The 72,089-nt window shown below is 40.5% G+C and overlaps 1 protein-coding gene across 2 annotated transcripts; it reads left to right on the top strand.

Annotated features, from left to right (window-relative positions):
• Positions 1 to 33,749: 33,749 nt before the first annotated feature.
• On the top strand, positions 33,750 to 47,478 carry dkk2 (dickkopf WNT signaling pathway inhibitor 2). Of its 2 annotated transcripts, none has more exons than XM_079694267.1 (4): positions 33,750 to 34,246; positions 42,852 to 43,002; positions 44,084 to 44,215; positions 45,329 to 47,478. In XM_079694267.1, the coding sequence occupies exons 1-4, from the start codon at positions 34,049 to 34,051 to the stop codon at positions 45,577 to 45,579; spliced, it is 732 nt and encodes a 243-aa protein (XP_079550393.1). In that variant the 5' UTR covers positions 33,750 to 34,048; the 3' UTR covers positions 45,580 to 47,478. The 2 variants fall into 2 exon arrangements, with proteins under 2 accessions (XP_079550393.1, XP_079550392.1); XM_079694266.1 differs by having other exon boundaries at positions 42,849 to 43,002.
• Positions 47,479 to 72,089: the final 24,611 nt, after the last annotated feature.

The raw sequence follows: 72,089 nt of genomic DNA, 5'->3' as shown, positions 1-72,089 counted from the left end.
ACCTTGGTTTTCTCAACATTTAAAAGAAGCTTTAGTTCAGAGAGCTGAGTCTGAATAATGTTAAAAACAGCCTGTAATTTAACAACAGCCTCCTGAATGGAGGGACCTGCACAATACATCACGGTATCGTCCGCATAAAAACTTAAAGTTGCTCCATCAACATTTTCACCTAAACTGTTGATATAGATGGAGAATAAAAGTGGACCTAAAACAGAACCTTGGGGAACACCATTTGTAATGTTTAACCACTCAGAAGACAGCCCATCAAAATGAACACATTGAGACCTTTCAGAGAGGTAGTTCACAACCACCCCACTGCATGGCTGGACATGCCTATACTGGCTAGCCTCTGCTTTAAGATGCGATGATCAATGGTGTCAAACGCTTTGGACAGGTCAATAAATAGAGCTGCACAACTCTGCTTATTATCTAAAATACTCGTAATGTCATTCACCACTTTCATTGTCGCAGTGATGGTGCTATGTTGCTTTCTGAAGCCTGACTGATGTTTAGACAGGATATCATTCTTACATAAAAACTCCTTTACCTGCTCACTCACTAGGCGTTCAAGAACCTTAGCCAGATCTGACAATTTAGAGATGGGCCTATAATTATTTAAAATAATTGCCTCCCCTCCTTTTAGTAAAGGCAGGACATAAGCTGACTTCTATACTTTTGGAATTGTGTTTGTGCTGAGGGAGAGGTTAAAAAGAGAAGTCCAGGTGGTGCAATAAAATCTGCAGCTATCTTTAAAAAGAAAGGTTCTACGTTGTCCGGGCCAGCCGGTTTCTTAGGATCTAACTTGGATAAGGCTTCATGAACAACATCAACAGTAAAAGGAGTAAAACTGAAAGGGTTTTCCAAATCACATTGTTCAGAGTCACGGACTGTAGTGATCACAGAAGCAAAGTAACAGAATCAAACAGAGAGCCACAGGACACAAAATGCTCATTAAAAATAATTTAGCATGGTGGCCCTTTCCGATATAGTGCCAGATGCTGTGGTAAGGCATGGAGGTAGCTCATTACGGATCTCACCGGTGGATATCGATTTTATGGCTTTCCAAAATTGTCTAGGATTATTCAGGTTTTTTGTGGTAACTGACAGATAATACTTCGACTTAGCACTTTTTATTTGTGATGTGAAGCTATTCCTTAGCTAGGGGGGTTGGCAGGGACATGGGGTTCAGGGGGAGTGGCTGTACCCGTGGGATAGAAAAGGGGGAAGTGACGTCTGACTCAGAGGTCGCGCGGCTGTGGAGAAGAACGTGTTGCCCACATTCTGTTACTGAGTTTAGGCTAGTTAGCTAGCATGTTTATTGTTTTGGGTGCAGTCACTTTTGCCTCCACTTGCTGTTCAAATAAATGTTGAAAGAAAAAGTAAATCTGTTTACAGTTCTGTTTCATATGGGTGTTGAGAGATGTATCCATAGAGTTAGTCCCTAATTTTGCTCTCAAAGTGCACCAGATTGTTGCATTTTAAAAAAAATCTTCCCGGGGGAACATGCCCCCAGACCCCCCTAGAGGAGGTGAGCTCCACCACCTGCCCACACCCTCTGTTAAATTGTCTCACCCACACTGAGGATGCTTCCTACGCCCATGTTTTATTCCATGCGTCAAGTCAGGCAAATTGGGTCCAAATGTTATTGCATCAATGATCTGTTAACATTAAAATCAATAAATATATGCGGTAACTATTTTGCCCTAGGCAACTCACGGGGTCAGGTAATGTGATTACTATAAGAATAATGGTCCAAAATATCTTTTTTGTAAAGTAACATACTTTCGTCGCCGGCCGGCCGATACAGGCCTCGCATTAAGTGGGCCTGTCTGTCAATTAATCCCCGGGCCACTTTTTCCTCCCAGTCCGTCCCTGTCTGAGCCTGATTTCCTAGCCTTTGCCCAGCCCTTGTTTCTCTCATGTAGGAGACTAGACAGTTCAGCAAAAAAACAAGGATCGTCTCGTCCCTTCACCCTAAATGTACGCAGGGGTGCATGTCTATCAATCATTTCCATAAAACCAAGATAAAAATAAGACCATGCAGTTTCAACATCAGCACACAGATCGATTTTTCCCCAATCCAAACCAAACAGGTCATGTGCAAAACCCTGCTCCACAAAATGTTTTGTGTCTCTCTTTATGACAATGCGAGGTTTACCCTTTTGGACTTTAGTGTCTCTAATTGTGGCTACAACACAGTGGTCACTCACATCGTTAGCAAATACTCCCACAGATGAGTATTTATAGGGAACATTAGTTAGAATGAGATCAAGTAAGGAGGATTTATTTGGGGACTTACTGTTAGGGCGAGTAGGACTGTCAACAATCTGAGTTACATTCAATGAGATACAAAGGTTTTTAAAATCCTCTGATACTGTAGTTAACCAGTCCCAGTTAAAATCACCAAGTAGCACCATTTCCTTGTAGTCTAGTTGAGATAAAAGATTTGCCAACGTAGACAAGGAATAATGTTCAGTAGCTTCCACATTTGAAATCATTGCTTGGGTAGGAGGGCATTTTATTACATTACATGAGTCAGCACTAAACTAATGAGTTTTGGTTTAAGATACATTACATTACATTTATCAAATTGTGCTCAGTCAGCCGACAGCTGGGCTACCACAGCCTTCAGCTCGGTGCTGACCTGGCACTCTGTCACTAACTCTGTATAATGATGTTTGCTCGCTGCTGCTGGCAGGAGCCTCCTTCACCACAGCCTCCACCTGCTTTTGTTTTCCTCAGCTGCATAAACCTGAGACTGTGTTTATGTCTGGATTGACACGCGTGTTGTTTATGATGTTGGATTTATTCCATGTTTGTATCCCGTTTTGTTTAAAAAGAGTGGACACCAGTACAAATATTCCGCCATTCTTTTTAGTAATGACCTAGTAGCCTATAGCAGTTTCATATTTTCTATACTCAAAGACTATATGGCAGCCGGTTTGTATCATCCAGCATCCATTGGCTGTTGACCCGTATTGCTTTCAGTGAATCATAAATCATTTGCTGCAGTTCACTCTGAGTTCATGAGGTCTACTTATACATGAAGACATAATGAGTACCTGTGATTGACTTTGAGCCGCTTTTGCCTGCAAAACAGTGTGGTGTGGTTTCAGCCTCAGCCTGGCACGGCTCACTCAGGCAATCTCAAGTTCCCCCATATCATCAGATGAACTGCTATCCGATGCCACGATTGTATTTGTCTTGGACATTGTTCTAGCTTTGATCACAAATTGCGGTAATTACTCTGGGCCTTATCCTTCCCTCTGGAAACAATGCGTGGAACAGGAGACGCCAGTGCGTACACAAGGAACAACGAACAGGCCTGCAGTATGTGGGAGTGCCGGTGAGAGGATAAATAGCCTGATTAAATGCAGCATTTATGTTTTTCATCCACAATGAAACTTCACAGCTCAGCTACAAGCGTGCAGCCACTTAGCAGCAGATCACTTAAATCCGGATGTGCTAACGAAACAGGCTGTTCTGTAATTGAACCAGATCTCTTTCTGCCTCCTCCGCCTTCCTTTCCCTTTTATCCTTACGTCTATGAGCACAAATAAATAAACGAGCAGAACCTGAGACGTGACTACAGGGAATTGTTCTTTATGGATTCTGGAAAACAGCAGCAATCAGGACTAACAACAGCCTCTGTGAGTCATTTTGGTCCCTGAATAGTACAGGGGCCACACAATTAACCCCCCGCTTGCCACATGGCCTTTCATCTCATTCACACAAAAATGGTGTCTTTCGTAGCCTCCCCTAAAACAGGAAACAAACATGTTTGAATTCTAAGTGCTGCGTGCATACCATGATAACATTTTGTAATTATAATTCCTGTCATACAAGTCTGAGACTTCCTGGAATATCAGGAACTTCGCGGTAAAACCTCAGTGTGGTTATCCAAAAATATGGTTACAGAGATTCCAAAAATTCTCTATTTATACCCATAAAACCGTTAATGATGTGAGATCTGACTTCCTCTGGTGTTATGACATGTTTTTTTGTTTTCATGAAAAGAGGTTGTGCGAGAGCTGATCATCCTTAAAGCGCTCCTGTTTTCCATTTTGGACAAACTGGAGCTGAACATGGGACATTTTGCTGGTCATTTTTGTCTGTACAATATAAAGCATCACTTGAGTTTTGTGAAAAGGTTCTTGCAGTGTGCGAGATGTTCTTCTTTTATTTTTTCAATCTTTAAAATAATGTTTAAGCAAAAGCCTCAAAGCAAAACCATTTACATCCACCTCAATTTGGTTAACGGAGAAGATAGTTAGATAGATAGCCAGAAGATATAGATTAATTTTACAAATGGGGAATTTGCAGATTTGCAGCAACATTTTAAGTACATTACTGGTTCATGATAGTTACTGCTTTGTGTCACCCTTCATTCTCAAGACTAAAACCAATCCAAGTCCGACAAAGGCACAAGTCCAACAAAAAGGACTTCCATATTGACCATCATTCAGACCACAAACATTTTCCCACCCTTTTCCAGTCACTGTTTCCCCCTTAAAAGGCTACAATTTGGCAATGAGTATTGTTTGTGAGGTTGTAGTTGATGTGTGACCAAGTGAATGCATGTGCGTCACTATCGCCACTGAGGAGATAAACTACGTTTTGTAACATGGCTGCATATAAGGAGAAACTGTTCAACTGGTATTAAAACATATGATAATCTGCCTAGTTGACAGTTAACCTTAGAACCTACCCAAAAACAATTGGTCCAAGGACATTGAATTGTGGCCAAGAATTTGGTTTCCTTACATTTATATGACCTGATTTGAACTCTTGGTAAATACACAAAGCCAACACATAACGTTGTGTCAATTGATACCTGTTCTAGATACAAACAGATTGCAGAACCAGTCAAGGAACAGTCGTAAATGTTATGACAATGTGTCTGATAGTGGAAAACATGGGGTGGCCATGTGTGGCATGGAAAAGAAGGGGTTGTTGTGCAAGTCATAGGCCACATGACCTTTTTCTGAAAGCTCTAAATCAGCTACTAAATCTACCTTCAGCTGAGAATGCTTTGTCAACTTGCTGTGATGAAAGTATTTTTGAAGAGGTTGCTTTTCTCCCTTTTCCCTAGGCTCTTTTCCCTCATATTAACAATGTGTAACATCCTGTCATGTCTGCTAAATTATTCATGTCATGTTAATCAGGTTCATGTTATTGTTTCACGTTTAGTTCATAGCCCAGGTTAGATTTATGTTTAGTCAAGTCCTTTTGTTCACCTGTCTAGTCCTGTCATTGCACTTCCTGTTTTATTTTTGTACTTACCTCTCTCATTCCAGGTCCCCTTACTTCCTCCCTTTGTGTGTTTTCCCGCCATCGTCAGTGTCTGCCCCGCCCCTGATTGTTTCCACCTGTTCCCCCTTACCTCATGTATAAATAGTCCTGTCTCCCTTTGTCCTGTGCCAGTTCGTCTTGTGCCTTGTGCCATTTAGAGAGCCAGCTTGTCTCGCCAAGAGATTATTGTACTTTGTGACCATAGTCAAGTTTATTTAGTTTGTAATTTGCTTTGCTACGTTCTGCCTCTCAGGAGTGAATTTTGTTTGAACTTTAACATTTTCCAAAGTAAAGACCTTTTTTGAACAAACTTTCTTTTGAGTCGTGCGTTTGAGTCCAAGTGTCTTTCAAGGTTCCCAACACAATGTTGTTATTGTGTTTGCTTGGTTATTCATTTCTGCACGATGTTTCATGTTTTATGTTATCAACTATTAATCAGGTTGTATAAATAACACAAGCTTGTTTAATATGTTTATCTATATCAATGTTTTAGACTATTAAGGTCTGTTGAAAGGAGTTTACCCTTTTGTGTTTGTATTTTATTTATTTGGGGATTTCTGGGGTGGATCAGATGCTCACTCAGGGACAGTGAAAACAAGTCTGCTTCATTATATCATATAAGCTGGGCACTGTTAAGATGTAGGACGATAGGTAAGATACTGTATTTCTGCCTTAAATTACATTCTGTTGTCATTCGGTTGCTCATTGATAGGATGCATGTGGATGGAGAAATTGTGATTTCAGGAGTAAAATAAAAGTAAAATCAATGTTTAGTAAATTAGTTTTAGTATTTTTTTGCTTGCTTTATGTTTAGATCAACCCATACATACCTGGACAGTTGGTATGTTCCAGTTAGGATAGGCCCTCAGTGCAGTAGCAGCAAGGAAGGAGGGGCTGTCGAGGCTGCAGCATTAGTTAGTTTAGTTTTGGTTTTCCCTGAGTTACAGATTTGCCTCTATTTCAGTTATATTTTTCCCTATAAATGTCAACTACTACTTCCACATCCCTTTTAATGTTCTCTGTTGCCAAGGAACATCATCCGCCCTTTATATTCAAGCATATTTGTCATTCAGATACTTCAAAGCCATAAGTTGAGACATACTCTGAGCTAATGTCCGAAATATGATTGGGATGTGACCATTGGCCCCGGAGCCAGGCCCAGCATGTTGATCTAGGGAATGTCATACTTCCGGGAATTTCTAACCAATTTCCATCTGTTCATTAGTTTCAGATAAAACCCTTTTATTACTATCGGAGCATCTAATGAAGTTTTCGGGAACTCCAAACCCTAACGAAAGGCAGTGCTTCTAAATAAATTTAAGAGACCTTATTTTTTTTTACCAAAAACAAGACTGAATGTGATTTCCAAATCAGCCCCCAGCTTTAGAGTGAATTGTGCAACACTTTGGATCTGCTGTTTTTCATAACCTTTCTTATTGGAAAACATCCCTAGTTCACAGTGAGGGAAATATGCACCCACCATCAGTATCAGATGTGTATCCCGAGGGTGGCCATTACTTTAAGATGTGGTGTGTTCAGGTGCCAACGTGTAATTTACCACCTCAAGACAGTTGGTTCACTGTCATTTACAAATGAACGCTGCTTTTTAATGTGAGCTTCTCCAGGGCCAGGTTTGAATATAAATATTAATTTGACCATTATCTGTTACCACATGAGTGCCGATGACAAAAATCATGTTTCCATTTCAGTGCTGAATACAAAGCAGTGTTTTGTTAAACTTTGAATATTGTTAACTCATCTGTATGCAACCAGATCACACCTTGTTATAACACCAACAGTTAGATCTTTGTCTCTATATATGTCACAATAATGATTTGTCTCTCTGAATCATTGAAACCCCCTACCACAGGCTTGCAGATAGAAATTAGTTGCAAGTTATTGGAACATCAATTTTTAATCTTGTACAATGTTCCTTAACAAGCATGTGAGCATCCAATTTTATAATCCCCTATCGTCAATAAGCGCTCCGGTCCCAGCTTTGTGCATTACTTTTTTCCGATGTGTTTTGAGCTTCTTGCAGCGTTTTGTATATACAGCTGCTTATGTTTAAAGAGATAAGATAAGATAAGATAGTACTTTATTGATCCCAATTTGGGAAATGTTTGTGCTGCAGCAGATGGAACCACTGGTGTTAAAATGATTTCCCCATTCTCCAAAATAACCTGGTCTTCAGTCAGTGGTGCAGTGTTTCCCAGCTAGCGGGGAACGTTCTCACAACTTTGGCTAACGTTACCTATTGGTTCTAACAAGGTTTTAAAGAAACGTTTTAATCTGATGTTCAAAGAACCTTTTTAAGAAGAACGTTTTAACTGCAACATTCAGAGGATGTTATGAGGATGTTATTAAGGCCTGAGTCTTTTTATAAAACGTTCCTTTCATGTGATATGTTAACAAAGGTGGAACGTTTTGCCTGCAACATTCTAAGGACGTGTTTTGGACGTTGTTGGGTAACACATTAAAGATGTTCTTTATACAACGTTCCCTCAATGTTACATGATAACAAATGAAGAACATTTTCAAAGCAACATTCTGAAAATGTTTTCAGGATGTTATTGAGGCCTGAGATGAGAGAAAGGGTTGTATAAAACGTTCCCTCAATGTTACATGATAACAAATGAAGAACATTCTCCAAGAAACATTCTGAAAATGTTTTCAGGATGTTATTCTTTTTTTATAAAACGTTGCTGTTATGGCAAATATTAACACGGTCATGGTCAATGTCAGATTTATTTCTAGAACGCTTTAAAAAACAAACTTGTTGCATTTGTTTGAAAAGGATGTTTTAAAAAAAATCTGATGTCACCATATTTTCCTTTTAAAAAAAACAAACAAGCACGTAATTCATGATAAGCTGTAAGCAGATATTGCATGTTTGCGGTGGCATGTGTGAGTTCCCAGCTAGAAATGTTTGTTACCATTCGTTGTTCTAGGAATGTTTTCAGCGGGACGTTTTATTTTGGTTCCCAGAATGTTCTTCTGAAAGGTAGGATAACGTTCTTTAAAAACATTCTTGAAATATTTGGTGATAACCTTCTTAAGCTGTTTTTGATAACATTATTAGAACATTATGCCCTACTGTTCTTAAAACGTTTTCAGCGGGGCGTTTTATTTTGGTTCCCAGAATGTTCTTCTGAAAGGTAGGATAACGTTCTCTAAAAACATTCTTAACATTTTTGGTGATAACTTTCTTAAGATGTATGAGCGCATACATCTTAATAATAAGTGCCGTTCAAATTCTCTACATGATAGGAAAGGAGGTTTCAAACTTCCTTTATAACCTCCTTTAGCTTAGGAACCACTGAACCTCCCTTACCGAAAGGAGAGGAGAAAATGCTGCCCCACAATCCCTTGCAGCCAAAGTGCTTTGTTTTGAACGTTCATCAGTATTATAATCAAAAAGAGAAATATGAACGTTAGTTTTTACTGAAATGATTAAATAAAGTCAACATTTCACAGTGTTTACTGAGCTGTGTGGGGTTTGTTCAACTTTTAAAATATGTTTGAATGGTGATATACACAGTGATAGATGTTAAAGACTAACGTTTATAATAAATACATCCCAGCTAGCGGGGAACGTATCACAAATTTGGCTAACGTTACCTATAGGTCCTAATAAGGTTTTCAAGAAACGTTTTAATGTGATGTTCAAATAACCTTTTTAGGATGTTTATTATTTCAAATAATGTTCCTATAAGGTTTAAGGTTAACTAAGACATAACGTTTTAACTGCAAACTTTAAAGGATGTTTTGAGGATGTTATTGAGGCCTGAGATGACAGAACGTTTTTTCATAAAATGTTCCTTTCATGTGATATGTTAACAAAGGTGGAACGTTTTGCCTGCAACATTCTAAGGACGTGTTTTGGACGCTCTTGGGGTATCACCTTAAAGATGTTCTTTATAAAACGTTCCCTCAATGTTACATGATAACAAATGAAGAACATTTTCAAAGCAACATTCTGAAAATGTTTTCAGGCTGTTATTGAGGCCTAAGATGACAAAGTGTTTTATAAAATGTTCCTTTAATGTGATAAGTCAACAAAGGTGGAAAGTTTTGCCTCCAACATTCTAAGGATGTGTTTTGGACGTTGTTGGGGTAACACATTAAAGATGTTCTTTTATAGAACATTCCCTCAATGTTACATGTTAACCAAAGAAGAACATTTTGAAAGCAACATTTGGATAATGTTTTCAGGAGGTTATTATTTTTTTATAAAATGTTCCTGTGATGCGAAATATTAACAGGGTCATGGTCAACGTCAGATTTATTTGTAGTGCGCTTTAAAAAACAAAGTTGTTGCATTTGTTTGAAAAGGATGTTTAAAAGAAATCTGATGTCACCACATTTTCCTTTTTAGAAAAAAAAAAGCACGTAATTCATGATATTGCATGTTTGCGTAGGCATGTCTGAGTTCCCAGCTAGACATTGTTGGTTCTAAAAACATTCTGAGAATGTTACCATCCATTGTTCTAGGAATGGTTTGATCGAGAAGTTTTATTTTGGTTCCTAGAATGTACTTCTGAAAGGTAGGATAACGTTCTCTAAAAACATTCTTAAAATGTTTGGTGATAACATTGTTCGAACATTATACCCCAAGTGTTTTTGTTGTTTATGCACATATCTCTATTGTCATATGGATCGAATAACACTTAGAAAACCAAAGACAGACATATAGAAGAACGGACCGACTATCACTGCCCGTCCCTGAAACCCCTGTTAGTGTTTGTATTTGTTTCTTTCTACTGTGTGTCTCTCTCTCTGCCTGCTGGTATGCTCTACACGGCTGGGAGCAATCTCCAATCAACCACACCTGCAACCTGCTCATCAGCCACACTATGAAAGCCTGCAGCCTGCACTCATTCCCTGCCGGATTGTTACTGTGAACGGTTTGTTGCGTGCCGCTCAAGCTTTTTACCAGCATATTCTTTGACAACTTTGCCTGCTTTTGCCTCACACTGATTTTTGTGTCTCTCCCAGGAGGAATCCAAGGCCTTCCACACTCCCAAGACCAGCCAGGCCTCTCCGTCCTGGAACAACTGTTTCCCACTGCCGCCATAAGCAACCTCCACTCCCAGCTCCCCTTTTCTAATAAACAAATGTTACTTTCCCCAGCTGATTCTGTGTCATCCTTTTACATGTGTTAATAGTCAAATTCGAATAGTTAAGTAAACGATCATAATCGTCCTAATGACCACAGTGGTCAGTCCACTTACCCAGGAATTTTGAGTTGAACAATTACAGGAATATTATGTCTTTATGTTCTAATAATGTAAACATGTTTTAGTAAATTGTTACCAGAGAACATTTACATAATGTTTTAAACATAAAGCATGTTATCCTTCTCTAAAATAATAACATTCTGGCAACATAACAAATCTAAATTCCAGCTGGAAATGTTTTAAGAACAGTATGACATAATGTTCTAACAATGTTATCAAAACATTTTAAGAATGTTTTTAGAGAACGTTATCCTACCTTTCAGAAGAACAATGCTGGGAACCAAAATAAAAGCTTCTGGCGAAAACGTTTTAAGAACAGTAGGGCATAATGTTCTAACAATGTTTTCAAAAACATTTTAAGAAGGTTATCACCAAACATTTTAAGAATGTTTTTAGAGAGCGTTATCCTACCTTTCAGAAGAACATTCTGGGAACCAAACAAAAACTTCCCGAACGTTTTAAGAATAGGAGGGCATAATGTTCTAACAATGTTATCACCAAACATTTTAAGAATGTTTTTAGAGAACGTTATCCTACCTTTCAGAAGAACGTTCTGGGAACCAAACAAAAACTTCCCGCTGAAAACCTTCCTAGAACAATGACTGTAACATTCTCAGAATGTTTTTAGAACCAAACATTTCTAGCTGGGTTTCCTGCTTTTTAAAGGGAATTATTCAGATGTAGTACGATTTAAGAAGAGACTAGTGTTTGTAGGGGGCGCCAAGGCTCTTTTGGACAGGCATTGGCTCACAATGTCCCACCGCGACTAAAATAAATGATTGTTAAATTTGTCAATTGGACAGAGGGGTTTGAAGACGTTGCAGATAAAGGGTTAATAGCCTATATCTGTTTCCTGCTGACAAACGCTCACAGAGCAATGTATCTTTTCTTTTCTATATAACAAATAAGATAAGATAAGATAAGATAAGATAGTAATTTATTGATCCCAATTTGAGAAGTGTTTGTGCTGCAGCAGCATAAAAAGACATGGCATTACACAATACAAATTAAAAGATGAGAAATAAACAAGAAAGTAGAAAATATACATGTTGAATTGACAAATTAACAATAAAAAGATATAAAGCAAGGTATTATATTTACATAAGTATGTGACAGATGGAATATTAAACTGAATATATAAATGTAAAATGTTCATTGTGATTTTATTCCAAGAGAAACTATGGAGCAGGCAGTTCTCTTCCAGCCAGATGTGATTTGTTATAGAGTTATTGCAGTGAAGGGCAGGAATGTTTTTCTGTCTCTGTCCTTGTGACTTGTTTTTTGGCACATTTTGGTTTTTATATTTGAAACTTTTTTCGAAACTGCAGCATGTTTCTCCTATGGAAGTGTTTCAGGGCTTTGTAATTGATGGTGGAGTCCAGTTGTATGGAAAAATAATTTCTTGGGAGACAGGATTATTTGGGCCTGAAAAAAAAAACAATTTGTCAAAAAGACAGTGATAAGTGCAGCTTTAAAGATGGTGCCAGATGACAAATATAGTAACCGCAAGGCTGTTATACATCGGACACATCTAAATAATTTTCACTTTTAGTCCATACAAACACATTGCACTTCTTTGAAACTGATCCTCACTCTAAACAGCTCAGTGTTTATCCATATTCTGCGGTTTCTGAAAATAAAACATACTGCACAGAGACAAACTGCCTTCGGATTAATTTCACACATCAAGGTGAAGTTAATGGACAGTTTTGTAATTGTGTTTAGTGTTCCCCGTAAAGTCATCCATTTATCCAGATCTGTGTGGTTGCAGTGTTTTGCCTAAGGCTCAGTTTTCGCTTTCAGTCATCAGTTGTGTCACAGTCTGAACCTCAACATTAAAATATAATCCGGCATTAGCCTTGGGATAAGGACCTCCAGTAGATGAACACCCTGTCTGCTGCTACATAAGCAGTAATATCATACAGTGTAAACAGATGGAAAAAAAGGTTCAAAGTTTGAGATTTTTCCCAGGAACCCAGTTTGTTGGGAACCACTGACTCAAGAAGCTTCTTGTTGTGCTTTCACTGTTGTCACTACACTGCTATTTGGCCCATTATCGGGTAAAGGATGACCGAAGCAGTGTTTGGTCTTGTTTTAGATATAACCTTAGATGACATTTTATCTGGTTAATAAGGGGGTTTAGCTGTAATAGATATTGTTTACGAGACACACCATTCATGACTCATGTTTTGGAGCAACTGAATGAATTTACAGTACAGTAAAACTCTTAAAGCACTTCAAAGTAGTATTTATTTTAGGTTGATTACAAAATAAAAATGTCAATATACATGTAGAATAAAGGGGAACATGTTTTTTACCACTGCTTTTGTACACAACTCCCTTTCAAACCACACATAGATTCTCCTGTTTCCATACTTAATGCTAAACTAAGCTAATCTGTTGCTGTAGCAGGCAAATGATTGTATATCTTATAGAGTCTGTCAATCTTGATCTTAAGCTGTTAAATTGTTTGTTTGTCTTAAAGAAATTATTTAGGGTTGTGGTAAATATAATGTCAACTGAGATATTTAGCAGAAAAGCTCCGTAATTAGCTATAAGTTCACCTTTTGTTAATATTTTTCTGTGAAATAAATATTCTACTATGGATAAAACAGCTGAACTCAATGGCCTTTTCTGGAAGTAAACCATTAAAATCAGGCATAATGTCATTTATTTGTGGTCAAAAAGTAAAGATTTCGAGGTTACTCAGTGAAAATACAAACCCCAAAGTTATTTCATTTGTATTTTAAGAAGGGTGACAAACCATAGGAAATGATTGTGGACATTTTCAATAAATCCTGGGCTCATTCTGAAGAAATTGCATGTACTTACTGATTAACTGATAATGTTTCCAATGTCGTTGACAAGTTAACACACTAGTTTTCCAAAATGTCTGCTCTTTATAAGCTAAGAATAATACATTTATATTCAACTTAGTGACAGTACATCTTAAAGTGTAAGAAGGACTTTTTAAGGACAAAGGCTTAGAGAATTTGTAATACCCACAAATATAAAGCTGTACACTGATGAAAACATGATGAGTTATGAGTTTGTAGCATGACAGCAACATGCAATATCACACACGAAGAAACCAAAAGTCAGCTCTTTTATTATGGCCCAGAGACATGTTTGTGTTTTTGTGTGTGTGTGTGGCAAGCTGTCCCTTCATATTTTGATTCTTCCGCATCGCCTGCATTTGATCAGCACCAAACTGAATTATACTGCTGGGGATGAAAATGACTTAAACTGATTTTATTATGGCTTAACATTCACTTACATGAGGATCAAAGAACAAAATACAATATAGCTTTCTGATCCTATCAGGGTTAAACAGGCAACATGAACCTGGTGTCATTGGTTATACACGTAGACCTAAACAAACCATTTGTTCTAATTAATTCAAAATTCATGTTTAAACAGCAGCAGCTCTGCCAATGTGAATGCAGTCAATCACATAAACAAGCCAGGAAAGAGAACATGCTTGCACTACAGATGTGTGGATAACGACCCTGGATTGAACCATAATAAAATTGCGATGTTATAAATTAAATCTCAGCTTGTTTGGTGGTCCGACTGACTGGAAAATAGTCACACAGCTGGCAATATGAGATTTTAACTGTAACCCCTTAACCTTTAAGGCTTTGTAGAAAAAGTATTTCTGATAACGCAGCCCCTGTTTATAAGTCTTTACTCTGGTGGTGCTGTCACTGGCTCATGAGTTGACCTCTCTGTTACATCCTCGGCACAACACTGGCACATCATTATTCCTTATAATTACCGACCTGGCATCATAAAAGGATATTTATACATCAGTCCTCTAATCTGCTTCTACTGGCAAGCTTTGTAGTTAACATGAACATCTATCTCAATACACAGGACTGTGTGACGCTCAATGGTATTTTAAAATATAAACACTTGCTTTGATTCATTTCAGCTGTGAGAAAAATACACTAATCAGTTCTTAAAAGTGATTCACTTTATGCTGAGACGTTTTTTTCCTGGAGGGTTTAATATAATAGGTGAAGGGTTCACATTTCCCAAAGCATGGAGCTATTACGTTCTAAAATATATTTTTCTGGGAAATGTTTCGAGTGTCGTTTCCATGCAAGGAAAGAGACACTTTGTTCCTCACTGACGCCTGAGGAATGGATCTCTCTTTGAGCCGTGGTTTCCCTCAATGACCACAGACACTTTGTTCACTTTCTCAAGGGCAAAATCCCAACCAACGTCCGTGGCATCTGCACATTGACTGAGGAACAAAACATGCCCAATATGCACCACATCTGCCCCCAACGACTCCCAGGGGAAGTCATCATGCCTCTCAGAAATGTTAAGACTCCTTAAACATTCGAGTGTTGTCAAAACCACCATCACAAATGTGGTTGAACACCGCAATAAGAGCCGAGGGAAATTGTACCAAATATCGCAAAAGACATGCCATCTAAAAATACGGATTTAAATTAACTTTCTTTGACTTGGCTTTGTTTATCCCAATGCCAACCCAACCATTGTCGTTTAATCTGGTTAGACTCAGTGATCTTCAGAGTCTCTACAGTGTTTTTGAGACAGTGTAAATCTGAGTCTTGGTAGCAGACCTCCATGAAGTGTAACATCTGCTATGTCAATATGCTTGCCCAACATGGCTGTCTTCACATCACTCATTATGTGGTGGTGTCCTCTCGTACACAGAGCACGCCACAGAAGCTGCCGGGTATGGTTTTAACCATGGCTTTGCATCATGGCAGCACCAAGACCAGCTTTTAGGTTCATCGAGGTCAACTACCAGGTCTTTACTCTGTATTCTTCCCATAATTGCCGATGGCTGAGTGCCTGGCATCCATTACAGCACCTATTGGATTCACACACACAGACAAAAGGTAAACACACTGAATCACTGCGTTAGTGTTTTCATAGTTGTCATAGCTTCCCTGCCTGCACGTGGATCTTATTTGTAAAGCCCTTTTCATCTTTTATCTTAGGTTTAAACATTTTCATGAGGTCTTTTATTCAGTGACTCATTGTTTGAAACCAGTGGCGTAGCAGGAAGCAACAAGCTCTTTGGTTTTGACTTTCTAAAGGTAAAACAGAAACCTCAATGCCCACAAAGCTGTAACAACCTTAAACAAATATTATTCTGCAATTTTCAACCTTATGCTCATAATTGTAGCCATTCAAAACAGCCTTAAATTCCTTAATCCTTACAAATATACTTCCTCTTAAACATGAAGATTTTAAAACACTTGTCTCAAAATCTGCTTTCATAGCTAACTGCACATGGATATTTGTTGTACATGTCTACCTGTACATATGTATTCCATTATATAGTACAATATTTAATACAAATATTTTCTCCTAAAAACTGTATTTATATGGTTCTGATATGTTTCCAATAAATGTTATTCCCCGGGCAATTTTTTTAAGAAATGTAATGCTTCATTTAAGTACTGAGGACACACAAAAGCACTTGGTTGAGGTCAATGGAAGATTGTGTTCTTGGTTAAATGCTAATAAAGTAAACATGTCATGTCTCGTGCTTCGAGTTATTGTGGAATTTCCTGTATTGAACCAAGACCATGATCTTAAATGGTGCGACATAAACATGCCTAAACATAACCATATAAAAGGTTAATATTGTTGTAGTTGCTACAAGGAGATATTATATTGCATGACTGGATATGTTAGTGGAAAACATATATAAAATGTTGCTAGGAAAAACATTTTGAATCCAATATTTGAAATTGAAAGGTTTCATCTAAAACAAATGTGCTGTTACACATTAGCAGTATTCAATGTAGTTTCTAAGAAAGGTTGCTTTATTATTCATGTCACCGTTGAGCACCAATAAGATGAAATAGAAGAGGAGAGACAACGAATGGAGGGAGAGAAACTATCCCTTTAACTCTGGAATACAAATGATCCACAGCAGACTAAGAAAACTTCCCTAAGACAAATAATTTGGAAGAATGAGCAGTGGTTGTTCCTACAAATATTATTGTTCAATTGGAGATCAAAAAAGGCGAACTAATACTATATAAATTGAGTGTAAACCCTCAAAAGAAGAATAACATGCCCTAATGTTTTTAGAAGCAGCTTCCATCATTCAGGAAAGCCTGTAATTATTATTCAGACCAGCAGTGGAGCATGTACGCAGCTGTGACTATTGTTTGATCAGCGATCGATGTCCTGACGCATGTGGGTGATGTTGCACAATTAAGAAAATATTTCAGGATGTCCATCATGGACACTGTTTCTCGGTTGTTCTCTTTTAAAGTGCTGGTTGTTGAAGCACGAGCAGTGACAGAAGATGCTATGTGTTTAGGATGTACAGTAAACAGCAGCGTTTGTCCGTCCGGCACAAAGGAGCCAGTGATTATATATTGTAAGTGGAGAGATCGTGCACCTCGTCTCATGGTCACAAAGCATCATGTCTGAGTGGTGAGATCATGCGCCGCCAAGATAAGCTCTCAGCAGAAACAAGACTTCTGTCCCTTATTTTCTTGTTGTCCCGGAAATGTCTTGCAGTGCTTAGAGTAATTTGCCGAGGACACATGAAAGGAAGCTTTCCATGAAAGTTGCTCTTTCAAAGGTTGCCAGGTTTGACTTATCACTGTTAGCACGTACAAATTGCTTCAGTTTAACTTTTCTGTAGAGAAATTGAAAACACACCACAGGAATATACCCCGTCTTTGCTCAACCTTTCAAAGGCTTTCTTCTGCGGGACGAAGACAAAACAAGTTGAACTCATTCCAAGTTAACACCTAGAGACATCTGGTCCCTTCACATCAAACCAATAATAACACAGAGGACCAGGACGGATGATAGTAATAAAAAACACCCAGACATTTTGTTCGTGGTCGCTCTGTGATGTATGGAGGTTTGACACGCGGCTGCAGTTTAGAAGACGTCCAGAGTTTGTCCAGGTGGTTAAGACCTGTGCCTCTGGGATATTGATGAAGCTAGCAGGGCGAGAGGTTGTGACAATATAAGAGGCCCGCTGTTTGAGAAAAATTCCAGTAGGATTATTTTATTAAGTGAAGTGGGTGTCCTGAGAGGTACTAGACCTTTAGGGGTCCCATAATTCAGCTATGAGACCCAGGGGCCACATACTTTTCTCCTCCTGTCTCACCTTTTCTGTCACATAAAAGGAGATCAGTAAGAGTGAGCACACTTTTCACATTTCCTTTTTGAGTTAATACACATATTTGACATTTGGAGGAAATCAATCCTGGATTGCTGCGTCACTCTTTCTCTCAATATTTCACTTTTAATTCAAATGTATTGCAACTTCTTATTTTGCCATCTCTTCTTTATTGCTTAAAATTACATTGTACTCACATTTTAAATAGATGACATCTCTTTAAACAGAGATATTGCTAAAAAAAGTGATGCAGGGAAGGTCCCAGAATTATACAGCATTTTAACCAAATTTGCAGGTTAACCATAATTATGTGAAAGAAGAAAAAAAAAACGTAACTTAGCAGGTTGGGTAAAACAAATCGAAGTTGAAAAGTGTTTACAATGTTTATTTTAAGCATGTTGATTGTGAAGTCCAGAGAATTGAAATATACATCATGATAGACACAAACCTATCCAAGGCACCTGATATAAACTTGCCATAATCACCCATTTGCAACACTCTAATAATTTAAAGAAATGCAGTCATAACTCTTTGTGAATTAATTAAGCTCTATTAAAAATAAAACTAAGGCAGGCTCTCTTTGATCCCCAAATTGGACATCATTGGAGGTGTCATAGTGGTAAAATCGATTTCACATTTTACTCATGATTGTCATCTTTTGTCTGGTATTGCCTTAAATTACATCCTGTAAGGGTATTTGGATAAACGTGTACTTCCTTTTAAGCTTCTCTTTGGTGTTGTTGCTTGTTTGCCAATCAGATTTTGTTGTACTGATGTTGCCGTGTTCCTGAAACTCAGAAATGACTGTCAACGTAACAAGTAAGTATCGCCAAAACTAGTTTTCTAGAAAGTCCAACGCTGTAATAAATTGTAATGATCATTTCACAATGTTTAAGAACATGTCTGTGAAACAATTATATATTCCAGCTGCGGTATTTGGGAACAACAAGATGTTCGAGGTCCATAGCATGTCAGCGCTTTAGTAATTTAGGACAAATGCACCTAAAACATGCGTGTGTGTGTGAAAGCAGGATACTGTGGCCAGGATAAATGTTAAAACTATTTTCCTGTGGATGAGTGGTTGTTCGGTTGACTGAATGCTAACAGATGGTTTGTCCATCTCTGACCAACAAGTCTGATGTTCAGAGGTTAGAGATCCCTTCTAATGATGGGAAGGTCGGGGAGTTTGGGATCTAAAATCTTCACACTTTTCCAAACCAGAAATATTCCAACACTGACCAACGCATCTGTGTGTCCTATGACTGAACCGGAAAACATCTGAAATTAAAAAAAGTCACAGATGTCTGTGGTAATGTGGTAAGAGAATATTGGGCACTTGTTCTTTTCTTATGACATTGCTGTTGATTCGAATATAAGAGGCACTTTATCCAGTCAGAGTTGTTGATCAAAGGAATATTGATTTTGGTTATGCGTAAAACATAAATGTTTGTATGACAAGAACATAGGAATAATGCTGCGTTTACGGGATATGGATGGACAGTAGAGATTCCCATGTTAACGACTGAAGATGGTTTATGACACTTGTATAAGTTATGGGTTGATTGTTTGAGAATTCAAATCATTTTGACATTGAGCAACATAACAGAATATCTATAACATTTGAGTTGAACTACATTAGACGATAGACACAACTCAAGCAAAGTCTTTTGATTTAGTTTAAACTTTGCTGAAGTTAATGGAAAATAATGGCAACGAATGTAAAGTAGAATTTGTGTCAGGGTTGGGGAAAAATAGGACCCAAATGCTGATTGAGGAGGAAGCAGGTTTCAAAAGGAAACAAAAGGCGAGCTTTATTTAACGAAAGCTGAACAAAAACTAGAATCCAAGAACAGGTACGAGGTAGCATCCAAGGACTTGAGGACGAAGACCGGACAGCTCCGGAGGCCGGGCAGGACCCGATGTCGGCCGGACAAAAACCGGAGCCGGTGGGAGAGGCTGAGAAGGGATCCTGGACATGACATGGGCTGGTGTCAACGGGACCCCGGATGGAGCAAGGGCTGGCAGGACCCCCGGCAGAGGAGTAGTCGGCGGGACCCCCAACGGGACAGGACATGGAGTTGGCAGGACCCCCAGCGGAACCTCCAACGGCGCAGGACATAGGGTTGGCAGGACCCCCGGCAGAAGAGTAGTCGGCAGGACCCCCAACGGGACAGGACATGGAGTTGGGAGAACCTCCAGCGGAACCTCCAACAGCAAAGGACATAGGGTTGGCAGGACCCCCGGCAGAAGAGTAGTCGGCGGGACCCCCAATGGGACAGGAAATGGAGTTGGTAGGACCCCCAGCAGAACCTCCAACGGCACAGGACATAGGGTTGGCAGGACCCCCGGCAGAAGAGTAGTCGGCGGGACCCCCAATGGGACAGGACATGGAGTTGGCAGGACCCCCAGCAGAACTTCCAACGGACCAGGGCATTGGGTAGGGACTTGAGAGGGGACTCGAGAGGTGACTTGAGAGGGAACTCTAGAGGAGACTCGAGAGGGAACTCGAGAGGCGACTCGAGAGGAGACTCGAGAGGGGACTTGAGAAGGAACTTGAGAGGAGACTTGAGATGGTCGGTTCGCCGACAGAACACGGGGGGCTGGAGTCGGTCGAAATGCCGACAGGACACGGGGAGCTGAAAAAAAAAAAGGGTTATTTCAAAAGGGTTCTCGAAAGAAGCTATGTTGGGAACTGTGGCAGGCAGGGGGTTAGCATGCCTGGGGCTAGCAGGCAGGGAAATGCACGTCTGGAGGAAGTCCATAATCCAGCCAGGTAAGAACTTTACTAACCCTGGTTTCTCTGTTGCCCTCTGGTACCAGGTGCCAGGGCAACCCTCTTTTGCTTCACACTGGTTGTTCCCCTCCATTCACTATAGCTGCAAGCCAGCAAGCAGGTAAAGGAATACAACTCCACTTCAAATGGATCATCTGCTGGGTCCATATGTGGTTGGTTCATTCTGTCAGGGTTTGGGAAAAATAGGACCCAAATGCAGATTGAGGAGGAAGCAGGTTTCAAAAGGAAACAAAAGGCGATTTTTATTTAACAAAAGCTGAACAAAAACAAGAATCCAAGAACAGGTACGAGGTAGCATCCAAACAAAGGTGACTGTGACCAACACGAAGGGGGACATGAACGACAAATAACGAACCAACACTGAACACAGGAAGAGACAAGACTAAATACAGGGAGGGGTAATCACGAGACGAGAAACAGCCGGGCAGGGAAGGAGAAGAGGGCAACAGGTGAACACAATCAGACAATCAGACACACCAGGAAAACTAACGACAGGGAGGAAGACAAGACACAGGGAGAACAGAATTGCAAAATAAAACCATGACAAGCTCCTTAACTTAAGTGGTTAAGGAGCTATTGCAAACACACTGGTATAGAATTTACGTTCGACATATGACAGCAATGACAGCTACACATACAGCAAATGCACACATAGAAATATTTGGCTAGAATAAAAAAATTATACCAAGTTAGAACCAATCTAGTCCCTCCATAAGAATAATATGGTATTAGGTGAATCATGGACTGAGTGATCGCAAATGTGCAGGGACAAAAAGATCTGAGGTGAAATTACTCTGATTGAAGCCTACGCTAGAAATGTACAAAGAGGTCCACCTCCGTGACTTTCCTGGGCTCCGACATCACAGGTTTGGGGACAATGGAGCTTTGTGTGCCAGTCATTTAATCCACGACTACGCAGTAACTCTGATAGCGAGTGATCACAGAAAATGATGTCACCACAGCTGCTGGAACAACAAAGAAGTACCTTTTAGGATGGGCAGATCTGAAGTCAGATTGATGCCAGAAGGGAAGTCAGAGCTTGGAGATCCCCAAATAAATAAGACAACACACACACACACACACACACACACACACACACACACACACACACACACACACACACACACACACACACACACACACACACACACACACACACACACACAGTGATTACATTGGTGACTTTCACAGAAGATGTGACTTGGTCAGGGGTCAAATCTGCTTTTTAAATGTGAAACCTTCCTAATCTCCAATCAAGTTGTACATTGCACTAATTGGATCACTATTTAAAGTTCAGAATAACATTATAACTAAAGTTCAAAGACTATGACCCAACCTTATACCTGCATTCATTAATGTTTAGGCCACCTGAGGGCGGCAGAAACAAGCAGTAAACAAACATCGACAATCTATCACTTTATAAAGTTAATGTAGTGAAATGTATAGCAAACATTTGCTCATTTACACACATAGTATAACATAATCATTTGTTTGGGGACTTGTGTGTTTCGACCTGATGATAATAAGTTTAATATTCACTCTCTAAAAGCCCTTGAGGAAAACAACTTGCTTTTTAGCTGCTAAATGCTACACTATGATGAACAGCCATAGTTATTAAACATAGTTGTTGACGTAGTGTTCAAGGTGTAGTTGGTTTAGCAAAGCTCTGCTGCTTGTTTGGTTGAAAATGAATCAAGACTCAACTAAAACTTGAAAGTTGTAAAAACCAAAACACTGAGCAGAAGACACTAAAAACTCTGGGTTTAAGCTTCATTTTGCTCTGCTTTTGTTCCTGTTGGGCACTGAAGACACATCTTCCAAAAACGTAATATAATAATGATAAGCTTAACATTTAATCTATCTGAAATAAACTTGTGACAGAGAACAAAATGTCATAAGAGTTTGAAAACTGATGTCAGTAAAGTCATATAAAGTATAAGAAATTAAATTGCTCCGATTCTTTAAAACCGATGGCTGCGGCATGTCTGTGAAACTATTCCACCTATTCAGCACATTATATAACTCTTGTAATAAAATGAGTCAACTTGCTGATACAGCTATTGGCTTCAGTACCTAGAAAACCTGAAAACACTGACTGTACACAGACAGGTCTGCGAGTTACAGACCGAAAATTGTACGCTATAGTAATTACTGCAGACATTTTAAAGCAGCACTTTAGGGTAAACTGCCGAGTGTGTGCGTGAGCCAGACATAGCATGTATACCACCGGGCTCACATGCATTTGGCCAGGGCTGGCTTCAATTAAAACACAATTACTGTCAAATCTAATCAACACTCCTCATGGGGATCTCAGCAGGAATAATTAAGCTTACATTTATCTGTGCTGTCCATGCACTGCTGGGCTCTAAGTATGCTATTAAAATGCCACAGATGGTATTATCTAATTCTCTGGTTAACCATATTGATTCAGTGGAATATTTGGAAAATCACAGTTATCATGAGAACATGGTATTTATAGCCTATGTTGGTCAGACACACCATAAATCTCATTTGCAGACCCGGCCACAGGCTGCCAGACTCTGTGCATGCTGCTGGGCTCAACATGTACCTGGTGCCTGTTATTCATGCTTCATGCTGGTCCGAACCACAAGCAGAAACTTTCATTTCAAATATGTCAGCCTCAGCACAGACAACTATATTTAATCCCCCTTCCTGCTATGCCATATAACAGAGGCCTTAAAGGTCACCTATTATGCAAAATCCACTTTTTCATGTCTTTTATACATCAACATGTGTCCCCTCTGTGGAAAGAGATTCGGAAAGTTTCAAGAAAAAAAGATTCACTCTTTTTTTGTCCTGATCCATTTATATAAAAACCTGTCTGAAAATGAGCTGATCAGATTTTGTCCACTTTATGATGTCACAACGATTTTTGGGGTTGTGTTGCCATTAGCCAATCACCAACCAAGATAACCCCCCCCCCCCCCCCCCACACACACACACACCTTATCACCTGCATCTCCTCCTAGTGCACCATTTTGTTCTTTTTAACCAAATATCTCTCAGAGGGGCGTGGGGAGGGGCTCCTTATTTTCATCTAAAGCAGGGGGGTCAAATTCAAATACACAGAGGGACAAAATAAAAAAAATGGGTACTAGTCGAGGGCTGGACTGGTTCAGTGTTTATTGCAAAACTTATTGAAATTAACTTATTGCACATATTAAACCTGGAACTAACAAAGCTTAAATTATTGCCTATAAAAACAACATTAAACATTAAATAATCAGTTGCATTCATTTCTTATGGCTCTATCTGCAGCTTTTCCGGAGTTATTACTTATGATTACATTTTTCCACAGGCCAACAACAGCTTCAAAAAGACTATTTCCCTCAAAGAAAAAACCAAACATGCCCTGTTGTCTCAAGAAACAAAGTGCAGAAGGAAACATCCATGTAAACTCAGTTTGCTGCTCTGTGATGCTAGTTCAGATACTTGGCATCTCATCTCGGGTGCAAGTTCATCAATGTTTGGGCTCAGGCTCTGAGCTGAGGAAAACCTCAGGATTGAGTGAAGGTGTGCGTGGAACATACCGGAGGGCCAGATCTAATAGTAATTAGAAATTATCCTGCGGGCCGAAATTATATCCACCAAGGGCCTGATTTGGCCCCCGGGCCTTGAGTTTGACACATGCGCTCTAAAGTAACAGAAAGAGAATCAGCACTTTTGAAACAGGGCTGAAACAGAGGGGATTATGGGATGCTTCCATGATCTGTTTGGTATTTGGAGCCAAACACTTCAGAGACATGTTTTGTATATATCTCTGGCCTATAATATATTGATGAAAAACAGAATCATAGGGGTCCTTTAAAGAATGAACAAAGGCCTTGCACGTATGCAGGCTATTGTTCTGTGTGATACCTGTGCATGTATGTCTTTTGTTATACGTCTTTGTAATGCTTCACATCTGCCCATGAGACATGAAAGTGGAATGCTAAAGCTGCCTTTTTTCTCTCATATCAGTTGTCTATATTGAAACTTCAGGAGGACACGCAGCCACATCTCTAAAGAAGACTTCAAACAGCAGGGCAGCAGTGACAGTGCGTCTCTGTGTGTCGCCTCTTCCCACAGCCCGAGGCAAAAGGGCATCGTTTGATTTAGAGGCAGGAATGGCCTTTTGCGCCCTTGATTGCCAGAATCCTGTGTGCTTTCATGTGGTCAGCATTCTGCCAGAGAAGGGTCACTGCTATCGATTAAATAATCTGCGTCATTTAAAGGCAGAAACAGGGAGCATTCATGTTCCCGACTGAAGGCCTGACTCTTCGGAAATGGCCTAATCCATCTCCCTGAGAAATGAGAGGATAGGAACGATTATCTGCCAAGCAAAATGTCCTCTTTAAACAGAGCCGTGCTCAGCGCTCCTCCAGTTAATCCTACTGGAATGTGCGGTTGAAAGAGAGTTATGGAAGCAGTGTTGGACGTTTGATTAAAGTGATGCTGTTAACGATGCAGATCAGAGCTGCAGGACATGTAATGTAGAGCGGGGCCTCCAGAGAACAATGCATCATTTGACTTGGGAGGAAGTTATTCAGTGGTTTTAGTTCCAGAAGTCACAGGACTGAACATCTAAAGATATTCTACAGTATTCACTTTTGTCTTACACACAACTTTCATTCATTGACTAATGGACACACACACATGGTAGAGATTATCTAATCAGAATGTATACTCCTCTAATGACAAAATAATTACCTTTGCCAAACAGCCTTTGTTGTTATGAAGCAATTTGAATGTTTTTTTGTGTTTGAGATCACAGAAGTAAGGAAAACATTCATATATTATGTTGATGTATTGTGTATTTCTATTAGATCTACTAATATTCTTTAAAGCACTAAATGATTTGGCTTCCCTGAAAATGTCTGATGTGCTCACCGACTACAATTCAGACAGCTCTCTAATTTGAGTGTCTAGTAACTGTTACTTTTCCAACAGCTCCAATCCTTTTATTAATGGATAGTTTCATTCTTTTTACAAGTCAATGGTTTGCAGACGTTTTCAGACAGAGGGTGAAAAAATGTCACAGTATAAAACATGTCACAGTAGAGGTACAAAATACAGTTATTAAACCTGAAAATGAGCATAGTACATAGAATACACATACAAATAGGAGCAATGGGTTGTCTTTATTAGTTAGTTCATTTCCTAAAAAGGCACTTCAAAGAGGTCACAAACTGTATCCAGTGAAAGGTTTTATTTATTTCGCCAAAACACATGTTTGTCTATGATTAGAGTCAAGTTTGAATCAAACCCTTTGATCCCGTTTTCTTAATTTCTGGTTTCTTCTTTTACATGACACAAAGCTCACACTCTATTATGAACATATGCGCATTGATTTGTTTTAAGTGACTTGGGAAAGAGTTGAGAGAATTTTTGCAAGTGTTGAAAGAAAAATGTTCAGATATGAACTCATCTCTACGATTTTATCAAGGATTTGGGTAGGGGGGGAAATGTGTTGACCATTGGAATAAGCAAACTGCAATCCTGTTCGGAAACAACTCTTAATGAGAAGAGATTTATGGATAATCCATCATAATCAATGTCATCCTGAAGAATTCCAGCAATAAAATGTAGAACAGTCATCTGTTTTTTACAATCAAAACCCCTCCCAACAAATGTGCTTTTCTTATGACGTCCAAATGCTTCATTTTCTGGAACTGGAGCTGTTTCCCCTTGGCCCGCAGCACTAATGGTTAGCCACCTGCTGCAGAGCCCGCGTCACCAGGCAGCCCGCTCACAGGCCACAGAGGTAGAGATCGGCTGAAGGAGGGAGAGACAGTCTCTTGGATCATTTGTTTATCCACTGTGGGTGTAGTCCACATGCATGTTCTGTGTGAGTCACATCAAAGTCGGCAGGACAGCTTTTCCCCTGAACTCCACCGCACTAACAAAGCATGATTTACAGACATGTTGCTGGGTCACAACTGTGGGGAACCCCATATTTTGCACACAGCATACACACACAGATGTATGAACAACCCCTGAATCAAAGGCAGACTCAGGGTGGGCTGAGTGATGTGTTTGATGCGATGCGTGGCTGCGGGTGGTCAACCAGGATGGTGAAACCAGCCCTGGACCGTGTGATCCATTAATAAAAACCAGTCTCGCTGCACCACAGTGAAACTGGTTTACACTGTCTTCAGTTACATGAAAGGATCTACCCACAATCACTTTAACCCCAGACCAAGAATTTCAATCTGACGTAGGGACTACACACAGCATGTAATATGTTGTGCCTACAGGCTACTGCTTTCATCAATGTCACATTATTTAGTTTAAACAGTGTCATAACAATGTAACATGCTTTATTATGCAGTCCCCAATGTTAAGGAAAACCAATGGCAAGGTGCATAAATACGAACATAAACTTAAATCTAACTTTAAGATATAGAGTTGCTACAAACACCGGATTAAGCTTGTATCATCAGTCTTATTTTTTTAAGTGTTCTAATGTGTTTCTTAGTCTTATGGTAGGTGCTTTGTATTGGGCTCTGTGTTGGAAATGTGCTACTAGATGTAAATAAACCTTTGGTGCGTAATCTTGCCTAGTGGCTATACTGACTTCACTCAGATAGCGTGCATTGCATACAAAGTAAAGCTATCCACTTTAAGAGAACAAAAGGATAATGGGACAGACTCAACCTTGGGGAACATCTATTATGAGTATGACTAACATCAGAGGAACAGCAAAGTTTGGGAGAGAATCACTAAAAAGAGTGTCCCCATTGGTTAGCATTTGACCAATTGGGGAAACACAAGACGCTTCAGATACAAATCTGAGACATCATCACTATCACTATCACGAATACTTCACTTTCTACTCATCAAACAGCTACTGAGAAACATTATCAATCAATCAATCAATCAATCAATCAATCAATCAATCAATCAATCAATCAATCAATCAATCAATCAATCAATAAATCAACCAATCAATCATTCAATCAATCAATCAATCAATCAATGTTTATTTATGCCAATATCACAAATGTTACATTTGTCTCAGTGGTCTTCACAGTTTGTGCATAATATCAGTATGACAATATGACACCCTCTGTCCTTAGACCCTCACATCGTACAAGGAAAAACTTCCAGAGAAAACCCACAGTTTAAAGGGGAAAATGGGAGAAACCTCAGGGAGAGCAACAGAGGAGGGATCCCTCTCCCAGGACGGACAGACGTGCAATAGATGCTGTGTGTAAATCGAAGAGATAATACATTTTACGTTTAGTCTTGATGGATAAATATAGTTGAGTATCATCCGCATAACAGTGGATATTTACAGAATGATTCCTTATAATATTGCTTAGCGGAAGCATATATAATGTGAACAAAATAGGTCCAAGCACTGAGCCCTGTGGCACTCCATGGCTAACTTTGGTTTGCATGGAAGATTCATCGTTGACACACACAAACTGAGAGCGTTCAGATAGATAGGACCTAAACCAGCCTAAAGCAGTTCCCTTTATGCCAACTAAGTGCTCTCGTCTTTGCAATAGGATATCATGGTCGATAGTATCAAATGCAGCACTGAGATTGAGCAAAACAAGAATAGAGACAAGTCCTTTGTCTGAGGCTATTAGAATGTCATTTGTGACTTTAACCACAGCTGTCTCTATGCTATGATGTGTTCTAAAGCCAGACTGAAAATCTTCAAATAAATCATTGTTTTTTAAGTAAACACACAACTGTTTTGCTTTCTCAATTATTTTTGAGAGGAACGGAATATTAGAAATAGGTCTATAGTTGGCTAAAACCTCTGGATCGAGGTTGTGCTTTTTAAGAAGAGGTTTTATTACTGCTACTTTAAGTGATTGTGGAACATAGCCTGATGATAAAGACATATTCATCATATTTAATAAAGAAGTGCTATTAGAGTTGTGTTTGTGTCAACCTTGTGAGTGTATTTCCAAACTTTTTCACCTTTTTAGTTTAGTTTAGTTTCTACAAACTCTCTTTATATCTGGCAGGTTGCAAACTTTGTCCATTACTGGTGCTGGGAAGGAAGCATACAATGGGTTTATCAGAGCTTGCAAGGCATTTAAACCAAAACAAAGGATCTGCACGATTCTAAAATGCTTATTAGAAGATTATTGTCTGTGGGTTTGTCATTATTACCACATTTCCACTACTGTACGGCTCTCCTCGACTCAAGCTCTATCTTGTTTTCCATCAACAAAAGTTGTGGATAGCATTTGTAAACTAGTACTTTTTCGTTTGTGATTGATCAGAGAGAATCTTCACCAGTTCAACAGATATATCGCACAAACCGGCAATTTTTTTTACAACCAAGCTACGGTCAATAAAACCCCAATATTTCCCTTAGCAACCTGATTTTGTGAATTTAGTGTGTGAATAGTTGAAGACATAGCAGTTTCATCATGCGTAGCAACACCAATCAACTGATCCCAACTACACTTAGGTGTGCTTTATCCTAACCCTAACCATAAACCCCAACCCATAACCAATTGATCAATTTCTACCATACCAAATACTGATAAGAGCAACTTTTACAAACATTCAAAGTCCATACAGTTTTACTTATTATGCAAACAATTGTTCACTCTCTCTAGTCTAAATACAGTTGAACACCACTTTTGAACTATATTTATTCTTTTAGCACTAAACATTCAGCCATGTCAGCCAAAGATGGAGACTGTGGTGCCTGGCAGATGAAAACCTGCGTCACATGACTATTATTCCAATGGATAATACCTTTTCCAGTTATGATTCACCTGCAAGTAATGCCAGAGTTATCCAGTCAGGTGTCCAGGGAGTCAATCTGCCATGAAATTACTTTAAAGGTCCCCTATTATACTGTTATTCATCAATATATTATAGGTCTCAGATATATACAAAACATGTCTCTGAAGAGTTTTGCTGAAATACCAAACAGATCATTGCAGCATCCCATAATCCCCTCTGTTTCAGCCCTGTTTCAAACGTGCTGATTCTCTGTCTGTCACTTTAGATGAAAATAAGGATCCCCTCCCCACGCCCCTCTGAGAGATATTTGGTTAAAAAGAACTAGGGATGCACCGAATATTCGGCCGCCGAAAATTATCGGCCGAAAATGGTTAAAAAGGCTAACGTTCATTAAAAAGAACCTCCCACTTTTCCTTAATAAGTAGACAAGGCTGGCTTATCATAAGCTTATCTAGTTCTACATGTCTACTCTACACCCACTTTCCTGAACAATTTTCATTGTGAGTTATAATTCACCATCTCAGGTTATCATTAGGGGGAAATGACAGCAGCACAGTGTTCAATATATTGTACTTTCGGTATCTAAATGATACAATGTTGTTTACATTGCTCATGAGGACAGACCACCTTATTTGCAGATTCTTGAAATTGTAATTTAATTTGTAATTGATTGTGGATTTTGTATCCAGTTTTCAGTTTATGTATCTTTATACAATGTGTACTACTTTGCTCATGAGGACAGACAGCCTTATTTACAGATTCTTGAAATTGAATTGTAATTTCATTTGTAAATAGTTACATTCATGTGGATTTATCCAGTTTGCACATTTGTATGCATGCACTTATAGGTGCATTTGTTGTTGTTGAAGGCCTGGCTGTTACAGTCTTTATTTACACTATTTTGTTGTAGGCCTACCGGCCTAGATGTTTATGCAGTTTTAGAGCACCTTGGCTTTGTTCTGAATGCACTTTGTTGTAGTTATCCTACAGAGAAAAGAAAATGCACTTGACTTGGAATTAATGTACTGTATGCATTCAAAAGTGCTGAATAAATGTTTTATGGACCCATAATAGTGATTACTATTTAAGTTAAGTTTTGACATAATCATGTCTTTTTCCATAATCAGGTAGCTGAACAACATTGGTAAAAAATGTATACATTATATATATATATTTCTATTAATCATTTTCGGCCTTTCGGCATTCGGTTTTCGGCCAACTGTTTCCTATTTTCGGTATCGGTTTCGGCCAAGAATTTCCCATTCGGTGCACCCCTAAAAAGAACCCAATGGTGCTCTAGGAGGAGATTCAGGTGATAAGGGGGGTACCTTGGTTGGTGATTGGCTAATGGTTACACAAGCCAACAAATCGTTATGACATCATAAAGTGGCCACAATCTGATCAGCTCATATTCAGACAGGTTTTTATATAAATGGATCAGGACAAAAAGTGAGAAAATCTTTTTTCCTGAAACTTTCAGAATTGGCACTTTCACACCGGAGTACTTTCCCCAGGAATAGTTCCGATAGTTCCTGGGATTTTGCATTCACAGCAAAAAGATCTGGAACTAGAACTTTTTTTTGCAAATCTTTTCACCCCTTTTTAATCCCTGCTACAGAGTAGGTACTTTCCTGGGAGAAAAAGGTTCCCATTTCTGATTGGCTGGGCGGATTGCAAACCACGCCCCGTAAAACTTGGAAAAGTTTTGTGAAGCCGCCATTCTATTTGCTGGCATTAGCATTATTAGCATTAGCCCAGCGCACCAACGGAGAGAGAGTAATTTATGGCAACACAAAAAAAACATGGGAGCGGTGGAGTGATCAGGAGGTGTCGGCGTTCTGGCGATTTACTCGGAAGGCTTCAGTAGAAGCTGCTGGGAGTCCCAGCAGCTTCTACTGAAGCCAGTCCCCAACTCCGGGGACTTCCGGCCGGGGACTTCGGGTGGCAGTATACGCCATGAAGTTGTTTGCGGCCTGCCAGTAAACCCAAAGCAGAAGAAGAAGAAGTGACGCCGGCGGCTTCATTTGCCTAATCCTCTCTCAGGGACTTATTCCGGTGTGAACGCGATCTGCTCTTTAGTTCCGGGAACTAATGAGTTCCGATGAACTAAGTACTGGGAACTAAGTACGGCAAAGTACTTGGTTTGAAAGCGCCTGATCTCTTTGCACAGAGGGGACACATGTTTATGTATAAAAGACATGAAAAAGTGGATTTTAAGCTTTTCTCAAACAGATTGCAAATCAACAGTGATATTATTTTGCAGATGGTTTGGTTTTTTAAACTCTGAAACCCAGCAACGGTTATTTCGTCAGAGCATTAATGCTGCAAAAAGTAGTCGTCAAAATGTGATTACCATGTGAAGGCAGGGTGATGATAGCATGTCAAGACATAAAATAATCCCACGGTTACTCTTTCCAACTGTGAGAGCCAAGAAAACAATCACAGGTCTTGGCCTGGGTTGTTCTTGAATGTCTGTAAAGTATAGTTGTGAAGAAACTGAGCCTGCTTCCTCTCCTTTTTTTCGATGACCCCATTTTTGACACTAATTGGTGACGTCCTAAAAGCCCTTTGTTAGCCCACAGTGTTGAAATAAGTAACAAAGCATCAGTGCCATATTCACACTGCCATCCTTAAAAATGGAGTAAGTAGAACCTTTAGTAAAGCACCAGAAGCCTTGCTGTCTGAAACATTTACATCACCTTCCCTCCATCGGGATACTTTATCGTCTGTAACTTAGATTCCTGTCACATCTCATCTTCTATGGGTTCTTTGGGCATCTCCACATTAATCAGCACCAAAGCATCAACATGTAACTTGTGGACCTCCAGGGTTTCATCAGTATTCAACATTTTAAGTGTCTCCTCTTTTGCTGCTTGAATGCATTAAAGTGATGCATGTGCTTGAAATGCCAAAGACCATCCAAACCAGCCCCTTTGGTTCACTTTCAGCCACTTTCACCATTTGTGGACTTTTTCAGCTGTTTAATCAGTGAAGGGAAACAAAATCCAGATGGGCATCACCGCCGTTTGTGGAATAAATGAAGATGTTTCCCGAGGCATTTTATTTGTTGTGCTTGGTTATTTGAACACAATCTTGAACGAATCCCACAGAATGCATAATTCAGATATTCATAGTGGCAAGTTTTGATTATCAGAAAAGTGTGGGACTGCACGACTGTTTACGTCAAGCAGGTAACTAATCCTGAGAGAAATGAATGAGTTCTTCAAAAACATATTTCTGCGAAAAGCAACTGTCTGTAATGACTTTCAAGTTAAATCACGGTGCACTCGGGTGACAAAGGTGGCTAAAAAGGTATCACCTCTAATTATCTACAGTTACATCAGACAAGTCCAATACTTCCTCCCACTCCCCAGTTCAGTTGGTTGTGCATTGTCTCCAACAAAAGAACTTGACACTTTGAATTGAAGCATGTGATGGATAGCTTTTGAGGTCAGAAGCCTTTACCGGTATACTGGTTTCATCCCAGCCCCGCCGAGCTTCCAGCCTTGAATAGATTACACTTGTGTGAAGACTAAAGCATTATAAGCGGAGATTCATGGCCATTGTGGGAAAGATGGATGGGTCTGCCTATGTCTTCACATTTATAAGATGTATTTTGTGTTTGATTTCCATAAAATGTGGTTTATATTTGTGCATTATATTCCCATTTTCAGGAGGATGGGAGTCATAAGGTTAATGCACTGATGCAATTAAATACAATCTGAAATAGGACTTAGTACATACTGGAGAGAGCTAAAGAAGAGGGATTAAATCAGCAACAAGAATTATCTCCAGTGTGTCCCTGTCCTAAATGCATTTTTTGTTTTTCTAAATCGTAGGCTTTACCTGCGTGAAACTGAAAGAGTTCATTGTACCAGCACATAACCAACATAAATATAACTTATCCTGATACAAGACTCAAACAAAGGACTCTCTATAATACTTATATCACTAACTTTATCACCATTGACATTCCTTGCATCATGAGGGAAGCCTTTCCCACAGAGGGAAAACAATGGTTATCAGATAGTTTATTTTTTTTAAATGCTATGTTATTCGGGAATGCTGGTTAAATGGATCCTGGACCGCCTCTTGCTTATTTAAATGTCCCATTGGTCAGGACATCATTCTGGACTAAATAATGAGGCGTTTTGCTTTTGAGATGGCCTTAGTGGGATATTTAAGATTTTACAGTTATAATCACTACAGGTAACAATTTCCTAAACACAAATCCATTCTTGTGATAACGTAAAATGATCCACGTTACCTACCAACTCTCTTTAAAGCAGCCCCACTCTGACTTTTTCCGTTTCCTATACGCGCCCAGCAGCCTCGCAGTAAAAAGGGTCAAGCGCCCAGTTAAAATACACAGTGTATAATTTTATAGCCTTTTCCCAACGGGGCTCCTGGTGCCGGTGTCGAGACGACAATGTGCAAGCAGCAGTGCCGCGCACAGATCAGTTTCATTCTTTGTCAGTTGTGAATAGGGGCGGAGGAAGCAAACTCATTAGATCCTATAAAAAGAAAGTATCCGAGATCATAAAACACCCGGCTGCAGGACTAAGTGCTCACTCACAGCCAGACGGAGACAGGGGAGGAAACCTCTTGTCAAGTTTCTCTCTGACCCTCAGAGCATCAGCATTTTAACAGATCCGCTTCTTCATTGTTTCCCTCCTACACTGGGCTCTCAGATAACTGTGTCGATGGCAGTCATTCTTCTGACTAACTGATTTTCATGATCATCACCACTCTCTGTATTGCGTAACGCATGGACACTGACAGTGCGCACACTTGTCATTTAGAAACTAAGATTATTTAAGTCCTTTTTTTCTCTTTTTAGTATTTTTACGTTCATTTTCAAGGATGCTTGTCCTAACTTGGAATAGATGCTGTGTTGTGGTGTTTCTCGTCGCTTCACTGAAGACGGGGGCATCCCAGGTATCAGAGGCGCGTCCAAAGGCGAACTTAATCAAGCCAGCTCTGTCGGAAGAGTCACCTACACCGGCTACAAACCGCACTGCTCACATCGGGATCACCAAGAAACACAACGTCCTTGCACAGGTACATTTAATTATTTAATTATCTGAGGATGTATGGATGGATATGCCAGCAGTACATTTACGCACAGCCTTCAACATGATTAGCAGCAGTGGAATAATTAATACTAGTGATCATTATAATGTCCAAAAAGTAAGGTTAACTTATTATAATAAGCATAACAAGAAAGAAGAACAGTTTCCCCCTTTGTAAATCACAATATTAGTATGCCGTGGATATAGAGAAGTGCATACTTGTGCGAGTCCTCTTCAAAACTGTCGTTATGATGGATCTTGAGGTGTGTAAGTGAAGTAGCGCTATATCTTAAAAGAGCTTTCTCACGTGTGAATCGTTATTGGAAATTGCAGGGATTGGACCCCTCATAAACCCTAATTGCCTTTCAGACCTGACGCCACAGTCGCACTTCAACAGTAAATCATCAATGCCAGCAGAAATGTGAGAAAAAGTTAACACTTAGGGTAATTTTCTGTCTGGGTCTTAGTGTCATTAAAGTGGTCCAGACGCTTGCTGGGATTATGAGATTCTTACTGTGGGGCCTCTGAGGGATACTCTTACCAACCACTTAATGCCCACTCAAAGTTATCAATTCCTGCTGTTTCAACAAAGTGCCATATTACTGTAGTTTGACAGCAAACGTGGGATCAAAAAATATTAAAGATTTGGCACGCTTTATTCTGGCAAAAGTAACAAGTTGTGAACATTATGAGTGACTTTTATCAACTGAGGAATTAGAGCTGTACATTTATTGCTTGGCCGGAAAAGCAAAGTTCTCCAAGGCACCAAATCTTTCAAATAAGTGGATATTTTTTATTATTGTTTGGAGAGGTGAACTTATACTAATGTGGAAAAGAAACATGACACATCAGTAAAACAAAAAAACTGACAAATGCCAAAGTCTTCATCTCCCAAATAGATAACCACTAACTTTAAGTTTTAATTAAATATCAGAGTATCTTTTTGAGCAGCAGATGGCACTGCCACATCTCCATCAGGTCTCTCAGCACACTGAAACAGCTGATTACTCTTCTCCTTATGCATTTTTCTGCCTGATGGTCTCAGCCTCTAACTCATGTTGACATGTGGCCGTTGAACTGTCTGTTGTATCACTTGCAGTGGTGATAGTGTTGGGTTAATGTGAAGCGCGTAGTGCTGAGAGCAGCCCTCTGACATCCAGCTCAGGCAGCAGAAATTATGGAAAAGCCACTTTCTCTCCTCTGTGGAGATCCAACCTCAAGCAAACCCTGCCAGACCTCAATTTGAACGCCTGCTTACATCTTTACCATTGCAATAATGTGGAGCGGTTTGGAAAAGTGGACTGAGGGGAACCGATATATGTGTGCAGAGACCACCACACTGTTACAAAATGTCATGGTGCAGTGTGTCCAAATGAAGATGGCGAATAGCATTTATGGCAGGAGCGGGTATATGTATTTGTGTGTGTGTGTGTGTGTGTGTGTGTGTGTGTGTGTGTGTGTGTGTGTGTGTGTGTGTGTGTGTGTGTGTGTGTGTGTGTGTGTGTGTGTGTGTGTGTGTGTGTGTGTGTGTGTGTGTGTGTGTGTTCTGGATGCCAAGAAGTTTTCCAGAGTTGTAAAGTAACAGCCGCAGCTCAGCCTTGGCCAGAAATGCGGCTTGACGCTGGCAGGCAAACTGCACTGACCTTCTGCATCTCATCATATTCAGTGGCCATTTATGAGCCGAATAAACCAATGATAACAAGTCTGCTCTCTTCATGAGGCTGTAATAGCATAGTGAGGCATATATTTAGTCTAGGAGTGATCACAGGGAGTATATAACTGCAATTACTCTACCTTAGATTTTTTTAATTATAAGAAATGCACTGAGCAGGTTGCACAGCACCAAACGGCTCATCACTGAGACGCTTTCTCTCTGAAGTGGTTCACAGAAGGCACCCTGAAATATTTTTCAACTTCGTCTGATTTTGTGAAGTGATTACTGCTGATTAAGGCTTGGGTGTAAGTTTGGAAAATGGGCATGCATCAACTCAAATTTCTCCTCTGGCATTTGCATTATGAGGAAACCTCAGAGTTGATATCTAAGATTGATGGTCGATGGATGCTGTTTGTTTAAATGTGTAAGAAATAGTCGTCAGTTTACTAAACCTTGGGAGAAATTACAGTGCTTTCCAGATTTTACCTTTGCCAGTTTTGTGAGTGATAATCTCAATATATGACCCTTTTTTCAGTCTGCAGTCAAACACAAATATATAACATTTTCACACCATGTAAGGAAGCTCTTTCTCTGACAGTTAAGTTTACAATTACAAGAAATCTCTCCAAGAATCGCCCTCAGTGGCTCATGTTTAAATGCGGCAAGTTATCGAGGAATGAGTCCAGCCACCCTGTGGAGAGGAGCCGCTGAAGCAGGAAACAAGGTTGTAATTTGTGTTTTTAGTCATCAAATTAGAACTGCTTCTCAAAGCTGTCGGTTGTTTGACAGCTTAATGTGCTTTTATTTCCTGTTGCTGCTGACAGCTTTGGGCGATAAGGCTTACATTAATCACACAGTAACCAGGGTCGGGTTTTGGCTTTCCCTCGGCGTGGTTCAGCTTGGGCCAATTGCTTTCCAGTTGTCCGACCCTTTTCACATCATCCTGTCTCGAGTAAAACCGACAAAACCGAAATGTACGCCTATAAGACATTGACAGCCGCCGCTCGTGGGTGGCACTGTTGGATCCCTGGAAGAGAACCAACAGAAATGGATAGCACAGGCTCACCACTGTGACCTCTGAACCCACAGGGGAACCGACAGCGTGGCGGCATTCATGCGGTACGTGTCTGTAAAACAGCAGCCCGGTCAGTCAGCCAGTCAACTAGCTGCTTTATTTAATTCAACACAGAGATGACTTTAATAAGCGATCTCTGAGGGCTCTGCCTGTAAACGTAGAGCCACGTCCTTTCCCTTTCTCTCAGCCCTGCCTGCCCCCTAACCCTAAATGAAGGTTTGGTGATCCTAATGAGCTGAGAAAAGAGGTGTGAGTGCTTGTTAGCGCTCGGCTCCGTTTGTGCTTCAGTCCCTCGTCCTGTGGCCTTTGCAGTCTGTGGGTCCCTCGGGTGCTGTGAGGGCCATGCACTGGAGCCATTAGGGGTCTCATGTGGAAACTCACTTCATTGAAATTGGACCTGTTAATGAGAGAGGCGACCTGTGCACCTCTCATTCCACAGGATTACACCTTTTAGAGCAGCCCACTTGCTAGAATAGCATACAGAGCTTTCCCCCTTTCCTTTGATATTCTTTGAAGAGCGCAGTCATGTACGCTGGCTGTGTGGCTCTCTTTGTGTCCGATGAATAAGATCAACCCAGAATGTATACTTAACTTAAGGAAAGCCTAGTTTTTGGAGAGTTTGGATTCTAGCACTCAAAGGGACATGCCCATAAACACATGTGTTTTGAGTGATGAAAGACGCCAAGCTGCGTTTGAAGACATGGTTTGTACGAGTGACTTGTGTGCAGCCATCCCTATGTAATCTGATACTGCCTGTCTGTGCTTTCAGGGCATATGAAGTTTGTTTATCCAGTGACATCGTTTATTTGACTCTGTATAGCCCCTGCCAGTCATTAACACCATTCACTGTTTCAGGTTAGTGTCTGAATTCTGAAGGTCAAGGGCAAGCATGAGCTCAACGTTTGGATGTGTGCTGAGTGTTTGATGCTTTTTTTTAAATTCGGATTTGTTGTAGTTTGTTCTTTAATGTTTTTGGTTAGACACAAACAATGCAAGACAATAATTATGAACTGCTGTTATTGTTAAGGCCGTAGCCCATCATATACAAACAGTAAAGGGACTGTATGGAAATGATTATGGTGGTAAAGGGGTTCAGAAAAGAGGATAGCCTATGTACTTTTCTCTCAAAAGAAAGTCTTAACTTGCTGTTTCTTAGTTAAACATGCCTGTATGCAAAACCAGTTGTAAATCCTTGCAAAGACAATAATGTTTATGAGGCGACAATGTCCTGGCTCAAATGTGGTTAGAGGACTTTCATTGTCATGGTTAAACAAAGTTAAACAATGTACCAATTCACTTTAAGTTATATTTGTTCTGCCTTTTTTGTTTGGACCCTGTTGCAATTTCTTTGTACAGTAAGTCTGTAGAAGAGTTCAAAGAAAACCACTCTTCTTGAAAAGGGCCTTGTTGTGTTTTTGTACAAAGTGAAACATATGATCCGAACCCCTTCACCATCTCTGCATTTGAAACCCTCAAACTCCACAGCAGAGGCAATACTTTGTGTTATTTCTATGCATTACGCGGCACTTCCACACCATTATATCAGCACTTTGGAATGACTCCACAAAGGTAAATAAGGGACCCAAAGACCAGTGGTAAGGGTTCAAAGCCCTGTATATCCGGCAGTAAATCCCTTGTAGATTGTTGCTCCTGCACATTCAAAGTTCCTCTTCAAAGCCGCAGCGCTTCACCAGCACGAGGGCAGCACGAGACAGGGCCGGGGGGCTTCCTCTGTCTGTCTCTGCCTTTATCGTCCCACCAGCATACCAAGAGAGGCTGCAGAGTACACCGTTTTCATCCCACTTCCTGCGCAGGATCCAGGGCTGTGCTTTTATGTGCGAAGGCTGTTGAAGGGAAAATAAGGGAGCAACAGAACAAAAGATCTGAGATAAATGAGATGCATCCAAATGGAGCTTCATCCCTCAGAAGATGCGAATGAGGCGTTTTAAAACATGACAAGATAAGGAGAGATTATCAGATGCGATTTGAGGGTCAGTCTTTTATCGTTGGGTTTCAAAGGGCTGTGTCTTCCAGTTTGAGCCGTGGTGGAAGAGGTGATCGACTGTGTTTCTTCTTCTGCTTCTGCCCTTAACATATGCACTGCAATCAATCCAAGCAGCTGGCCAGAAATACAGAAAGGAGTCGGAGGGGGTATGAAGTACTTCTGCATGCTCTCGGGCCCATTTGTCTTCATATTTAGATAGAAGCACATTCTTTTATGTCACGGAAAAAAATTCCCACTGCAGTTTTTTGAACTTGAGACCATATTTTGAGCATATTTCTCTCCTCAGCTGTGATCACCCCAACAGTACGTGGTGATGTACATGTTCCTCTTAATGAGCAGTTGACACAAAAACAAGCAGTTGACACAATAACAGGCTGATGAGGTGGAACATGTGTTCATGACATTAGAATGAGAAGAAACTTAGATTTTTCTCTGAGTGGAGTAAAGTCCATCGGCTGAGAGATACCTTGAAATGTGGTTAAAAGCTTTCAAAAGTACACCTTGAGTTTGTTTTCTTGTTAATAGTCGGATTAGAAGATCAATACAGTGCTTATGTCTGTGTGTTAGAAACAGAGCTAGAGCCAGGGGGCGAATAGCTTTACTTAGCATAAAGAGCTCTTACTAATTAATTATTTATATTGTTGGTTTGATTTCTAAGCACAAAGCCCGTTTCCAAAAAAATGGAAAGGTTTGGTTTTTTAGATGGAACTGTAACTTTATTGCGCAGGAACATTTAGAAAAATCGGTATCAAGATGCTTAACCGACTTTCTACAAGAAAGCCAAAGGCACACCTGTAATTAATAATATTGTTCTTTTTTGATTTTCTTTTTGTGAAGGAGCGCTTATGTTAGGGCTTCTCCGTGAATTAATTGGATTATATACTCTTCCCATAATGCAGCTTGATGGCGTCCATACAGTATTTGTTCCTACCTGCCTTGCCAACAACCATTTATTTCAAACCCCCGGATTAATCGTTATACCCCAAAGCCAAGACAACCCTAATTACATCAATAGTTATTTTCCTCCACAGAAGACAAAACATTTGTTGAAAAGTTCTCCCCATGACGTGTAAACTGGTCCTCATGTGTACGATCGGAGGAGCGTCCCTTTGAAACAAATCCTTTGAATATTCTAAGAACTGCTCTGAACACAGTAGTAATCAAGAAATATTTAGAATCCATCAAACACCAGGGCTTTGTTACTTTCATCAACACATTAAGCATCTGCATTGTGGGAATCTGTCATAATGATGGATGACGATTCAGTTTAATATTCCTGCTCATTCTTCTACGTCTGTATCATTGCCTCCATGTGTTTCCAGCCTGAGAAAGTCTGCATGGCATTCGCCCAACAACTCTAATCTTGTTCACTTTCAGAAGCATGTTGAGAAACAACTTCTAATGTGCTGAAATATTGATTTTGTTGATAGAACATGTGGCATACAGTCATTATTGTTGTATTGGGCACGGCAGCCCCTCTCCGCTGACCGTCATAAATCCAAAAGAAGTTTCCTTTTTATTGTGGCTGAAATTATAATACTCGAAATTAACCCTCTTTCTTGTTCATTCTCATGTTTATTGTTCCATGTTTGTCAGTGGTAAGTAAGCCACATTAAATCCGATCTGTCAGTACAGTACCAGCTACATTGGGATGTGGTGCTGGTCGTGGTGTGCCAGCCAAACATGTTGTTCTAATGTCGGTCTACACGGGACATTATTTACACAGCCACAATGTAATCCTGACAATTCTCACTGATCTGCATGTTTGAATAGTTGTCCATCCATTGCAAAAACAAATCTCTATCGTAGAAAGCAAGTGGCTTAAAATACTAAGAGGATTTGCAGCAATTGGAAAAACCCAGTGACCTGCCTGAGCGTCTGAGTGTCTCGCCCATGTGGACTTCAACCTGAGTTTGGGTGTTTTCGTGTAGCTCTTGAGGAATTCAGTGCGAATTTGTGACATTTCTTGCAAAACAAATGTACAACAAACACTATTGTTCCTTCTCCAAAACGAACGGGGGCAGTTCTTGCATGTGTACGGATTTCCAGTAAAACTTCCCATCGGTTCACGCGCTTGCTATGGAAAAAATGAGCTTGGCCTTAATTGTACTTCTCGCTGCTGTTGACAGTGGTTGTTTTTGCTAAAGTGGTCATTTCACTGCACTTACGGTAAAGACTTAAAAGTTATTCGTGTGTCTAGCTGGACAACAGAATGTCCCAACATCTCAGTGTAAACACAAGAAATACTAGAGCAAAAACAAAGCCAAATTAACTATGAAGGAGTATGATTAGCTGCAGTAATTGCCCCTCAATTATGTCTGTAGACTCATTAACCCTCTGAACACATTGAGAGAAATTGAGAGAAACTGAAGTGGTTTGGAAATTGTAATAGCTCTATTGTCCTGGACCTGAAACAAATGACCACATTACATGACTCTAAGTGCAGACATGTTAATCCCTACAGCATGTCGTCCTCTCAAATTGAATGCAAAGGGACCACAGCCTGTATTCAGTTTATCCAAAGCAAACAATCAACATATTTTCTTACTCATCCTCAATAGTATTTATAGAGTTATCGGTTAATCTTCCAAGTTTTCAGATCTCTGCATGCTGCTGAGACTTCTGTCACCACCTCATGGTAAATGGCATTTGGTTCAGATGTCAAAAACATGTTCAAAATGACACTCGTAAAATCTAACATCACTGTCTAAAAGAAGAGGCAGCATAGAAACCTTAAACACAAAGTCACTCTTACAGTAACTTGAATTACATCTTCAAGGTTTCCCTTAGTAAAGAATATACCAATCTTCTCTTGAAACAGTCAATGCAAATCTCAAAAAGTTACATAAATGCAATTAAAATATCGTTGGATATTATCTGATTGTCTGCCTCCTTGATCAAATTCTATCTGGTAAAAGTAAGATGTGGACTTTTCCTACACGATGACTTGAATTTAAGTTTTTTCCCAAGCTCCTGTTTTTGGTCTAACCAAGAGTCTCTTTAAAGACTTCTAACTCAAGCATAACATGAGTTTTATTTGGCTTGTTAACAGCTACAATTTAACTTTTGCGACCTGAGGTGCACGGTGTAACTGTGGTGCTTGGAATGGAATTAGAAGGAATGTTACTGTGTTAGGTCTGGGAAAGTTGCGGTTTACAGAGTTGTGCATGACCAACAAAATACACAATGTGCCTCCTCTGTAACCACGGTGCCCTCTGCATCACAGCACTCCGATAATCTGGTAAACATTTTGTAATCATTACGAATCAGAGATCACACACGACCAACACATAACATGCCACATTTAATCAGATACATTTAGGGGGATAAAACACATTGGTTTGCCAATCAGATGATCTAATGCCCAATAAAAGGGGACATTTTTATGACATTAAATGTTGAACAGCCCTTTTTTACACTCATGCACAGCCACATGTTCTTTTATGACTTGGAGGAAAGTTTATCAATGTCAAAAATCAAAGGCAACACTTTTTATATAAAGCACATTTTGAAATAGACCTGCCCATGCTTGTTAAAATAAAACAAAACTTAACTTCACATTGTGACATGCACTTGTTTAATAAATTCTGAAAATATGGATGATTCCACTGCCACCACATTGTCCCACTTGGCACTTATTTACTTAAATCGTATTCACAAACCTGCACCTACAAGGCAAAATGCTTTGGTTATTATATTCCGTTTCTATCTTTTGTCTCAAAGCTGTTAATTTTTTTTTGAAATCACAGACATTTTCAACTTTGAACACACCGTTGTTAAGACAAATGTGGGCTTATAAAAGGCAGGATCTTTCTTGAACGATGTAAATTCATGAAGTAAATGCATCTTTTCCTCAACAGGTGTACCCATGCAGCAACGATAAGGAGTGCAGCGTGGGGAGCTACTGCCACAGCCCTCAGCAGTCTCCCCCCCGCTGCCTCAACTGCCGCAGGAGGAAGAAGCGCTGCCATCGAGATGCCATGTGCTGTCCTGGGAACCGCTGCAGCAACTGTGCGTACCTCAGACACACACACACACACACACACACACACACACACACACACACACACACACACACACACACACACACACACACACACACACACACACACACACACACACACACACACACACACACACACACACACACACACACACACACACACACACACACACACACACACACACACACACACACACACACACACACACACACCATGTATAAATCACTTGCAGGGGACATTACATGCATTTCCTAGAGACTCATCCTAACTTTAACCTTAACCATAACCAACACATGCCTAACCCTAACCCTTGCCCTTAACCTTACCCTTACCCTAACCCTAAACCTAACCAAGTCTTCACCCTAAAATTAATGATTCCCCCCATAGGGACCTCCATTTTGTAAACAGATTTAGGTCCCCACATGCTAAGCCACACACACACACACACACACACACACACACACACACACACACACACACACACACACACACACACGCACACACGCACGCACACACACACACACACACACACACACACACACACACACACACACACACACACACACACACACACACACACACACACACACACACACACACACACACACACACACACACACTTTCAAAGCATATCAGGTTGGGTTATGTTGTGACTGCAGGGTACGAGTCAGACATTTGATTTCTTATGCAGATATTCTGGAAAAAGTGACTGCTTCCAAGAGACTGAATCAAAGAGATTTAAATAATGTTGAACACATGCTGTCAGACAGAAACAAGAAATGTAGTTGAAATTGATGACCAGAGGTTAGGAATCATTGGTCTCATTTATGAAGAAAGTGTTTGTGCAGAACCTCTAGGAAATGGTTGTTTGTTTAGTGACATATCTGTCCAAACATTTGCAGTTAATCCCCTTGAAAAGCCACATTTAGCAATCCCTAACCAACACTATTTTACCATACTACCATATTGATTTGACTTTAACCTTGTTGGCCATCAGGTTGAATAATATTCTATGTAGTTTCTTGACAAAGAAAGCAGGGTTGCTATTGCTTTCTGTGATGTTTGATCCCTTATTTTTTTTTCTGCAGTTATTTGTGTGCCTATCTCCGAGAGCGTTCTCTCACCTCACATCTCAGCTTTAGACGAGCATAACAAACTCTCCACCAAAGACCAGAACTGGAGGAAGAATGGAAATCTGCACGCTAAGCACTCTCTCAAAGGTGAGGTTTATGTTTGAAACATGCCCACTGGAAACCTTTCCCTCTCCAAACACTGGCCCGTTTGTTTTCTCTCTCAGCTTTTCTGCTGTTGAATCTTTTTGTTGTTCACTGTCTGCATGTCCAACAGAGTTCATGGTTGACGCCAATCCACAAACTATGTTGATAATTACAGCTCGGCTCATGTGTCAGTGTCTGTGAGCGTAGAGCGCAGCGTGGGGAGCCGAGCAGTAACCACAATGCGAGAGCTGTTTCTGCACCTACACTTTCATTGACAGCACACAAGTGAAAACCACAGAATGCAGGTTTGGCATGATTATAGCTAATAACTCCCTGAGCCCCCAGCTTAGCGTTCATGTCACCATTTAAGTTATTGTAAAGGGCCCATCCATAAAGCAATAGGTTTAATGAGACACTTAAATTACTCAACTCTAAATGCACCCTCACGACAGCAGGCTGCAACGCTAAAAGCAATGTGAAAATTGCACCACTACTTAAAGTTGCTATAAATGAGCGCATTTACTTTTATCAGGCTTGACTCACTGTGCCTATACTTATAACATTATAGTGGAATTATACAAGCTGTTGTTTAAGAGAAATTCAGTGGTGTTAAAGCAATGAACAGGTTTAGCAGTCCCTCACGCTGATGATTCAAACGTTATATTTAGATAACTAATCAACCGTATGGATTGAGTGGTTTGTGGATTGAAACTTTTGACTGGAGGTGATATTGATTTGCAACTGCATGACTAAATTACACAATGGTAACGTCCAACCAAGAATATTATATGTAAACCAGATGGGACAATATGGTAAGCACACAGAATACATTTAAATGTTGTTAATTAAACGTGTCCACACATAATGCAATCTGAATAAAAATGTATGGAATCTTTATGGAAAACAGCTTGTCAAACAATAATCATACATTTCCTGTGCTTTATAATCTGAATCACTATACAGCCAAACTCCAAGACGCTGGGCGATTTCACAAAGTTCTTACATGTCTCTGATTAAGCATTTGTTTAACGTTAATGTCAACGTGTCAACAGTTTGTAGATCTTTTGTTTGCTGGTTCTCCGCTGACCAGTGCTGTTTACTGTCTTCCTCTGTTAGGACACGAGGGCGACCCTTGCCTGCGTTCGTCCGACTGCTCGGAGGGCTACTGCTGCGCCCGCCATTTCTGGACCAAAATCTGCAAGCCGGTGCTGAGGCAGGGGGAGGTCTGCACCAAGCAGAGGAAGAAAGGCTCTCACGGCCTGGAGATCTTCCAGCGCTGCGACTGTGCCAAGGGCCTTTCCTGCAAGGTGTGGAAAGACGCCACCTCATCGTCCAAGTCCAGGCTCCACATGTGCCAGAAGATCTGAAGCGGGGGGGGGGAGCAGCTGCTGTCGGCGTAGAGTGCTCTGTCTCCATCTGCCAGGGAAAGTTTCTTAAAGGACGGGTTGTGGCGGTATTGAAAAGGAGAACAAGACAGAGACTAACAAGAGACAGAACAAACTGTGTGGGTTTAAGCTCGCTGTTCGGCAAGCAGGGAGTGAATGGGATTTGCTTTAATGTGTCTGCTGCGAGCGCTCCATCCCTGTGCCCATATACACACACACACACACACACACACACACACACACACACACACACACACACACACACACACACACACACACACACACACACACACACACACACACACACACACACACACACACACACACACACACATACACACACACACACACACACACAGCATGGGTTTGTGATCAATGAGCTCATGTTGTTGTTGCACACACAAATACATTTTTTTTTTACACTCGGGACATTCAGGGAGCCACAAAGTTAGCCAGTAGCTGTGATAGGTGAGGACCTTTTTTTAGAAGGAGGCCACAGGGGTAGCAGTCTTTCATTAAACTTCCACTTGTATAAATAAGACAGAAAAAACTATTAACAGACAAGCCATATTTTTTACTGCACAGTAAATGCTTTACCGGCCTCCAAAGACCTGATGTGGGATGTCCTGTGTCTCAATGCTGGATCCGACATCATTTGTTATCTGTTTAGTCAGAATTTCAATATCTTGTTTGTTTTTGAGTCTTGCGGAATTTAGCTATTTATATGCAGAGCATTTACAAACAGTAACAAAGTCCAGACCCACGAAATACCAGTCATATCATATGAGGAACTAATTGCATACACTCTTCACTTCAGAGCTTGGGTTGTGTAACAGCATACGGAGACTTCAATGCAACGCATGATGCTCTTAAACCAAAGAATGAAAGAATATTTACTTCAGAGTGATGAGTTTCATCTGGGGTATTAGCCCCTCGGCCCATTTTTAGCCACAAGAAGAGAGATAAAGTATTGTGTCCGTCGTTGAAACCTTGTTTGATCCGTCAGATGCAGCTGCAATCTATTGTGATAGAAACTGTGTGGGTTTGCACTGAGGCAGTGTCAGTGTTCCTGATACCAAACCAGAGAACGGCTCTGCTTTTTCAATCACATAAACAGGACTCAAGGATACCATGGAAGTGCAATTTTTTCCATTTACAATGCCAACAGGAGAGCAGTCTTGAGAAGATGATTAGACTTAAAACATGCTCCGTAAACCCGATGCTTTTTTAAACATATTGCAGATTGAATCAACATCAACACACAGCCCTGTTTATTTTTCAGTTCATCCAAATATGATAGCACGCTTCTTTCTCATGAAATAAGCTGCAGTTTTGTTTTTATGCCAAAGCATAACTTCCTTAAACAACCACTTGATAGCTACACAGTCAACATAATATCACATTTGCCTCTTTTTAGAGCATCAACTACACATATTTTTTAACCATTTAAAATACCAATAAGCTCTTATATTGTAAATAGATTGGAAACAATGACCATGTATTTAAGAATCAATGTATATCATGTACATATTATAAAAATATGAATCTTAAATGTTGCAGCAAAATGATCTAGGTGAGAAGAGTAATGAGGGATGAAATAGGAGCAGACTCAAAGTGATGTAGTTAAAATGATAAGCGCTGTGTGTATGGACACAGGCGAAAGGCATTGATAGCTTTGATATTACAGACTGAATGCATCATAAGGATGTTTCCAAAAAGAGAGACAAGCACATGAATTTCCAAAACAGTTTGTGTAAATGGTGTGTACTGTAAATGGTGTCAAGATTTATATCCCGCTAAATATTGTTTGTGTCTATACTGATTTGTTTTGTGTATTTACGTATTTGTGTATGATGAATGAATAAAAGAATGTATTTTGTATCATTGGTTACACAGGACTGGTTATTACTCATTTTTATGTTTGGGTTTTTATAATAAAAGACAGGAGGTAGAACAAAAGCAACATGAAAAACGCTTATTAAAAAAGGTAGAAACATGAAATGCAATCTATTTAAAATGTCAAAAAGAACACTGGCTTATCTCAGACATGCAGAACGTCATATAGCAATTTTACTTTACCCTTCATTAAATGACATGAACAGTAAAAGCCCGTAAAACTTGGTTTCCAATCTTAAAGCTTCCCCTGAAGTTTTCTTGCAAACAGTTATTTTCAGATTCAGTTTTAAACACAACTTTTCAAGGGGTCTAAATAATGTGCTGGATCCATTCACATCCATTCTCAGAAAACATTTGAACAGCTTACATCAATGTAGAAAAAAACATCAAACCGTCTTATTAAGAAGGGAAAGGTTGTAGCTACTTCTCCTGGACTATGTTGGGTTGACGTGAGAAACAAACCCAAAACTGTCATCGGATTTGGTTTCAGAATTGCGAAATAAAAACAGCAGAACCTTCCAGTTAAAAAGGTAAGATGGTTGCAACTTGTTCATACATGAAGTTGTATTTGTTTTAAACCCCTTCAATGAGAATAAGCCAGCTAAGAAAATATGACTAAACCTCCTGGCTAATGAAAGTAAATGTTTTCCCTTAATAATAGAAAGCTATCATATTTCATTTCAATCATAAACCATACAAGTAGCTCACGTGCTTAAGCAGGTTTAAATCTAGCTCGAGCTCTTACCTCAGTGAGATGCTACCATGTCACCTGACTTAATCCAAGCTGAATAATGATAATTCAAAACATATTCTTGAAGCATATTGATGCGGAAAATCCCTAAAAGGTTCAAGGGTTACTTAAACCACCAAACCAACTGTGTCTGCATTTTTCACCAGTACAAATAAGACTTCCTAAACCCATTATCGCCTGATGTATTGCAGATGTGATCTAAAGACAATATGCTTTGATATGCTCAATGTACAGTAAAATATGCAGGATATGTTTGATAAGGTAGAGACCAATTTTCTTATTTTGTCCTATACATTGAATATGATCAAATATTTAAAAAAATAATGGCGTCTTTGAATGTGATCACTGTCCTCACCACTTCAGATGATGTGGCAACATGTGCTGAAAGCTCTCACAGAGGACACTTTGATGTCAAAAAGTCACAATTTTAAGAATAATATTTTACAACGTTACATAGTCCTGTTTCGACAGATTCTACGAGAGGGACATATTTTTCCCATCATCTTTTACAAAAGACACATCATTTGGAAAAACATCAAATGAAGCAGCATTACGGGCTGCTTTTGTCTCCACAGTATGTCTCGTTATGATCTAATTGAGTTTCATTTGATGCCCTGTGGATTTCTCCTTTTATATTTTAAGTTAACTTCTCACGCTCCTTTATTTAAATTTAACATTAAAAAAAAAAGAATGTGTTTGATTTGTTCTTTCTCTAAGTCATCTGTAAATGAATACATATAAACAAGACAATTGGCCTATTGTTAATATATAATATGAATATGTTCTTTCTTATTTTACAAGAGTTTTGTCTCTCTGGGTTTGAAGTATTTTTTTCTCCCCGTCAGTGCTCTGTAAATTATTTAATATTACAAACTCCATTTTCCTTCCATCAAAAGTTGCAGTTTTGCTGGGTTTGATTTGTTTCTCTCTGTAAGTACTTTGTAAATTATTTTTTAAAATAAATGTTTCCAAGTCATTAGCTTATTCAACAGACTATGTGGAAAACTCTAGGGGAGTGACCTCGTATGCAGATGTGTTCAGCAGATGTTCAATAATTGTATTTCAAAAAGGGTTTTTCCTGAAGGTAAACCCATCACAACTATTATCTTCTTATGTTCCTCTTTGTCTTCACCTCAACAATTCAACTGAACTTTCTTTGCTTTGACGGCTATTTGATTACCTTTTCTCAATTTAAAGCGGTGAGAGACTCCATAAATCATTTTCTCACTTTCCTTGACAGAGAGCAGCAGTAATTATTCAGCACCAAACTCAGTGCTTTCAATGCAGAAAGTGTCCAGTCATTTTTTACTTACATGTGCTTTTGGTTTAAAGTAATGACTATTCCCTACCTTTGTTTGGATATGGTTTCTATTTGCTGAAATATTGGATGCATTTTTTTATCTCCTCAGACATTGGAAAGGGTACATTCAGGGTGAGTTGAGGCTCCAGGTCTCCATGGAAAGAAGATGCAGAAAGAAAGCACCGCTCCAGGCCACCCACAGGCTCTGGAGCCTCCACAGAAAAAACCTGCTAATGAGAGAGTGACTGTCACTGGCTCGGCACTTTCCAGCGCGTGTCAGCAGAAAATACAAATGAGGGCGTCCACACAGACAGGTCTGACTGCTCGTGAAGTTGCCAGCTAAATAAATATGCTAAATGATTCAGTGGAAGGCTTTGATTGTGTGCCCGCGTTGGCACGGTGCAGATCATAAATGTAATTTGGGTTTGCATGGCTCATATCACTCACTGTGGCAGAGAGGGAAAGTCTTCTCAAGCAAGCCGGCTTCATGACTTTATCACATGGACATCTGTGTGTGATGTCTTTGTGCGAGCGTACACGGTGTGAGCGGAGGAAAACGAAGACAGTCAGCAGTTTTATGATGATTACGGAACAAAGATGGCTTTTATTTTTCTCTTGCTTTTTATGTGTGTGTCTTTATTCAACAAGGACCATAGTTTTAATTCTGAGGAAAGCTTGGATAATAGAAAGCCCTGAGGAAAAGAAATTAATAAACATATGAAGAAAGCCGGGTTGACCGCAGGAAACATGTGGCTGGATGCTTGGCGACATGTTACCCTTCTGTCACAGGGCCTTTTGGTCATTCTCAATATTCTCTTCGGCTTGCATTCATGCAACCTAAAGTTCAGGAATGTCTTCATGCCCTGTGAGGCACATTACAGAGGTAATATTGTTCTACAGGAAGTGGCAGAATAATGATTTCATACGGCATCCAAATGCATGATGAAGCGCCTAATAGATCACATCTGTTTTTTCCAGTAGTACACAGATTGGAGGATTACTATGTTAACATAAGGATGAATGGAAATGTCATGAAATAAATCCATCCTTGATGTTGGAGTAAAAAAAAGAAGACATTTTAGGTCATGCCCTGTTGTCATCATCCAGAGAGAACATACACGTACTGAGGGCTGTTAGAATCAGTCAAATTGATATCAGATATCATTTGAAATGCCAGGAGGCCTTTATTGCTTATCTCCTCTACCAACTGTACATCTGCTCTCATTGAAGCAATCATTACAACTGGCAGAGTTTTGGTTTTATCATTACAGTGAGGTTCACGGTTATTATTTTCCACAGCCTCTCCTTGTAGCAGCAAATGGTCCAAGGAAAGAAGCATTTTTTCGTCAGAGGTTATCCAAATAGATGAAATCTCCGCCAACTTTCAATCCCTGGACCCCGGCCTGGTCACTGCTTTTTGTCAGTTCTCTGCTATTAAACAGTTGCTTCGGTTCCTAATGGAAACCACAGTGTAGAAAACAGCAGTCCAATAACCATTACGGATAAAATAATGATATAGAGAATTTGTCATGTCATGTCATGGAAAGGCAAACCATGTCTTATCCTCTCAAAACTGTGGTGTTACGTCTATCTATAACACTCACTCAACACCTAATGTATTTCCTTGATTCTAAAATCCTTCCAATTCCCACTGTGACTTTCTCTCTCTCTGTTAACACACATCTTATTTAAATATATTAGTCAGGGGATCATTCTGGTTTCATCCACATTTCATCATTCACTTTATTAGAACCATCCATCCATCCATCCATCTTCTCCCGCTTATCCGTGGTCGGGTCACGGAGGTAGCAGTTCCAGCAGAGAGCCCCAAACTTTCTTTTCCCTGGCCACATCAACCAGCTCTGACTGGGGGACCCCAAGGCGCTCCCAGGCCAGCGAAGAGATATAATCCCTCCACCTGGTTCTAGGTCTACCCCTTGGTCTCTTCCCAGCTGGACGTGCCTGGAACACCTCCCTAGGGAGGCGCCCAGGTGGCATCCTAACTAGGTGCCCGAACCACCTCAACTGGCTCCTTTCGACGCGAAGGAGGAGCGGTTCAACTCCGAGTCCCTCCCGGATGACCAAACTTCTCACCTTATCCCTAAGGGAGACACCAGCCACCCTGCGGAGAAAACCCATCTCGAACGCTTGTATCCGCGATCTCGTTCTTTCGGTCATGACTCATCCTTCATGACCATAGGTGAGGGTAGGAACAAAAATGGCCCGGTAGACAGAGAGCTTTGCCTTCTGGCTCAGCTCCCTTTACGTCACAACGGTGCGGTAAAGCGACCGCAGTACCGGTCCGTTGCTCCGATTCTCCGACCCATCTCACGCTCCATTGTTCCCTCACTCGAGAACAAGACCCCGAGATACTTGAACTCCTTCACTTGGGGTAAGGACTCATTCCCTACTTGGAGTGGACAGTCCATCGGTTTCCTGCTGAGAACCATGGACTCAGATTTGGAGGTGCTGATCCTCATCCCAGCCGCTTCACACTCGGTTGCGAACCGATCCAATGAGAGTTGAAGGTCGCAGACCGATGAAGCCATCAGAACCACATCATCTGCAAAAAGCAGTGGTGCAATCCTTAGTCCACCGAACTGCAGACCCCCTCCCCCACGACTACGCCTCGGAATCCGATCCATGTATATTACAAACAGGATTGGTGACAAAGCGCAGCCCTGGCCGAGGCCAACCCTCACCTGAAATGGGTCCGGCTTACTACAGCTGTCGTAGCCGAAAGCCAGCTTCTGTCGCCCGGGCTGGTCCGTCGAGACCCTCTGCCTTCACTGCCACCCTTCTGGCAGCGCACCCGACCCCATCGCTGTTTCCCGTAGGTGGTGGGCCCGCGGGACGGAGAAGCGGAGGTGTTGCCCACGTTGCCTTTTCGGGCTGTGCCCGGCCAGGCTCCGTGGCAAGCCCGGCCACCAGACGCTCGCCGACAAGTCCTCCTTCTGGGCCTGGCTCCAGAAGGGGACCTCGGGCTTCCTCCGGGCCGGGTACCCTCACTTCGTGTGTCGTCTTTCATTAGGTCTTGTGAACCAATCTTAGTCTGGCCCCTTGCCTGAGACCAATTTGCCATGGGAGACCCTACCAGGAACACAAGGTTCGAGACAACACAGCCCCCAGGTTCATCAGGGCACACAAACTTCTCTACCACGGTAAGGTGCTGGTTCTTCAGAGAGGTATTAGAACATCTCACCAAATCCGTGGATACATAGTTTCACTCGAGGAATGGTATAAAAATTGAAATCGGAAAAGTAGTAACTTAACCTGTCAGCAAAATGTAGCGGAGTAAAAACAATGATATTTGCTTCTGAGATGAAGTGAAGAGGGATACTCTCGCAGATGGAAATAGTTTATTAAATAAGCTGTCTACAAATAAATAATCTAAAATCACTTCCTTATTGCATTTCTCTACACTTGATGTGCTGGTGCCTGATTACAAAAGGGCTGCTACAGGGGCCACCACTTTGAGCTTATTGTTTTTTGTTGCACATTTAGAATAATTAAACTGTCTGGTGAAGACAGAATGATGTAAACATTTCAAAGAAAAATACTTTAAAAGTTCCTCTAAATTATGTTTTACTGTGTGACATTAAACACACTGCAAGTTAAATCTGTCTGATATGGTTTATTTGAAAAAAGTACTAACAAGAAGTAGTTCTTAAAAGAAGATGTACTCTGTGTCCCTACTAAAAAAGTCCATAATACGTATGCAAACTGTGGGGGAAACTTCTGTAGCAATGGAGAGCCAGGACTCAGCGAGACAAGAGGAGAGCTGGAGCTTTGATGGCAAACACTGGTGGTTTATTTGGAGTTACGGCCGGAGAATTGACAAGACAGGTGGTGTGTCACGAGTTGACACAGCGGTTGCCAAACCAATTCTGAAGAACTCTTCTGCAGCTCGAGGTTTTAACTAGTTCTGAATTTAATAATCAACATTCTTTATCAGTGAGACTAAACAATTATGGACCCTGAATCTAACTAGAGCTCTCATCCATAGAAAAGAATGTGCGCCAGGGAACCTTCGTCCCTGAACAGTAAACTACCTCATGGCGGCTTGTGCTCTGTCATAGACTGGCAACAACAATGTGCCCAAGCTGCTCCTCCTTGAAAGAGATAGCAGCAATACCCAAGGTTGAATACCTAAGCAATTAACACAAACATTTGTTTTTTTGTTATTTTTAACTGCCAGATGCAAGATTTCTGATCAATTTCAATAAAACATGAAATCCTCTACACTCGTAAGTAGATGTTCTCAAATCACACTACTTTTATCTGGATATTTTTTACCATAGTAATATAAGTCAGAAATCCTGCTCACACTCAGATTTGAAGTGGCCCTATGCTCATTTTCATGCTGAGGTTCATATTTGTATTGTGTTCTCTACTGTGACTTGTTTACATGCTTTAATGTTTAAAAAGCTCTTTATTTTTCTCATACTGCCCATCTTTTCACCCTCTGCCTGAAACCAGAGCCCAGTTTGCTCTGATTGGTTAGCTGGCTGGCTCTGTTGTGATTGGTCAAACGCTTAGAGATGTCCCTCACCTTAAGGCCCGGACACACCAAACTGACGCCAAATAACTGACACAGACGGACCCCGACTGTTGCGTCGCCTCGGGTCTCTGCGTTTTGGCCATGCGTTGCACTGGAACACACCGCAAAGACTTCAGCCAACGGCCAAGAAGCACGTACGAACTGCGCATGCGTGAGTGGCAATAACTCTCCTTACCAGCAGGCGGCGGTAGTGTCTATTCGTCATTCAAAAGAGGCAACAACCGGAAGACAGACTGCGTGATAACTGAGAGAAGAAGAACAGACTGCGTGATAAACAACAAATAGCGTCAGACTCTCCACATGCATCATTATGAGCAGTTAGGCACAAACATCAAAGTGAAGTAACAAAAAGCAGAACACATATTGAAATGAAATCGAAGTCAATAAGCATTTCCAACAATTCCAGAAAGGTGACTCATATTTTTTAATTGAATAGTTTGACTCCTTCTGTTTGTCTGTCCTGTGAGTTAATGTCCGCCGCCCCAGTGTTTATGCAACTGCTCTGTGTTTGTCAGTTTCACATAATGTTCTCATAACTCTGCCGCCTGTTCTCCATGACTTACCAAATAATTTAGGAATTTGGTCGCATACAATTAAACATCTTTGCAGATCTTTTATTCGTCTCATGCTGTTTTAAAAGTGTTCATTGTGTTACTTTGTGGTCTTTATGGCTAGACATGCTGTTTTGGTGGCATTAACTTCACAGGAAACACTTGTATTATAGTGTTTGTAATTTATACTCAACAATGTCAAAGTCATGTTGAGATGTTTTTTATTATTTTATCTGCCACCCGTATGTTTCTCAGAGGTCGTCGGGTACAACATCAAGCGATACAAAAATATACATTCTCCATTATTGGCAGGTTAAGTTGCAACGAAAAAAAGCCACACCTCAAGCATTTCCTTTTTGTTCTCATTGTCTGTGTATTTACACAGTCCTGTTTTTCCACTTGTGGAGTTTAGAATCTGTAATTTCTCTTTTTTTTAGAAACCGAGTGTCCAAACCAAGTGAATACATACACATGGCGAATTGCCAAAGGGTTCTGTCTGTATACTTCTTCTGAGAAGTTTCACATGGACGGTTCATATGGATATTATGCAGGAAATTCAAATAATACATCAATTACTTCATGCACAAGTTATGAATCAGACGACATGTGCTCGAACAATCTCTGTTTTCCAAGGCCTCACATCTGCATAACAGCCTACATTAATGGGTGATGTCTGTATATATACATCCAAATATGTGTATAACCTCATGTATATTTCGATGTCTGCAATACATATCAAGTGTTTCTTATAGCTGGAGGGCTTAATAGAGAAAAATCAGGTATACGTTCTATTGTAAATGTGTTGCATGTGAAGCACAGAAGAGTTTTCCAGTTGAGTCGTTCCTCTACCTCATGACAGAATTTCCATCATTATAATAAACCCATTTGCACCTGCCTGAGGCTAATCTCCAACACTTATTGGAGGTCATGACTCTATTCTCACTTTCCGAATTTGGAACATCTGTTTTGGCTTCTTCCAACTTTGCATCCGCCAGACTGCGGTGCGGTGTAAAAATATTTGAGGACTCCAGAGGGAACTTGCTGTTTGTTGGTGTACCCATTGATTTTTCTTTTGTGCGTACAGCACGGGGAGCGAAGCCAATTCGAAAAGTGAGCAATTACGAAAGAAAGGCCACCCTGACAAGTTCAGGATCTGAACGCTGGAAGATAAGTAAGACAACAGCAAAAAACATGTCAGGTCAGTTTGATTTAGGTGCAACTAAATTAACTTCAGTACACCCTGCCGAGCTTGATGTCTGTTGTTTGTAAGTAATCACGGCTAATGTTGATGCCAAACATGTGTTTGTGCCTGGCCAATTGAGTTTATGTTATATATCGCAAGAAAGGCTTTTTTAATCAAACAACCAAAGACCTGCTTCAACTCTCACTGTTAAGTCAGCGTTACCACCACTTACCGTTGGAAACAATACAAAACTAAATGTAATGCTCGTATCTTCAATATGGCCCCACCTAAAGGATAAGATGACTATACCAAAGTAAAATTCTTAACAAACAGCAGGTGACTGTGATGGAAAGGTGATCATCTGCCTACTATTGAAGATTGACAATGAAACGTTCGCTGAGCCGTGCTGCCCTTATTACTGTTGCTACTCTAGTCAAGCTTTCCATTACCACATGATACTGTCAGCCAAAGTCCGCACAATGGACTTGTAAGACTTGAAAACCTGCAGTATGTGATTTTAAACAACAATGACTTTTGTGAGCACTCTTCCTAACTGGTTTTTCCAACTTCATAACGGTCTAAAAACATTTCCAATATTGTCTCTTCGACTTGATCATTGACTCAACTCTTTGTCGAGCCGTGTTAACTCTCCAAACACCTGGGGCTCGTGTAATACGGCGGTAAACGCCAAATAAAAACATTGACATTGGACTTTTTTTCAAAAATGAAGTCTCTGTCTGATGCTGGATTGTTAGTTATCATCATAGTTACAATGTGCATGTGATTTTGAAAGAGGTTTTTCTTTCTTCTGGGTCAGAACAAGAAAGTTCCAGTTTCTATTTTTGACGTAAACTGCTTCAACACGTGAAGAAATTCAAAGCACGGCAGACCTGCAATGACTAAAGGAAGGATATATGGATAGGACAGTTGTTTTGATTTTGTTTGATTATTGTAATCTTTTTAAAGTGATACAAAGCAGAATATAAACTGAATTGATGAAGGCTATAATGTTTCCTGATTGCCTCATGGTCAAAGGTGATGAAGAACTGGCTCCACATTTGTCAGTAATACTAAAAGTTTATAGCAGTGGTCCAATTTGTTCTTATCAAGGACAGAAAGATTAAGGGCTACAATGTCACAAATGTTTGAATTAAGCTGACACATGCTACTGGTCACATACGTCCAACACACTCCAAACTGTGATCAAAATATGCTTAAACAAAACACACACACAGTATCATAATTTCTGAAAGAGTGTGACCAATCTCCATGCTTGTGCCGAGAACAAGTTTCATGCTGTTTGGAGATCCTACTCGAGGGACTGGTCAAATGGATTCAGCCTCAAATGAAATGAAGGTTCAGTGCTGTAAATGGATATGGGGTCAACAAACAAGTGCTATGCTTTTGAGTGCAGCATGTGAATGTGTTTAGCGTGGAATGCAGGATATGCCATGTAAGATTCACAGTCCCGCTTTGATCAGCGCTCACCCTGATTTACAGGATCGAAGATTTGTGTGTGGTTTTATTGGCGAGAGTAAGTCGAGGATAGCGGTCTCTCAGTTCAAAGGCTGTTTTTTTTTGTACATAGGTGAGGGTTACGCCGACTTCAAGGCCAGATATGTCAGAAGTGGTTTGGTGCTAGATAGGAAAATGTGAGCCTGTGTGTGGTGAGGAGCTGTCCTGTAGTCGTGCTCAGAAACAGTTTGTTGATGTTGACCTCCCTAAATCACTCTTTAGTGCCTGCGTGTGTTTCTTATCATTTCTCCAGAATAAAAAAAAACTGAAGCAAGCACAATGTGAGGTCTAATGGGGCGGGGTGTACGTATATGCTAGTGAGCATGGTTTTCTTGAGTAGCAGGTAAAGACGTCTACTGTATGTGTGGGTTGGAACTGGACTGCATAAGATAAAAAAATGAACATTGTTACACATCTAAGTATATAAGTACAAAATGATACAATTGTTTTCAGTGTAAGGCATTTGTTTGTGTTTTTTTAAAGGGGCCTTACTATGCTTTTTGAGGTTTTCTCTATCCAGTATTGTGTTTTTGTGCATGTTAATGGTCTGCAAAGCTAACATCTTTAACTTTTTTGTTTTACATTCGATTGCATTAAGGCTTTATGATATCCTTCACAGTAGACATTTTAACATACAATTGCTGATCACCACTTTCATTGAATCTTGGATGATTTAGTCAACTTTGTAACACCCTTGGTGTTCCCGGTCCAAAATGACCGCCATAAAGAAAAGGAATAAGTAACCATCCGGATCAGATCAAACACACACACAAACATCCACACACACCCACACACCCACACACCCACACACACACACACACACACACACACACACACACACACACACACACACACACACACACACACACACACACACACACACACACACACACAGACACACACACACTCTAGATGTGTGTGTCCCCCCTTATGTGCCCAATCCCCCATGTCAATCACACCTGGCACCAGGGGCGGACTGGCCATTGGGAATACCGGGAGTTTCCCCTGTGGACCGGGGCTGTGTGTGGGCCGGAGGGCCAAAAAAAAAAAAAATAATAATAATTTAAAATCTTTTTTTTTTGCCTACATCCTACCGGCCCACATCTGTAACGGCCCGTCTACACTACAGGCATAAAAAAATCTTGAAGCTGGGCGTGTCTGAAGCTTGGCGATTTTTTGCAAGCAACGCGACCAACAACCGATCCAATGAATCTCCCGCCCCCGACATACAAAGCAATAGCAATGTTAAAACGAAGTAAACTGGATATAAACTCCCCAAACAGGAGAAAACCTATCAGTTTCACCCACTGTCTCTGCCACCTCCCTCCATGCCTGGTTCCTCCGGTTTGTATCCCGGTAAATAGTTCTGGTCGTAAAGAACCGGGTGATTTGCTACCGTAATATCTCGTTTGGAATATGAGGAAATGAACAGCGGTCTGGCTCTCCCAGCTTGCACGCGGTTTGATTGGCTAGCGCTTGCACTGGCGGGATTTGCATAAACGGGATTTGATTGGCTGATGCCAAGTATCGAGCCTCAAAAGTTGAAAATTGTTCAACTTTTGATGCCGATAGATGCTCGTGATGCTTGCAAAGCCATGCCATGCTCCCCACAATGCAGTTCGGCGACTTGAACCGGCGACCCTACGGCTCACAGACCAAGCCCCTACTGACTGCCATGGATTTAGTCCCTAATTTTGCTCTCAAAGTGCACCAGATTGATGCATTTAACTTCAACATTTAAAAAAGAATCTTCCCGGGGGAGCTTGCCCCCGGATCCCCCTAGAGGAGGTGAGGTCCACCACCTGTCCACACCCCCTGTTTAATGGTCTCACCCACATTGAGGATGCTTCCTACGCTCATGTTTTATTCCATGTGTCAAGTCAGGCAAATTGGGTCAAAATGTTATTGCATCAATGATCTGTTAACATTAAAATCATTAAATATATGCTGTAACTATTTTGCTCCTGGCAACTCAAGGGCTCAGGTAATGTGATTACTATATGAATAATGGTCCAAAATAACATAAAATGCATAGGTAACATACTTTCGTCGCCGGCCGGCATATACATGCCGCGCATTAAGTGGGCCTGTCTGTCAATTAATCCCCGGGCCACTTTTTCCGCCCCTGCCTGGCACACACAAACACACACACACAGAACAATTTCACGCATTTCCCGCTCTTATATGCCCATCCCCCAACATGGATCACACCTGGCACACGCAATACATGTTCAGTGTCTATTCTTTGTATATTTACTGCAGTTTTTCATGTATACCAGTAGTCTGATACAATATTTACAGTTTGAAAGGGTGTTAAATGAAATGTGGTGATGATTAATGGTTTTTGTGTTAATGTAATAGCAGTTAAAACAGGGCCGGTCAAATTTGACCACGAACACCAAAGTAAGGGGGGGGGAAACGAAGACAATAGGAGGGTTAAACCTTTTTTCATGTTATCAAATCAGCCAAAACGTTTTTAATTCCCACAAACTTGACCTAGTTTTCGATGGCCATGCCTTCCTTCTTCATCTGCAACCCAGAAAAACAAGTCTCATACTATTGCATCATGCAACACTTCATCTCAGACCATTACAAGGTTTTTCATTTGCAGGGGGTGACGACGTCCATCATACCGACGTCTCAATTCTTTCGGGAAATTGAGTGTGACAAACTGCAAACAACCACAGCCTGTGTTTACTTTACCGTGGCCCCTTGGAAGTCAAGAGCAATGATGATTAAGGAGGTGACTTGTTATGTTGTTATCACCATTGGTTGGTTGTACTCCATTTTGTTAACAATTTAAAAAGCAGTGTTATTAGTTTACCAATTGAAATTGCTCAAAGCATACTTTTCTAAATGCTTGCTTGTAAACATTTTAATAAGATGCTCCATATATATTTCCACCCTCTGTTTTTGTTCTCAGATAGGGCTCTTGCACTCGCCACGATCACAGCAGGAGATCCATTTGTCAAACAGGCAAACCTGATACCGGGCGTCATTGTGCTCCTTTCAACAGCTCCAAACGGTGACACTGCCCCTCCTACTCCCGAGGGACATGCTTTAACCCCCACCCCGTCCCCATCTCACTGTCATCCCTCATCTCTAAAAGGAGGCTTTGTCACAACGTCTCACTTTGGCAGTTTAACTTGATAGTTACCATTGAGTTCTTGTGGGTGGCAAAGGGTACAATTTCCTCTTGCTAGATAATAAACGTCAACAATTACTGGAACCTTCCCATGGTGGATCCACAGATCCTTTCTCTTTTTGCCCGTCCTTATGTCCTTGATCTCTTGGTTCTCTGTCCATCTATCTTTCTATTCTTCAAAACCTATAGCAATCAATCTTAGGGTCCCTCCCACAGCAGATATTGGAATATTCCAGGCAGTGCTTCAAGCTGATTTAGTCTACAGCTCTGCAACAAGCTGGAACAAACCGACTCTGTAAGCAATCAAGACAGTGAGAGAAACACATGCACGATCCTAAAGTCATGCAAGCTAATTTCTGCTATTTATTTACACCATGAGATGCCCTGGCCTTTGCTAAATGTCTTCTTCACGGCATTTACCAATAATTGAGCAGACTGTTAACATTCGTTTTCAGTCCCTGCTGTAACGCAGTAATGGACGCCTACCCTAAGGTAATTTATGTTGCACAAATTGGAGAGGGCAGATGAGAATGTTGCTGAATGTTACTGGAATTGTTTCTGAGTCAATTCCTCCTGGAAAGCTTGTCCATGGCTGTGCTGCATTTACTGAAGGTTGCTCGATGGGTGGTTCGGATCTCAACATGTTTCTCTGCTGTCTTTACTCCTGGCTGCAACAAATTCATTAAAAGGCAGGAATGTATGTACCATGGGGAAATCATGTCTTACAGCTAAATAATTGTATTAATTGAGCTGAACTCCTGCCAGCTAATCCGTCTTTCTTATACGTTAGGGGCAACTCAGGTGTTTCTGTGCACGCATTGAATGTGTTTGGACTCAATTGAAAATGTGTGTAGCTTCACTAATCAAGCTGAGCAGTTTCCTGTGAAATAACAGCAAGCTGTGGGTGTTTATAAGAGAGGAAATAGCAGAGCCTGAACAGGGAGCGCCGAAAGGACAAGACCACACAACAATATTATACAATCCATTCATTAATACCCTGTGAATGTTTCCATTTTATACAATTAGAAAGCTAATGGTTTTATAAATATTATGAAGAGAGGGAAGTGGAGGGTGAAGGGGACATCTTTGTCTCGTACCCCTTAAACTTAGGATGTGATGGTGGCCATAGGTGATGGAAATATTGACTTAGTTAATAATTCACAAAATCCAAATACTGAGTTGAGAATATCGTGTCAATGAAAGCTGAATTATGTCACGAAATTGTGTAGCAACTTCATGGAAGTTTTAATAATTGTATGAAATAGTTGATGGGAAATAGAAACCTGAGAAACTGAAAGTCTTCTTTTGGTAATTGCATGGTCTCTTCATTTCTCTCCATTCCCCTAATACCTGTAGTCTGCCTGCCTCTCCCAAATGCACACACACACACACACAAAAACACACACACACACACACACGCACGCACGCACGCACGCACGCACGCACGCACACACACACACACACACACACACACACACACATTTGAATACTTTATCTGGTTCCACAAATTATATTACATAAGACAGGGAATCAAATATATCGGGGCTAAGCAGCACAGAACACTTAAGGGAACACATAGCATCTCCTTCACACACACACACACACACACACACACACACACACACACACACACACACACACACACACACACACACACACACACACACACACACACACACACACACACACACACACACACACACACACACACACACACACACACACACACACACACACACACACACACACACACACACACACACACTCTCTGTCCCTCGAGGGGATCCTTTAGCAGGCTTCCCTCTCTCTATCTGTGCTCAGTGGGGACCGGGGCATGAATGAACGACCTGGAAATCTCACTGTTTCAAATGACGGTGTGCGGAAGTGAAGCTGCGAGCCGGGCCCATTATGCTTCCCAAGATTCATTCACAAAAAAAGGAGACACACAGATGGGGAGAGGGAGGACAGAGGTATGGCCCCACCCAGGCTGCTGCCCCCCCCCCCCCCACACCAGGGACTCCACTAACGTGACATCATGTCTCTGTCACTGAGCAGACCGCATTGTTGTCGGTGACTGGCTCTAACTTTCTGCTCTCCCTCCCTCCCTCCCTCCTCTCATCCGCTCCCTCATGCTCCTTTTTTTTCTCTTTCATTTTTTCTCCCTCTCTCCCCTTGTCCTCCTCTCTTTTTGTTTTGTTTTCAGGAACAACAAAGGGACGCCAGAGTCAAGGCTGGAGACATCCTTCCTCTCTTCAGCCATTTAAAAAGACAGCTCCCCCTCCCACCCTTTCCTCCGGTTGAATAGACAACACACACACACACACACACACACACACACACACACACACACACACACACACACACACACACACACACACACACACACACACACACACACACACACACACACACACACACACACACACACACACACACACACACACACACACACACACACACACACACACACGCACACACACAGCCGCAAAACTGGCTGCCAACCCATCATTTATCAACGGCTCGCTGGGAGGTTTTCTCATAGACACTTGAGGTGACGTCCCGCTCACTTTCTGATTAACTGCTACCACCCAGATTAATTTGAACTGATATGGAGCGAGGTCCTGTGTGGGCTACTTCACTCGTGGAAAACTTCAACTAAAATATTCATATTTTCATATTACACGTTTATTTTGTATTTATCATCTCACAAATGGTTTCAATAGCCAATAACATTAAGAAAAAAAAGAAAATAAATCCATCATCAAAGTTATGGAGATTAATAGCAGGACATGTACTATCGATATAACTGCACCATGCGGCTTTTATGATTTGGACCAGCACACGTATTTCATTACTCATTGTACGTAGTGCTTTTCATTTGCTTGTGTTTCTTCTTTTGTTCTCTATCTGTCTGAACCCACAGCAAGTGCCTGTATGAATCATCAGAGGTCATGGTGCTTGTCAGAAGAAGTGATTTATAATAATCAGAAATTCTTCTCCCTGTAGGGGTCCCGTTTTGTTTGAACTCAGCACAATATGCAGCAAGTCGACCGATATGCGTGAGTGGCTGCATAAAGGAAGTCTTTTTGAAGTATTGAGGCTTTATTTATGGGTGGACATATATACTGCTTCAATCAGCTGCAGTGCATGATCACTATGGTACGTTTGTGAAATTAAGCGTTCATTTACTGTTATTCTCAAAAAGAAATATCTTCACTTTTTTTGCATGCTCCCCCCTGAAGAAATCCGACCAACCCAACACACTACTATGTCTACAGTGTACATTGTTACATAAACTACAAGATGACAAACAAATTGTTTTCTGTTTTCTTTTTTTGAAATGTAACATGACATTAAGTGGGCATATTATGACACTTTAGCTCACAGAAAAATCCCCTGTTTGAGTTTCACAATAAATTAAGGCTCATTGAGATATATTATTGACACCCTGTGGTATAGACCCAGAAACAACACAGCGCAGCCGAGCCTGCATGTGTTCTGCTGCAGAAATGTAGTCCTTGGCAGGTCATCTGATATTTGATCATAAACCCTATCCTACACTGTCATAATGTATTAACACATGTTTCTCCCTCAGGACATTTTACACGATAGAGTACCCATGGTGACTGAAGTAATATCTTCTGAAACAAATGGATGCATAAACCAAGCTATGCATCTTCTGGGTCATTAGGAATACTCGTCATATGTGACATTAAAGAGATTCACAGACGTAATACTTTGCCACACATTTGACTCAGATGAATAATGAGACCTGAAACATTCGTATGATGGAGCCCTTTTCTGTTTTGTTTGGAAAAAAGGTGTTTTTCATACGCACAGATCTCTGCGTATTATTAATGATCTTTGGTGTTTCCCTCTAGTGATTCTACCCATGCATAACCCTGCGGAGTGATTGGTTTCCATTCCTTTGGCACAGCATTCCTGCAGACGTGATTATTGTGAAGTCAGATGATGCAAACTTATACTGTGCGTGTGATCAGATATCTGTTTCACAGCATCCTCATAAAGGTCTGATGGGGATATAAAGTCAAGCCTCTTAATGAATTCGTGTTCACAGCACGCAGTGAACAACAATTGTCTCGGATTTGTTTTGCTTTTGTTCTGCTTGTGTTGCCTGAGGTGAAAATCAACCCTGCGTAATCATACTGTGACTGTCGACATATTTGGGGTTTCTTCATCAGGAGTCATCAGTAACCAATCTTGGTTTGGGTTTTTTCTTTCTACTTTTCATCTGTTTTGGTAATGTTTTTGAACAGGATCACCAAAAGTTCATTGTGTACTGTAATAGGCTACAGGTTTACGGATCCAATGACCAATAATGTTAACTAATTCAACAGTTAACAACTTACATTAACTACTTGTAAATCGTTATATATGTATGATTTTTTTTAATGTATAATCCTCTCATTTTGAGTACACCTTAAGAATAATAGATTTCAGAATTCAAATGTGGTGTCAGTGTTTTAGAAAAACAATTGTGCTGTTTCAAAAAAAGTTATACTTTGCTTATTATCTTTCTGCAATCCTCATCATAAAAGGGTGAATATCAAAAGAGTTGACCTTCAGCACATTCATAGTTTTATAGTCGACTTGATTGGGTTCCGAAACATAAGCATAAAAAGCCTTGAAACCCACGCCTGTATATTTGCTCTGCCTTCGTTCTATTTGGGTTCTGTATTTTTGTTTCCTATATGATTTCACTCACTTTCCAAAGATCTCTGGACAAAGGAAATAAATCTTGAATGAATGTTTTCACGTTTAAAAGGCAGGCAGGACCTGTGCATGTCCGCCCCACCAAAACCCTTTCACTAAAGTTATTGGTAGTTGTTGTCTGGTTTCCAAAGACGAGCGTGTGATTCAGAGGGGGAATTTCACTGGAAGTTTTTAAAAGGCTTTTATTGTAATGTACAAGGTGGAGCTCTATCAAAAGCATTTAGCTTCTTCCTTCCCACTTTTGTGTTCTTTAACAACTTGGAAAAACACAATAGATACAATCGAAGTAAATCAAAGTGTGTGGCAGTTACTTGGCAGTCGGCTAAAAAAACAAAGCCCAGATGTAGAACCTTGCACAGCAGAGCTTTCTTAATGAGTCAAACAGTGATTCAGCCATCAGTCAGTGGCCGTCTCACCATCCACCGAGTCCTCAGGTGAAACTCAAACGCTGAGTGATGATAGATCTTGTAAGTGACCCCTGACTTTTCATAGTCTCTTTTTCATGTCACGACCCCATTGACCATCAACTGATACACTTGGCCAGAGGCTCCATGCAGAAGCCTCTTCGGTCCAGCTGTCTCCTCAGGCCATGAGTGACTCCTGAGACAAACCCACTATACTCACCCAACTGCAATTATTATATCAGGTCTCCAGCCCTTTGTTTTGAGGCTTTGAATAATGTTTTTTTGTGTTTGTTTGAGAAATTATGGGTGTCCGGTCTGCAAAGAGGGATTTCCTTTTACCTGGGATAGAAAATAGAGCGACCACAATGCTTTCACAATGCTTTTGGCTTCTCCTTTCTCTTACCAATACCTCATGGTGCAACCTGACTCCCCTCCTATTTTAGCTGTGTGTTTATCTAAGCGTCTCCACGGGACAGGCGGATGGGATTCTTTAGTGGACATCCTTTCAGTTCCACTATGAGAAAAAAAGACAGGATTCCCATGCAATCCATTCTTCACACACACCCAACAACTGGCAATTACACACAGCACACAAAACATGTATAGACAATGTATAAAGTGTATCAAATGTGTACACTTTATACATTGCGTATCTCTCAAAGAAATAAAAGAACAGGTGATCATATTAACAAATGATACTTATAAATGTATCAAGTACTTAAGATAAAACGTTTTCCTCTTAACCTACAATAGACCAGTTCAGGAAAGTTGTACCTAAATGCAGATAACTTTTATTTATCTTTTTCGAAAGTTGTGCAAAGGCATTCTGTAAGTTCTTCGCCTCATGCGTCATCTTTCTCTTGAAATTCAGCACATTGGACAGCTCAGTTCTTAAGTGCCTGGCTTTGCCTCAGTGACATAATCCTAAACATTGGGTCACACATGCAGAGGCCTTAGATCATATGTCAATCATTTCCCACAAAGTGGTATGAGTCCTTTAAAAAGGAAGGATAACAACCATGAAATCGTCCCCTCCTTCTCCCTCCAGCCAAATATAGCTACAACTCTCCTGTGTATTTGGTTCAGAATTGATTATATAAGCATTTTTAATTTATATCCGATAGACAGACAATAATCGTCTATTTATCAGGGAATATAACTTGTATTTCTTTGTCATTATGTGGAAGAAAGAGCCTGTATGAAGCTCCATTTATCCCTGTGACTTTTTGTTTACTCCTGTAACATAATCTGAGGCCTCCTGTGAGATAAAATCAGTGAAGGGGCCGGCTTTATACTCCTACGTGACACTGAGCGTATCTCTCAATCAACTGCTGGATGATAGCAGACCTGACTGACAGGGTTTTAAACTGAGGGTCACTATGCTGGATTCGGGGCCTGAGATTTATCATGGTAAACCCTAAATTGCGTGGTTGCACTTCAGACTGCGAGGTTGACTGAGTAGCTGTGGTTGTTTGGCATGCCACTTGTGGGCTTCATTGTGGCGAAATAAGATTGAGAGTCTGCAGCCGTGCTACCAGCGCTGAACTTTAGCACAGTGGTGCATTGTGATAAATGCTGAGTGCAAAGCTAACATGTTTATGTCTAGTAGGTTTACTCAGTCACAAACTTTGTTTATGCTACCATACACAACACAAAGTACAGCTGAGTATGATGGGAATTCATCTTGCATGGTGTGTGTAAAAAACGAAATAATGGACAGATTAAAACTTCAACCTCAGTAGTAAGCTATAGGTGAAAATGTACAGAATCACTAAAGTTTTAAAAATTCATCTTAAAGGTAGGGTAGGTCATTTTGGAGAAACCAGCTCGAGTGCGCTAGAATTTGAAAATACACAGCCGGAACAAATCTGCCACTTCCTACAGAGCCCCTCCTCCAACACAAACGAACGCGCACATGACCAATGAGGGCACGAGATAAGTTTGTGCACAGATGGAAGGCTGACAGGCAGGTAGGCCATCCAGTTATTTTAGCCGGGCCGGTTCAGATGATTGGTCGTGCTTTTTACAGTTATGTATTTTTTGTCAAAGCACTTAAGATATTCATTGCTATCGGGATGTTGTGTATCTCGAGCCGGTTTCTCAAACTTACCTACCCCACCCAGGGGATATATGAATATGTATTTTAAATTGCATGACAGTCCGTCCTGTAGTTTTACTCAAAATCATAAATGTCATCAAAGTCAGCTAGAAATCTTGAGCCAATCCATCTTGAAGAGGTTAAAATGACATTTCTGGATAAGTGTAAACTTTAAACTCAAGTCGCGCTAGAAAATAAGGTCAAAGGACACCATTGTCATTGGGATTCATCTTTTCAATTTTTTATATTCTTTTTTAGAAATCTATTAAACAGCTGTTGGATATGAAACTTGTTAATCGACCGTCATAAGGTTGACATTACATTCCACCACAAACAAACTCAAGACACTCACAGCACTGAACATCCAGCAGATGTAACTGTCTAAAGAAACGGCTTCAGGGCAGTGAGTGATGAGATTTGTCGCTGAAAGTGTGCGTTGCCTTAACACTGAGTGAGAGATCAGGCCAGGCACAGTCATAGCTCATGTGTTTTTCCACTCAGAGGTGTCACCAGAGCCCACCATGCCCCTCTTGGCTTCTGAGAAACATTTTTTAACCAGGACACACACATACTCAGTGGTGAGTCAGCAGCATGGTTCAGGTGTGTTTTTTGAGGGTCTGGAGTTTAGCCCTTTGGTCTGACTATTAGGAGACACTGAAGTCATAACAGTCACTATTTCCATTGTCTGATGTTGTGTTACTGGAGTGATGCAGAGTGTGTTGGAGCCGTCCACTAAATACTTTGGCAGATCTCAGAGCTGCTGAACTGTGAGCAGCTGAAAAGCAGCAATAATACTGGATCACCTGCTCCACATCTGAACCGCTTAATGGTGTAATAAAATTAAAAATGAAACACGATATTGCCAATTCAATCTCTAATTTTCAAATCAAAATGAAAACCCATGTGCTATTCCCAATGTGAAAAACATCCAGTTTGTCGTTTGTCAGCATATTTCACATACTGTAAGATATAAAAGGTTAGCCTGGTCTCAGTGTACTTTACAGTTTGCACATGTTGTTATTTAGTGATTCAGAGCCAGGATGCCAAATCCCCACATCAGCACTTTTCCTCCTGTCCACGAACAAGGGGTTTTCCCCCCAAAATGCTATGGGCAAATTAACCAAATCAACAGTCATTAAAACAGGAACATTATATCCAATGTGACATCTACAGTTAGGACTGTGGGCACCAATAATGCACGTCTTTGTTGTTTCTACCTAAAACAGCTGCTCCGCTGAGTGCACCACATGTTATTCAAGACAAAGCGGCATTACATGGTGCTTTTCACTAATATCACAATATCAATTGACCGCATATGGTAATCGACTGCATGTTCACTCCATCTTCTTTCATGTGAGTTGGACTCAAACTAAATCCCTGACGGAGCTCAGAAAGGTAAACTGATCTCAGTCCCTGAATAATAATGCATTATAAGACAACAACCACAGCGAAACAAGAGCTCCCAGTCCGACTCTCTCTGTAAATCAAATAATTGTGTTAACCAATTTACTAGGTATAGAATTACCCTTACCCTACACTTCTGACTGTCACTCTCCATCATACCCAATAGCCCACAGTCCTAACTGGTGGCATACCAGTCATGATGTTATAAGTAGGCCTTTTAATGGCAAGAAGCTAAACCAAAACAATGTAAAGGTCTCATCTTCAAGCTTTAATTTGTCCAAAAGGCTCCCATTCACATCTCCCTTCCTTGTTATCTTAGGTTTCACCTGTGGATGGGGACAGTGGTGTCCTTGTTTAATTCTAATTATGGTCCTCACCTCAAAAGTTCCCCCCCGGGAACTCCCCTCCTCCCACTCCACGAGGCCTAAAGACACACTCAGACTGACTCATTAGTGTCGTGGAAAATTAAGACAAACCAGAACTGTCTGAGAGGACGCTGGAGTCTCACTGGAGACGCTCTCTGTCAATTGTCTTATCTTCTCTGGCATGTGGAAATGTCTCCGCAGGCCTGTTTACTGCTGAAAGATGAATGAGCTCATCAAGATGTTAGGCCCTGAGCAGCGTTTCAGAGTTGTTGCCTCAGACATGAGTCTAAGGTCACTTTTGTGTGAGCGAGCTGTTTAATTTGTGGGTATGAATAGGTAACCTAGCTGATCCATGATCTGTGTAGACAAATATAGCCCGCAAAAAACGTTTTGAGCTGTACTGTTTCTGAGCCATCTCCTATAAGACAAATGAGGTTATGAGAGCGAATGGTGCAACTGAAAACACATGTCCCAGCAGCCTTTGCTTTTTTCATTCTTTGGCAACAGGTCTAGTAATTAGGGAGGCCAACCACATCCTTATTTACTCTGTTCTGATAGATTTTTTCAAAACTCAAATTTCTGTTTCCAATATAGCCTTTCATCACTTCGCACATTGATAAGAAATGGATGGCGAGATGAAGCAGCCCGGCATGGATCAGTATCACAAAATGGATCAGATAAGCACAAACAAAGCGTTTTCCTCAGAAGGATAATTATACAGTCATTTAATACTTCCTCCTGCTCTGCATCCTCTTACACGTCGCTGCAGCAATGAATGATTCCCCATGAGTAGGACTTTCCTTCCGCCACTTCATTGGCTTAAATGTCAACAGAGGGAAAAAAGACAATTCATTACAAAGGTCAGCTCAATCAGGCCCGTTTAACTCTTCAATGAAACACAAAGCCTATTCTCTGTGTGCTGTCATGGTGATTCAGTGGTGGGGTTCTGCCCTCCTGTGGTCAGCACAACAACTCTCAAGGTGTCTCAGAGGTACAATGCACTTCCTGTTCAGTGGTTTCTGTTCATGTACACCAGGGGTGTCAAACTCAAGGCCTGGGGGCCAAATCCGGCCCGCGACTTAATTTTATGTGCCCCCACAAGAGCTTGCAAAGAATATAATATGTTTGTTACACGGTTACATGGCGATTTACAGGAGCACGTTGTCCACAAACTACATGTCCCACAATGCATCTCAAATTAGACTTTTTTCTTCTAAATATGCCCTCTTCTCAGAATTGACTTTTTTTTTTCAAAATGTTACTTTTGTTTTCAAAATGTCATTTTGTTTTTGCTTTTATTTTAAAATCATTTTGTGACATTCTCTCTGAAGAGACTTGCAATTATTTGCCCTAGACTTCTGCTTTCAGACCGAGTTAATTATGAAGTTATTACCCTATCCGATAATAATCCAATGCAGAGGAAATAATGTAATACAATACATTATTTTATATATATTAAATATTGATATATGTATTTTTATATAGTCTTACAACCGGCCCTTTGAGTGCAACCATAATTCGAATGTGGCCCGTGATGAAATTGAGTTTGACACCCCTGATGTACACTGTCACAATTATCTCTGGAGACAAAGACCCTTTGGTTACATTTGGTTTTTCCCTTTGTTTTGATTCATTCAGCTCGTCAGCACATTTTGACATGTCATAGTAAGAAAAGCACAGGTAACAATAACACATTTAATGATGGCTGACTTCATTTAGCTGCTTCAGTTTCAGCGTCCTGGTATCGTCACATGCTTATGAGGTGCTTTAATATAATAGAGCCAGTGTTAAAGTTAGCAGAAACACCTGTGCTTTTCCTACAACCACAAGTCAACATGTCTGCTAAAAGACCTACAGTGTTGCAGTGGAATAAACACGTAGCCAGTATGTGTTTGAACTGTAAAAACATATATATAGTAACCAAGTCTACTGGATGGAAGTCTGATGGAAATAGATCCAAAAGGGGTAATTAGAAGATTAATGAGAGACCATGGAAATAGATATAGAGACAAACACAGAGACAAAATAAAACTGATTGTCCAAAAAGGAGATTTATGTTTGATATCTTCCCTTACTGGCTTTCTGAGCTTTCATCCAAACCTCGTGGTCTTCATTTAGTAAATGGAGTGCAGTCATGTGACCTTAGTGTCAAACAGCTTATTCCGCCTATGAAGACTGTATAAGATAAGGTACAAATGAGATCATTTTGATACAAATCATAACATTTTAACAAACATATTTCCGTCAACATTTTCATAATCACATTGTCAGTGCAGTGGGACATGATTGAAAGCATAAACAAACCTTTTGAATATCAGTTTTAGGTCTTTTTATATCTCTTTTTGATCAAAATCCCTTTTTTTCACTTATTGTATCACCGTTTTGAATGAGAGTCATACCTCATGATTGTCAGGCATAATGTTTTTTTCGCAGTAATCTCTTTAATCATCAATGTTTCCCCCTAAAATGGAATTGTAGGATTGCTATTTGAATTGAAGAAATGTACATTTCGCTAAGAGTTGGACCCGTCAGACAACATGGCACAGACTGAGGAGCGCTTACAGCTGTTTCCTTAATAGTAAAGT

Source organism: Notothenia rossii, assembly GCF_949606895.1.
Source record: "Notothenia rossii genome assembly, chromosome: 1".
Classification (NCBI taxonomy): Eukaryota; Metazoa; Chordata; class Actinopteri; order Perciformes; family Nototheniidae; genus Notothenia; species Notothenia rossii.
Note: the sequence above shows the minus strand (reverse complement) of the source record. Positions and strands in the feature narration are given on the sequence as shown.

What these genes read in the sequence shown, in the direction of transcription:
- dkk2 (XM_079694266.1), top strand. Translation starts at nt 34,049, where the DNA reads ATGCTTGTCCTAACTTGGAATAGATGCTGTGTTGTGGTGTTTCTCGTC. An exon ending in AACACAACGTCCTTGCACAG is followed by an intron (nt 34,247 to 42,848) that starts GTACATTTAATT and finishes TCTTTTCCTCAA; the next exon opens with CAGGTGTACCCATGCAGCAA. An exon ending in CGCTAAGCACTCTCTCAAAG is followed by an intron (nt 44,216 to 45,328) that starts GTGAGGTTTATG and finishes TTCCTCTGTTAG; the next exon opens with GACACGAGGGCGACCCTTGC.